At 35.0% G+C, this 70,873-nt stretch overlaps 7 protein-coding genes and 1 pseudogene across 9 annotated transcripts; 5 read left to right on the top strand and 3 right to left on the bottom strand.

Annotated features, from left to right (window-relative positions):
- Window positions 1–2,711: 2,711 nt before the first annotated feature.
- LOC133283743 (F-box/FBD/LRR-repeat protein At4g00160-like) lies at window positions 2,712–6,641 on the top strand (annotated as a pseudogene).
- Window positions 6,642–7,701: 1,060 nt separating this feature from the next.
- Window positions 7,702–9,442, top strand: LOC133283746 (putative F-box/FBD/LRR-repeat protein At4g13965). Of its 2 annotated transcripts, XM_061480658.1 has the most exons (4): window positions 7,716–7,832; window positions 8,538–8,707; window positions 8,794–8,925; window positions 9,017–9,442. In XM_061480658.1, the coding sequence occupies exons 1-4, from the start codon at window positions 7,814–7,816 to the stop codon at window positions 9,299–9,301; spliced, it is 606 nt and encodes a 201-aa protein (XP_061336642.1). In that variant the 5' UTR covers window positions 7,716–7,813; the 3' UTR covers window positions 9,302–9,442. The 2 variants fall into 2 exon arrangements, with proteins under 2 accessions (XP_061336641.1, XP_061336642.1); XM_061480657.1 differs by having other exon boundaries at window positions 7,702–8,707.
- A 6,871-nt stretch (window positions 9,443–16,313) lies between these two features.
- On the top strand, window positions 16,314–19,140 carry LOC133283752 (probable sugar phosphate/phosphate translocator At3g11320). The gene is made up of 4 exons (XM_061480665.1): window positions 16,314–16,757; window positions 17,933–18,036; window positions 18,149–18,377; window positions 18,913–19,140. The coding sequence occupies exons 1-4, from the start codon at window positions 16,314–16,316 to the stop codon at window positions 19,138–19,140; spliced, it is 1,005 nt and encodes a 334-aa protein (XP_061336649.1).
- A 2,463-nt stretch (window positions 19,141–21,603) lies between these two features.
- Window positions 21,604–41,459, top strand: LOC133283731 (mitochondrial uncoupling protein 1). Its single transcript, XM_061480636.1, has 9 exons — window positions 21,604–21,860; window positions 38,524–38,742; window positions 38,843–38,921; window positions 39,105–39,238; window positions 39,338–39,436; window positions 39,530–39,634; window positions 40,033–40,107; window positions 40,418–40,504; window positions 41,071–41,459. Exons 1-9 carry the CDS (start codon window positions 21,777–21,779, stop codon window positions 41,116–41,118), a joined length of 930 nt encoding a protein of 309 aa, XP_061336620.1. The 5' UTR covers window positions 21,604–21,776; the 3' UTR covers window positions 41,119–41,459.
- On the top strand, window positions 27,350–29,787 carry LOC133283732 (uncharacterized). Its single transcript, XM_061480638.1, has 3 exons — window positions 27,350–28,782; window positions 28,870–29,266; window positions 29,347–29,787. The coding sequence occupies exons 1-3, from the start codon at window positions 27,350–27,352 to the stop codon at window positions 29,674–29,676; spliced, it is 2,160 nt and encodes a 719-aa protein (XP_061336622.1). The 3' UTR covers window positions 29,677–29,787.
- Window positions 41,460–46,365: 4,906 nt separating the features above from the next.
- On the bottom strand, window positions 46,366–49,512 carry LOC133283751 (reticulon-like protein B12). Its single transcript, XM_061480664.1, has 4 exons — window positions 49,360–49,512; window positions 48,913–49,093; window positions 46,653–46,864; window positions 46,366–46,535 (listed from the first exon to the last, which is right to left on the bottom strand). Exons 1-4 carry the CDS (start codon window positions 49,424–49,426, stop codon window positions 46,366–46,368), a joined length of 630 nt encoding a protein of 209 aa, XP_061336648.1. The 5' UTR covers window positions 49,427–49,512.
- Window positions 49,513–51,849: 2,337 nt separating this feature from the next.
- LOC133283735 (ataxin-3 homolog) lies at window positions 51,850–55,430 on the bottom strand. 2 transcript variants are annotated; one of them, XM_061480641.1, is made up of 3 exons: window positions 55,091–55,430; window positions 52,307–52,879; window positions 51,850–52,261 (listed from the first exon to the last, which is right to left on the bottom strand). In XM_061480641.1, the coding sequence occupies exons 1-3, from the start codon at window positions 55,334–55,336 to the stop codon at window positions 52,094–52,096; spliced, it is 987 nt and encodes a 328-aa protein (XP_061336625.1). In that variant the 5' UTR covers window positions 55,337–55,430; the 3' UTR covers window positions 51,850–52,093. The 2 variants fall into 2 exon arrangements, with proteins under 2 accessions (XP_061336625.1, XP_061336624.1); XM_061480640.1 differs by having other exon boundaries at window positions 51,851–52,879.
- Window positions 55,431–60,659: 5,229 nt separating this feature from the next.
- Window positions 60,660–66,671, bottom strand: LOC133283749 (OVARIAN TUMOR DOMAIN-containing deubiquitinating enzyme 3). Its single transcript, XM_061480662.1, has 8 exons — window positions 66,532–66,671; window positions 66,222–66,375; window positions 65,396–65,483; window positions 64,241–64,304; window positions 63,883–63,988; window positions 63,739–63,793; window positions 62,918–62,971; window positions 60,660–60,817 (listed from the first exon to the last, which is right to left on the bottom strand). Exons 1-8 carry the CDS (start codon window positions 66,551–66,553, stop codon window positions 60,686–60,688), a joined length of 675 nt encoding a protein of 224 aa, XP_061336646.1. The 5' UTR covers window positions 66,554–66,671; the 3' UTR covers window positions 60,660–60,685.
- Between the last annotated feature and the right edge of the window lie 4,202 nt (window positions 66,672–70,873).

The following is a 70,873-nucleotide window of genomic DNA, read 5'->3' as shown; positions in this document are numbered from 1 at the left end:
CTTCCTTTATCTTCATCGCGCTTGAAGGAAGTTTTAACCAGTTAAGGTTTTACCTTCCTTCATCTTCATGGAAGTTTTAACCAGTTAAGGCTTTACCTTCCTTTATCTTCATCGCGCTTGATAGAAGTTTTAACCAGTTAAGGTTTTACCTTCCTTAATCTTCATAGAAGTTTTAACCAGTTAAGGCTTTACCTTCCTTCATCTTCATGGAAGTTTTAACCAGTTAAGGTTTTGCCTTCCTTCATCTTCATGGAAGTTTTAACCAGTTAAGGTTTTACCTTCCTTTATGCGTTGCTTGTCATGCGCAACAAATGGTATGATCATATATAAACCTGCAAGCTTTATTTGCACGAAATGATGAACAAAATACATATATTGAATCAAAAAGAACTTTGCTATAAAATACTTTGAGTTTATCTGCGTTCCATGTACGTGGAATTGTGAGTCCAGATAATGTCTCAATGACATATGCGCCTTTTTCGGTCTTGCCTAGGATGCGATATGGCCCTTCCTAATTCGCGGCCAATTTACCTTGTCGCGCGTTTTTATTGCCAATATATGCCTAATTCTCCCACATTGAAACTTCATTTGATGACCTTCGAATTATAACGCGCTGCTATTCTCTGTTTCAAAGCATCTTTTTTTATATGAGCAATCTCGCGCATTTCATTGATTGTGTCTAAGTTATGTAATAATGCCTGAGAATTGCTTTCTTCAGTTGCATACATCTTTCTCTAAGATAGCTCTCCAATTTCGACTGGAATCATTGCTTCACTCCCATATACCATGCGAAATGGAGTTTCACCAGTGGTTGAATATGGAGTAGTTCTGTAACCCCATAATACATAATCCAAATGCTCTGGCCAGTCTCCTTTTACTGCTTCTAATCTTTTTTTAATCTCTCATTTTAAAACTCTATTTGCGGCTTCAGCTAAGCTGTTAATTTGTGTATGTTCAACGGATGTATACCTGTGCTTGATTTGTAGATCTTGAAGCACTTGATTGAACTTTCTATCCACAAACTGTGTTCCATTATCAGTAACAATGGTATGAGGGACACCAAATCTGCATATGATCTTCGATAAAAGAATCAACGGATCTTGCTAGCTGATATCGTGGCTAAAGCCTCAGCCTCAATCCATTTGGTGAAGTAATCAATCGTGACTATTAACCATTTCACTCCTCCTACCGCAATTGGAAATGGTCCTAATAAATCCATACCCCATTGGTAAAACGGCCATGGGGATATGAGTGAAGATAATTCCTCTGGTGGAGCATGTGCAAGTCTGCATGCTCTTGACATTTGATGCAATGCCGCACATGCTTTTTGGAGTCTTCTTCCATAGTGGGCCAAAAATATCCTGCGCGAAGTAACTTTCTGGATAAGGATTTCCCCCCTTGTGGTGACCACCAACTCCTTCGTGAACCTAAGTGATGACATACTGGGCTTGTTGTGGGTCTAGACATTTCAACATTGGGGAAGAAAATTCTTTTTTTATACATTTGGCTATTGATGATGGTATAAAATGAAGCCTTGCACGCTAACTTTCTAGCTGAACGCGGATCAGATGGCGTTATTCCTTTAGTCAAATAGTTCCAAATTTGAGTCAACCAATTTTCTCTATTATTTGGTCGTATCTCATCATCATCTATCATGTGTTCTGCACCGTGAGAGGGACTAGCTTTGCGCTTGGTGACGGCCGTCACAATGCTTGGGTTGGGAACACTTTGTTGAATGACAGATCTATTATTCCTAGGGCCTTTGGTGCTAGCAAGCTTGGATAAAATATCTACCCTGACGTTCTTCTCTCTTGGGATATTTTCAATTTTACAACTCTCAAAATCAATTAACAACAAACGTACCTTGTCCAAATACTTTGCCATCAGAGCCTCCTTCGCTTGGTAGGTTCCTTGTATTTGTGCGACCACCAATTGTGAATCATTTTTCAAGATTATTCTTGTAGCTCCCAAGTCTTTTGCCATTGCTAGGCCAGCCAGAACTGCCTCATATTCAGCTTGATTATTCGAGGCTTTGAATCCAAAATGGATAGAATGTTCCACTGTAACGCCTTGAGGACTTTCAACGATGATTCCTACCTCACTTCTTTAAAGATTGGAAGACCCATCAACGAAGATTGTCCAATCATCTTTTGGCTGAATTTGTTGAGAGTGCGTCATTTCTACAAGAAAATCAGCTAATACATGGGCCTTAATAGAGCTGTTATCCTTCACGTCAATCAGGAAATTTGAAGTATCAGTGCTTCATAGGCTACTGTTTAGTAGGACATCGAGTTATATCAAATTACTGATTGCAAAAATTATATTAGGTTTTAATTTTTTATTAATATCATTGCATTTCTTTGTTATTTTTTTATTCACTCTTGTAATTTTGAATGTTTGTTAAAAATTCATATGATGTTTTCAAATCTTATAAATTCAGATTGTCCTTTCAAATCTCATAAATTCTACTAAAGTCTTATCTTATAAAATCTTGATTGTAAAATAAATCTTTTAAAAAAAAAATTAAAATCACTGCAATTCTATATAGTCTGTTAAAATCTATATATTATAAAGATTTATCTCAAAATAATATTTTAAAATCCCAATACACCCCTAACATTAAACTAAGTTATTTAAAATAATATTTTTTAATAAAAAATTTATATAATATTTAACATTAACCCATCAACTCCCGTGCAAACATAGCCCCAAATCCCTTATTTCTCACGTTGCTAATGCTCTTTTCTCCCTCGCTGGAGAATCTCGAAATCTGAGTACGAACTCGAACATTTACTCAGCAAACCGATGACATGAGTTTCGTGGATGGCAAGCTCAACAGCCGGTAAGGCATGAATTGCTTTGAGTTATTGTTTTAAGAAGCTGAAGTGGTCATTCGATAATTTGGTTGATTTGGTGGAAAACACGACTTGAGAAGATTTTGTAAGATTCACTGATTTGACTCACATCGTGACTAGGATTAGGATCGGAATTGTAAGATTCACTGATTTGTTAACACTCCCGTCGTGAATTAGGGTTAGGGTTACGATCAGTTTCTAGGTTCGTGACTCAAAAGAAGTGTTTGTAAGATTTCAGTTATGTCATAAAACATCAAATCATGGCTGATAGAATTAGCACTTTACCCGACCCAGTTTTATGCTATATTCTCATTTTTGCCAACCAAAGTAGCTGTTATCACTAGTCTTCTCTCCAAGAGGTGGAACCCACTCTGGCGCTCAGTCCCCACTCTCCACTTGGACTACGCGCCTGAACTAGGCAAAGAGAAATTTACTCAATCTGTGTACTCAGTTATCCTCTCTCGAGATTTGCACCAATCCATCCGAACATTCCGCCTTAGCCGCTGCAATGCTTGTCATCCTAACGATATCGAAATATGGATTAATGCTGCAACACAACGCGGAGTTGAGCACCTCGACTTCGATTTGAGTATGACCCGGATGGGAAACCCGGGTCATGCATGGAGAAACCACCAGTATTTTAATTGCGTTCTGAAACCTGCCAAAACCCTTGTGGTTCTTAAGTTGAAGGGATTAACTTTGAAACCTTTCTCACCTGTTGATTTTCCCTTACTTAAAGTACTGCATTTGAATTGCGTTCAATTTGTAAGACAGAGATGCTTTGCTGAGCTTCTTTCTAGGTGCCCAGTTCTTGAGGATTTGGAAGCGATTAAGGTTTCTTGTTTTGGTTTAAGTGAGGGAGAGTTTAAAAGGTTATCCAAGTTGGTCAGAGCAAATATTGATGAACATCTTATTCCGTTGGAAGCACTTAGTAATGTAGAGTTTCTGTGCATAAATTTTGTGTGCATAAAGAAGGTACTAAAACTGTGATTTATTTGTAATTACTTTTCATTTTTAAGGACAATGGGATTTCTGATATTTTGTTATTGTAACTCTTGCAGATGGATAATGTGCGTATTCCTGTGTTTCACAATTTAACCCATATTGAACTCGCCTATACAAAGGATTGGCTTGAGGTAGTAATAGAAGTGCTCAAGCAGTGCCCCAAGCTTCAAGTTCTTGTCATTGATGAGGTTTGCTAAGTTCAAGTCTTTAAGGATGTTTTGTTTTGTTTTTTCTTCACATATTTTTATTAATTTTATTTTATGTCTACTATTAACAGAATAAAGTCTTCCAACGACGCAAAGAAGAACAGGGAGATTGGCCATACCCACAATGTGTTCCTGAATCCATTTCATTACACCTCAAAGCTTGCCATCTTAAGAATTATAAAGGCTGGGAAGGTGAGTTTCAATTTGCAAGATATATCATGCAGAATGCAAGACACTTACGGTCCATGACATTTTGCCTTCACACTACCACAAATGAACAGGCAAAGAACAAAATGATTTTGAAATTATTCTTGTGCACAAGGCTCTCTGAAACTTGTAAACTTTCATTTAAATGATAACAGATGGGACATGAGTAACCGTAAATAGTTACTTGATGTCTTTCTTTTTATAAGTAGCTGCAAGGTATGTACTTTGTCTTATTTTTCTAATTAACAACCTGTTGCTTTATCGTAATTTGAGTTACAGTGCACCCACTTCCTGGCGATTGTTTGTTAAATTCTGATCTTATGCTTGTGTTGTCTTTGAACTTCCCTCTTGTCCAATGCTCTTTTTGAACCTTATAGTGCGACAACCATTGTAGGATGAGATAAGTGCTGCTGTTTTTGATTCCGAAAGTACTGGTTGACTCCAATTTTTGTGCTATCAAATTGGCTTCTCTCAATTGGCTTTGTATAAAACTAGAGTTCCAAATTAGTTTGTACAGTTTCTTGACTCCGTATTTTCCAATATTTTAACACATAGGAAATTCCTGATAAGACATAGTTATCCAAGTTGGTACAAACAAATTGGAGCAAGGTCATGGTGTGTTGTCTATGTCTCTCTCTTTCTCTCTCTTTAAGCTACATGGAACCTTCAATTATTTTTAGGGAAGGTGGAAAAGAAGTTGATAGTGCATTTGGTGTTTGGGTGGCATACCATCTGTTAACTCTCATTAGGCATGTAATCCCACCATAACCAACTCTTTGTTTTTTTTCCTTACTTGTATATTTAGGATTCTGAACGCTTCAACAAGCTTTTAGCCTAAATATTAGTCTGATTTGCTTACTTAGTGGTAGCTATCATATGGTTTCTTCTGCAATACTAGAGATAATTCCCTTCAGAATTGTAGTAGACAAAGTTTGAAAAATCAGGTGCTCTTCGCTGTAGGGAAGGACTTTGTTGACGTTCTTTTAAGCTTCTTGACATTGCCCTTGGGCCCTATTGTTAGGCTCGTGGGGAAGGAATCAAAGGTGCCCCTGTTAGAGTTGGCCAGCATAAGTACTTTGTTTGTAAATGTAACAAATCTGGACTGAAAGTTTTTCTCAACTGGTATGTGTAAGGATACGCTGATTCATCGACTAACCCAAGTTTATTATCGTGTGTTTCCATCACCCTTTATATTTGAGGCATTGAAATTTGAGTTCACTGTAGCATGTCTCAATCTCCTTTATAATAGTGTAGTAAACACCTGTAAAAGAAAAGACAATTTCTCTATTAAGTTTTTTTAGTGGTATAAAGATATTCAACGTTTCATTCATTTATTATTTTAATAAGATATCCATTGCGTTGAATAGCTGTTTTAGCAAATTTCTTCTAAATTTTGGGGAGAACATAGTATTAGCCGGGTCGAAATATTTCAGTTCTTTTGGAGCCTGCAGTCATTTTTGTATTGTCATGTATTGTATTAAACGGTAATACTAGCCTTACCCATAATAAAGTTAGAAAAATATTTTCTCTTTAAAGTAGGCATATTATTATCACTTATCTTGAGTTCAAGAGTGATTAAAGAATATTCATATTTCTTAAAGAAATTGATGTAACATTTTCAATTTCTTGATAACCATTTTTATATTGATAACCAAAGGCACTAATTGGTTTCCAAGTGGCTGTACCACTAACCACCTTGATCGCTATCCATCCTTTTTGTTCTTTCTTGAGCCTCATTGAATGGATGAATTACTGGGCAATGATAATATTATTTGTTCCATTCCTGGCTTTTATCAAACTGTACTGATTTCGCACGTGTGGTGTGTTTGGTACAAGAGAAATTTTTTGGTATCTGGGAATCACGATTAATGGGAATACAATAGAAATTGAGTTTACTTGGAATCTTACGAAAAATGTGTTTGGTTCGCCAAAATATTATCGGGAATATTGGATAGATTACTGATTCCATGTTTGGTTTAGAACGAAATATGACTTGGAATATGAGATTATTTTACAAAAATAACCCCAAACTATTTTTACTTTTGTAATTGAAAGATTGGGTCTAGGTTTTTTTATGTGTGTTGGAGTATTCTTGTCTCAATTATTGTTGTGCTTTTCCTTTACTTGGTATTCTGAATTACCATATTATCTTTGGTAATCTGAATAGTGATTTTTCTGTATAAATCAAATTACAGGTAATCCTTGGATATCCGGGAATTGATTTTTGTTCCTTCTACCAAACACGATAATTGGGTTTACCAAAGAAGGTTTACCTAATCCTTTTGAAATACTTGTACCAAACACACCCTTAATATGTGTTTGCAAGGACTTTGGTAACTACCTTATAAACTACGTTGCATAGACTGATCGGAGGAAAATGGGTTATAGACTCTGGATTGTCAGTCTTGAGAATGAGACATAATAAAGAATTGAAAATAAAATTATTGGATTGAGATTTTAATAGATTATTTTTGGAGAAAAATCCACTTATATTCAATTGAGATTTTAAAGGATTGAAAATAAAATCACGTAATATTCGATTAGGATTTTAAGCAAAGAAAAAAAAATAATCTTGTGGTATTTAAAAGGAGAAAAGTTATACTTACAACCTATTTTTGTTTACAACCTTTTACAACTATAATCTTAACAGTTAATTTCTGTCAATCACCGATTATTATTTTCGTAAATTAAATTTATTAATTAATTATTAATTCACAATAAACGATAACTGTTGATTAGCGGAAATCAACGGTTAAGATTATAGTTGTAAAATATTGTAAATAAAAATAGGTTGTAAGTATAATCTTTCTTATTTAAAAATATGACGATTTTAGTGAATTTTATATGAGGAAAGTTATACTTACAACCTATTTTTCTTTAACAACCTTTTACAACCAATATCTTAACCGTTGATTTCCGTCAATCAACGGTTAAGACTTTTTCCAATTCAATTTATTAATTAATTATTAATTCACAATAAATCTTAACCATTGATTGGCGGAAATCAACGATTAAGATATTGGTTGTAAGAGGTTGTAAAGAAAAATAGGTTGTAAGTATGACCTCTCCCATTTTTTATTGATGTAGATTTCGTGAGATTTTTTAGTGAAAAATATAAATAGCAGTGTTTTGAAACTCGGATCGGTCATCGACTCGGTCGAGATACTGGGTCAGTGGGTCAACCGAACCCTGATTCACGGGGTCAGTATTTAATACATTAAACAACCAGGTTTTAAAATAAGTCTTTTAAAAAAATATTTAAAGGCGCTATAATTATATATAATCTTTTAAATTTTATATAAAAATTTATCTCAAATTAATCTTTTAAAATCCCAATACACCCCTAACATTAAGTTATTTAAAATAATTTTTTAATAAAAATTTAATATAATATTTAACATTAACCCATCAACTCCCGTGCAAACAGAGCCCCAAATCCCTTATTCCTCACGTTGCTCCCTTCTCCCTCACTGGAGAATCTCGAAATCTGAGTACGAACTCGAACATTTCCTCAGCAAACCGATGACATGAGTTTCGTGGATGGCAAGCTCAACAGCCGGTAAGGCATGAATTGCTTTGAGTTATTGTTTTAAGAAGCTGAAGTGGTCATTTTTGTTAACACTCACGTCGTGAGTTAGGGTTAGGATCAGAACCGTTTCTAGGTTCGTGACGCAGAAAAAGTGTTTGTAAGATTTCAGTTATGTCATAGAACTTCAAACCATGGCTGATAGAATTAGCACTTTATCCGATCCAGTTTTATGCTACATTCTTTCGTTTTTGCCTATCAAAGTAGCTGTTATCACCAGTGTTCTCTCCAAGAGGTGGAACCCACTCTGGCTCTCAATCCCCACTCTCCACTTGGACTACGCTGCTGAACTAGGCAAAGAGAAATTTACTCAATCTGTGTACTCAGTTATCCTCTCTCGAGATTTGCACCAATCCATCCGAACATTCCGCCTTAGCAGCTGTAATGCTTGTCATCCTAACGATATCAAAATATGGATTAATGCTGCAACACAACGCGGAGTTGAGCACCTCGACATCGATTTGCGTAATACCCGGATGGGAAACCCGGGTCATGCATGGAGAAACCAGTATTTTAATTGCGTTCTGAAACCTGCCAAAACCCTTGTGGTTCTTAAGTTGAAGGGATTAACTTTGAAACCTTTCTCACATGTTGATTTTCCCTTGCTTAAAGTCCTGCATTTGAATTGCGTTAAATTAAGAAGTAGATGTTTTGCTGAGCTTCTTTATCGGTGCCCAGTTCTTGAGGATTTGGAAGCGATAAGGATTTCCTTTTTTGGTAACTCTTTACCTGACGGAGCGTTTAAAAGGTTATCCAAGTTGGTCAGAGCAAATATTTATGCACATCATGTTCCGTTGGAAGCAGTTAGTAATGTAGAGTTTCTGTGCATAAATTTTTCGTGCATAAAGGTACTAAAACTGTGATTTATTTGTAATTATTTTTCATTTTTAAGGACAATGGGATTTCTGATATTTTGTTATTGTAACTCTTGCAGGTGGATAATGTGTGTGTTCCTGTGTTTCACAATGTAACCCATATTGAACTTGCCTATACAAATGATTGGCTTGAGGTAGTAATAGAAGTGCTCAAGCAGTGCCCCAAGCTTCAAGTTCTTGTCATTGATGAGGTTTGCTAAGTTCAAGTCTTTAAGGATGTTTTTTGTTTTATTTCTTCTTCACATATTTTTATTAATTTTATTTTATGTCTACTGTTAACAGAATAAAGTCTTCCAACGACGCAAAGATGAACGAGGAGATTGGCCATACCCACAATCTGTTCCTGAATCCATTTCATTACACCTCAAAGCTTGCCATCTTAAGAATTATAAAGGCTGGGAAGGTGAGTTTCAATTTGCAAGATATATCATGCAGAATGCAAGACATTTACGGTCCATGACATTCTGCTTTCACACTACCACAAATGAACAGGCAAAGAACAAAATGATTGACAAATTATTCTTGTGCACAAGGCTCTCTGGAACTTGTAAACTTTCATTTAAATGATAACAGATGGGACATGAGTAACTGTAAATAGTTACTTGATGTCTTCCTTTTTATAAGTAGCTGCTAGGTATGTACTTTGTCTTATTTTTCTAATTAACAACCTGTTGCTTTATCGTAATTTGAGTTACAGTGCACCCACTTTCTGGCTATTGTTTGTTAAATTCTGATCTTATGCTTGTGTTGTCTTTGAGCTTCCCTCTTGTCCAATGCTCTTTTTGAACCTTATAGTGCGACAACCATTGTAGGATAAGATAAGTGCTGCTGCCTTTGAGCTTCCTTCGTTTTGCTTCTAGAGTTGGTTTGCTATAGTGTGTTTTCATAACAAAATAGATTTCTATTTTGTACAAATGTCAATCTGTAGTCGTCACCAACACCAACTATTAAGAAAAGGATTGAATCATGGGGAAAAAGACAGAATGTTTATCTTGCCAATACCTACACTCAATTGGCTTTGTATAAAACTAAAGTTCCAAATTAGTTTGTACAGTTTCTTGACCCGTATTTTCCAATACTTTAACACTTTGGAAATTCCTGATAAGACCTAGTTAGCCAAGTTGGTACAAACAAATTGAAGCAAGTTCATGGTGTGTTCTCTCTCTCTCTTTCTCTCTCTCTATCTTTAAGCTACATGGAACCTTCAATTATTTTTGGGGAAGATGGAAAAGAAGTTGATAGTGCATTTGGTGTTTGGGTGGCATACCATCTCTTAACTCTCATTAGGCATGTAATCCTTATCCCACCATAACCAACTCTTTGTTTTTTCCTTACATGTATATTTTGAATTCTGAACGCTTCAACAAGCTTTTAGCCTAAATATTAGACTGATTTGGTTACTTAGTGGTAGCTATCATCTGGTTTCTTCTGCAATACTAGAGATAATTCCCTTCAGAATTGTAGTAGACAAATGTTTGAAAAATCAGTTGCTCTTCGCTGTAGGGAAGGACTTTGTTGACGTTCTTTTAAGCTTCTTGACATTGCCCTTGGGCCCTATTGTTAGGCTTGTAGGAAGGAATCAAAGGTGCCCCTGTTAGAGTTGGCCAGCATAAGCACTTTGTTTGTAAATGTAACAAATCTGGACTGAAAGTTTTTCTCAACTGGTATGTGTAAGGATACGCTGATGCATCTACTAACCCAATTTTGTTATTGTGTGTTTCCATCACCCTTTATATTTGAGGCATTAAAATTTGAGTTCACTGGAGCATGTCTCAACCTCCCTTACAATAGTGTAGTAAACACCTATAAAAGAAAAGATAATTTCCTTATTAAGTTTTTCATAGTGGTATAAATATCCATTGCGCTAAATATCTGTTTTAGCAAATTTCTTCTAAATTATGGGGAGAACATAGTATTAGCCGGGTCAAAATATTTCAGTTCTGTTGGAGCCTGCAGTCATTTTTGTATTGTCATGTATTGTATTAAACGGTAATACCAGCCTTACCCATAATAAAGTTAGAAAAATATTTTCTCTTTAAAGTAGGCATATTTTTATCACTTATCTTGAGTTCAAGAGTGATTAAAGAATATTCATATTTCTTAAAGAAATTGATGTATCATAAAATAAATATATCAAAACTAATGGATATACAATTATTTATGAGATTAGTGTTTATCATGTTGTAAAAGATAATTTTATCTCTTACACACAAAAAATTGTGTGGGATTTATATTTTCTTTTTCTTTCTCTTCCCTTTACATGCCCCAGACATTTTTGAAAGTATAGAAGATAAAATTATTTCTATAATAGGAGAAACATTAATCTGGTTAAGCTCATAAGTTTGATGCATCCAAATGTGTTAAGTCAATAGCATCATTGTCATCTTATTGGGTGAATTTGTTTCTTTACCATATTCCTTTTCCGTGATGAATATCTCATTTTTGAAAATAGGTTATAGACTCTGGTTTGTCAGTCTTGGGAATGAGACATAAGAAAGTTTGGTTAATCATTTTCACTCTCCCTGGTTCCAAAAAAATTTCTTTGACCAAATCACAAACTGATTTGCCAACTTCTTTCCACTGTGTTTGAAAGAAGATTGCGTGAAGTCCATCAAAACCTGGGGCTTTGTACGCAACCATGGAAAAGATTGCACCTTCGATCTCCTTTTCATTCGGTATTCTACCTAGTTTTAAACTTTCCACTTCAGTTAGCTTGGGAAACACCTCCGTGATCGGATATATAGGCCGGTGAGGTTTTTCTTCCGTATAGAGATTTTCGAAGTACTCTACGAAAGCTTTGTGTAGCATCACTCCAGTTTGCATTATTCCTCCAGCAATCTTTTACGACATCATGCATGAAGCTCCATGGATGTTAAATGTCTCTTTTGGCCTTCTTTTCTTTTCTTTTTTTAGTACAATCTCTTTTGGCCTTTTTATTCATTGTTATTATGCTTTTGATGGTGAAATCCATTCTAGGTGCCACTATTATTATTCTACCTATGCATTTTTATCTATAGATTACTATTTCGTTCAGCCACCAAAAGATGTGAAATTAACCCCGAATACTTTCTGAAATCCTTTTTCAGGAACAGATTCGAGACAAAAAAAAAAAAAACGCCTTTTTTTCATATATATATTTATTTCTTCCGAAGTATTTCATACATCAATTAAATTTTTTCTGGGTTTTAATATTGGTCTAAGGGGGCCGAGAAACTCACTCACTGATGAGTATTCTTTGCAGGTGGAAAAAGTAAGACTCTTGTGATGACCCTCTTGTGTAATTTATTTTTTATTTTATTTTTGAATAATGCCTCTTCACCAGGGTTGAGGATCCAAAAGTTGTTGACTCTTTATTGCTGATATATGACTTCATAAGAGAAATGCATTTTAGTTAATAAGATAAAAATCATTACCGTCCTTGATAGTTGTTAATCATCCTGACTAGATTTGTCATTCACTTTGAAGGGCCGGCTTGGCTCAGCGGTAAGCTTGCTTGCCGTGGTGTCCAAGGTCCTGGATTCGACTCGGCCTCCTTGCAAAGCAAGGGTAAGGCTTGACTCGTATTTGCCCTTCTCCAAACACTCACGCAGTGGGTTTGAACTGGGCGGCCCTTTGAGGTAAGTGAAAGGGGGTTGGGGATCTTACGAATTAAACTTTTTGCCACAATATTAAGCTTAACATTGATGACACAGCCTAACAAGTACTTCAGATGTGACTCCATCAGTTGCAATCGCAGTCCAAGTGGTGTCTTGTTGAGGACATTCAGCAATAAAATGTGTCACTTTAGCAGAAAGATGTCTAGATTATTGGTGATACCTAATTAGTCCCATATCAGAGGACAGACCAATGAAGGTTTTGTTCATGAAATAGCCACTTTAATTATTGCTGATGATTTATTTGTGATGCCTGGTGATTTGGATTCAATCTTTGGAATTGGAAGTGAAGTCATAGAGTTGGTATAGGTTTAACTTTTAGTTTCTTTTAACTTCTCCTCTAGGAGCAGTACATATTTTGTTATGATATTTCAAACGGATGAACTGTAGAAGATGCTTATAAAACCACGGACTGCACCATAAATTAAATTCTTGATAACCAGATGGTGCCAATCGATGAAGTGTGCTCTTCAGTCTTCACAATGCTCGTTACAATACCCTGTTTGGTGAATGTAGTTTAACTGTTCCTCGAGAGCTTAGTTGTAATTTTTTGGTGAAGTTTATTCATCACCCGACCTTGTTAGATTCCAAGTCTGCATTCTTGACAATGTTCATGGTGACAGATGTCTTTATTGTGATTGTGAGAGGTAATGCACTTCAACATGTGTGAAAGAGGTGCAGTAAATCTTATTCAATATGAAATTTGCATCTATAGTACATTAAAATTAAACTTTTGCTTATGAATTCTTATCTAAAAAAAGGTGTAAATAATAATAATAATAATAATAATAATAATCTCTAACTTTTGTACTATCAAATTATTTTAATCATTACATTTTAACATGTATAAGTATAAACTATAGAACTAGGTCAGGTATATTCACTTAGAGAAGCATAATCTTCTGCTCTAATCCCAAGATGAAAGAAACCATGAGTTAGTAGATCACTTAACCATGGTTATTTATAGTAGAACTAAACTAGCTATGACTCTGGATAAACTTTTATTATATTGTTTAGGTTTTTTTTTGGGTAAACAATTGTTAGGGTTTTAATTTTAAAATCATTGTTTTAAAAATGACATTACATAATTGATCTAAAATTGTATAAATAATTATATTAAAAAAAAAAACTAGTTGACAACTCCGGCAGAGAAGGAGTGTTGAATACGTGTTGGATATTCGCCAAACCAAATGTTCTTGTTATTAGCTTAAAGGCCGGCACATGTCAGTTTCTAATTGGAATTATGGTGCTAGCCAAAGTTTTCTGTGCTTTTTGAAGAGGCTATTTATAGTGTACGCTACTCTTTAAGTATATTAACTTACATTACAATAAATAGATTAAACCATGAAATTCCTAGATCTGCCGCCATTGCATGTTACCCAAGTAAAATAATATGGGGTTTTGTTTTTGGGAAATATTTTTTTTATGTTGTAGAAATAAAACTCATAGATAAGAAGAGAGAAAAAAAAAAGTGGTAGGATTCAATCCTTTTTTGAGTGTGTAGGAAAGTTGTTTATATCATGTAAAATGCGATAAACATAACCTTTTGTTTTTATCATGTTATATGACAATAAACTATTTTTTTCTACATACTCATACTATACGTGGGATCCATTAAAAAGTGGAATAAGAAAAAAATCAAAGATAGAGCCCAATTTGAATTGTGTGTAGAAAAATTGATTTTTTGTCATGTAACATGGCAAACCATTTCTCCAATAATATTATAATCATGAAAAAAATAAAAGATTTCGAATTTATTTTATTTCTGGCAAAGATATATATACGTACTTTCTTCAACACTAATCGAAATATGTACAAAATTAAAATAAAATTGAGTAAGTTAACATATAATTATAATTACAAAAATATTAATTTTAATAAAATATAGTTTACTCTTTTAATATTTTAATATATGCAACAAAAACCCTATATTTAAGTAGGGATGTGCATAGGTCGAACCGAACCGGTTTTTTTGAAAATCGAACCGAATTGGTTTAAATTGTTCGGTTCGGAAGTGGTTCGCTTCGGTTGGAAACGGTTCGAAACCGGTTCGGGTCGACCCTCTTTTGAAAAGAAAAAAAAATAAAAATTTAAAAAATAAAGTTATACAAATCAATTTGGTTCGGTTTGAAAACGGTTCAGTTCAATTCGGTTCAAAATGGTTCGGTTCTTAATCTGTTTCTAAAAATCGGTTCGGTTCTTAAACTGGTTCGGTTCATGAGCAGGTTCTTTAAAAACCGATTCGGTTCATGAACTGGTTTTTAAAAATCGATTATTTTAAGGAGCGGTTCGGTTCGGTTCAGTTTTTTGATTATTTTGTACACCCCTATATTTAAGGTTCTATCTATAAAGCATAGGCAAAATTGTGTGTTATTTTAAATGATGTAAAGTTATGTCATTTTAAGTGAGAGAAAGAAATAGATCATGTGTGAGAGAGTGTGGATAAAAAAAATAAATAAAAGTGTGAGTCTTACTTCTTTCTGAGAATGAAATGACACAACTTATATCATTTAAAAAATAATTCTTTTTCCCTAAAACATAACAATTGCATTGCCATTTTGAAACACACCCTTAACAGCAAGGCAACTCTCAAAAGTTGTTTAAAATTATTTAAGATAAACTACTTACAGAAAAATATTTCTGCAATTAATGCAGATAAGTTATCTGCATTTATTTTCAAAACGACGTCGTTTTGGAATTGAAAGATTAGAAAATTATATTATAAAGACTATAATAACCCTGAAATAAATTAAAATTACAAAAAAAACCATGATTTCTGTCCAAAAATGACGTCGTATTAGGCTTACTGCAGATAACTTATATGCAGTAATTGCAGAAAAAACGAACTCAACTACTTATATAAATTCAATTTGTTTTGTGAGAAGTTTTAACTTAACTTAGTTTAGTTAAAATTTATTTTAAACAATCAAATAATGATAGTTTAGTTAGCGTATGAGTGCTGAGCAAATAGGGGGAGAAAATATGTTCGATAATCTCCAGTGCCATTTTTGAAAGAGATTTAGAGCCTTAATTCTAAATTCGCCTCAAATAGGATTGACTCTCACGGAGAATAACTGTGGTTTATAAAAGCAAATTAAACAATCTTTTATCTTACATAATTTTTAATTATTTAAATTAAAAAATTAAATGCTTACTGATTATGAGATTTATAATTGTATTTTACTTAATAATCACTCATAGATTTATTCAAAGAAAAAAACTTTAAATTAATATTTACCAGAACCAGTTTTTAAATTGAGTTCCGTTGCCGGTTTGGAACCGAGGACTTATAAGATGTGTTTCACACTCCACTCCAACGAGCCACTTGGGAAACTGGCACCAGAACCAGTTTTTACAAACTTAAATAGTTACCAAACAAATATTTTATGTTATAAGAAATAAATTTATTTTATATACACATATAAAATTACATGGGATAGCTCAAAAAAAAAAAAAAATTATATGGATCTATATTTTTTCTTTATCTTTTCTTCTCTCACACGAGTCTATATAGTCCGTATGGCTCATTTACTTTTATGTGTTTTATGTGTGTACGAGATAAATAAATATTAAACCCATAAATGTCTAAATTTTTGAAGTTATCAATGAATGAATATTGAATGCACCCCTAAACATTTGCAAAACGTGTACCTTAACCAAATGGTGAGTTCAGTTTCAGTGTCCAAGCTCTGAAAATGAGTGTGGGACCCACAAATCACCGTTGCTATGAGTCACTTCTCTGCATGCATTTGGGATGAAAGGTGCACCTTCCCACAATCACTATTCTCTCTCTTCTAACCAAAAACGTTGCAATATTACCTCCTTAGTTACAAAGCTTTGTTTTTCACTGAAGAATTCCCAGCAGAAAAAACCAAAAAAAAAAAAAAAAAAAAAAAATCATTTTGCATAAACCCTTTGAGACATAGATGGTGATGAACCCGATCCCATGGTCAACCATTGGGGTGGTGATTTCTTGGTATAGTTCTAACATTGGTGTGCTCCTTATGAACAAGTACTTGCTCAGCAATTATGGGTTCAAGTACCCTGTTTTTCTCACCATGTGTCACATGATGATGTGTTCTATTTTCAGCTATGTTGCCATTTCTTTGATGGACATAGTCCCTTTGCAGAGTGTGCAGTCCAAGAAACAGTTTGGGAAAATCTGTGGTTTGAGCTTTGTTTTCTGTTTCTCTGTCGTTTGTGGAAACATGTCACTCAAGTACATTCCTGTGTCGTTTAACCAGGCAATTGGAGCCACCACCCCTTTCTTCACTGCAGTTTTTGCTTATGCTATGATCAGAACAAGAGAGGCTTGGGTTACTTATGCCACCCTTTTGCCTGTTGTTGCTGGTGTCATCGTAGCTAGTGGGGTAAATATTTTCCATCTTCAATCTTCAATCTTTTTCCTTTTTTTTTTGTTGATTTTGAATTGCTTTAGATGATGAAAACTTCAAACCCAGAAGGGGAGAAAAAGGACCCATTTTCTTTTTTCTCTTTGATCCTATCATTTTAAATTGGAACAAGAAAAGTGGAGTTTTCTCTCTTGGGTATTTATGCATATTTGCCAATATTATCATTTTTTTTTCATATGGGTTCCTTCAGTCTTGATCTTGGAAGTCAACGAACATTGCATAAATTGGCAACAAAGTATGTTGCCTAATTGTGAATTACTGAAATAAATTGAAATGTTGAAGATAAATTTAAGTTTATATGTTTAGGTAGCTAAGCTAATTGCATACAGCAGCTATGAAAACAAAAACATGGCTTAGTCAGAACTGAGCTTTTTTAGATTACTTTTGAAAAAAAGTTTAGATATATATAGTTATTTCAATACATGGCTTAGTCAGAACTGAGCTTATTTAGATTATTTTGTCTTTGAATTTACGTGCATAACCAGAGTAACCAAATGAGATAGCCCGAGACATGGCCATACAAAGGGAAAGATGAAAAACCAAAACACATGAACTGGCTAGCTGACTGACTGACTTCAACTTTCTTCAGGTTAAAATACTAGGTAAGATAGATAGCTAAGACTAAGAGCTTAAGATTGTGTGTTTGGCTGGAAAAGATCTAGTCCAGAATTCAGTGCACAAGGCTCCCCATCTCGCGAGGGTAGGGGTGAGGGTCAACCAACCATATGCAGTCTTACCCTTGTATTTTTACAAAGAGATTGTTTTCCATACTCGAACTGGTAACCTTCCGGTCATAAAGAGCAACCTTACTACTGCTCCAAGGCCCATCCTCAGTCCAGAATTCAGTTGAATGAGGGTTAAATTTTGAGTTACCACTTCGTGAAGATTCAGGAAAATGCAAACTTAATATCTTGGATTCATTACTAGCACAAGAACAACATGGCTTTATAACATTTGTTCCTTTCCCACTTCAATTTCTTTAAGCCACCTGTTTTCTTCTTCTGATTTTTAGATCTTAACTATTTTAATGTTCTTTAAAACCATCAAAACAATTGCTAGCATTACTTGTTCTGTTTTCTCTCCAAGAATCAATTTGTTCTTCGCCTATCTCACATGTAACATTTATGCTGCAGGGTGAACCAAGTTTTCATATGTTTGGATTTATAATCTGTGTTTCATCGACTGCAGCCAGAGCATTTAAATCAGTGCTTCAAGATATTTTGTTGTCCTCAGAAGGGTAATGATCCTATCTGTTTTGTCCTTATCATAACAAAAGATTGTTGAAATGCTACTTTCATTTACTTCTTTTGTTTTGTAAACCAACATAAAATAACTTCGATGGTTTCCAGAGAAAAGTTGAATTCTATGAACCTGCTGCTTTATATGGCACCTATAGCAATGTTGGTCTTACTTCCTGCAACATTGTTGATGGAGGAAAACGTGATTTGGATTACAATAGATCTTGCCAATAAGGATATCAGTATTATCTGGTATCTGCTTTTCAGTTCTTCTCTTGCATATTTCGTGAACTTGACCAATTTTTTGGTGACTAAACATACAAGTGCTCTTACCCTTCAGGTATGTCTTAATACCATTGATCCAATTCATGTTTTACTAATATCCTTTCTCCATTTTTTATCTTATATACATTCTCCATGGGAACAACTTGACAGATTAAAAAACTCAATTTAACACATTTCATATGGTAAATTCTAAGGGGAGCAAAATTAAATGAAGTAAGCACTTGTTGAGCATTCTTTTCAAGGTGCTCCATTGATTGATGTTTTTACCATCCAGGGAATAGTAGATGTTTTCTTGGTATTTGAACGAGCAGCTAGAATTTAAACTTCCAGTTTTCTTGTTACTTAGATGAACCACTGAATATAAATCACTCCCATTAAATCTCAACTAGCGAGAGTAGGGGTGAGAGGGCAAGTCTTGTATGTAGTCTTACCTTGTATATTTACAAAAAGACTGTTTATCAAATTCGAACATGTGATCTTTCGGTCATAAAGAAGCATTTTTACCATTACTCTAGATTTGCCGTATTAGATGAACTGCGAGATATCTGTGGTCTAAGTTGAATCTGAATGAAGTTTGTCCAAAATTACAGGTTTTAGGAAATGCAAAGGGGGCAGTTGCTGTGGTGATCTCAATTTTGATATTCAAAAATCCTATTTCAGTGATAGGAATGCTTGGCTATGCACTCACTGTCATTGGAGTTATCCTGTACAGTGAAACCAAGAAGAGGTATAGTTGGAGTAGAAAAATTAACAATATTACCAATCAAAACAAAGCCTGTGATTTGCCACAAGAGAGAGGATCAACAAGTTCTACATAAGACTAGCTTGCAGCAACCACGTTATTTCAATTGGAAAAAGTTTTTTTTTTCTTTTCTTTTTTCTCACCTATTTCATTCATTCCCAGCATTGTGGGAGTAGACACATTCCTCACAAACCCTTTGATGTGGACTTGAGCTTCATGCCTATTGCGTAGTTAGTTATTTTCAATTTGTTTTGTTTTCTTCAATCATTGCAACACCACCTTTATACGTGTTAAAAAGAACCTCTAATAACTATTGAAACAAGTCCTACTATTGTTTGTGAAAATCCATGTACTTACAAAAGAAAGAACATTATTTTCCAAAAGCAGAAAAAGATGATCTTTATGCAAAAAAAATCATATACCGTGTAGTTAGCAAATATATGTGAATTCCGGTTGGTCTAGTGGTCAATAGACCCCAGGATGAATCCCTGTCAATGAAGTGGGAAAGGTTCGAATCCTGAAGTCTTCTATTTGGGAAGAGCTTTAATAACTGTTCGGCTCGGAGTGGTTGCACACTTTGCCACTATTTTAACCTTAAAAGAAAGAAGTAAATATACGTGAATTCCGATAGAAAATGATATTGAAGAATTTTAAAATAGATTCAAGAATGCTCGAATTAAATTGGTCAAATAATTATACAAATATATACTAAAAACAAATAGGATCATTACATGTATATATAAAAAAAAAAAGTTGGCTATTCACATATTTATTATTGTTTTGTCACTCATTACCTCCATTAATTTTATAAGAATATATTACCAAATAAAGAAAATGAAAATCACCAATGATATCATCATACAATGATAATTAACTTGACTAAATAATATGTGAAGTGGTAAATTAATTTATACATGATAGTTTACATGACATAAACCACATCTTTCTTTTCTTCTACACAATATCAAATTTGATCTAATAAATCGTTTATATTATATTATATTTTAAGTCAAAATGTACTAATAATGTTATAAAAAAAATTATATTGAATTGCTTTTTCTCCCTCGAATATAATCCAATTTAATTCATGAACGCCCATAGTTATTATGCATTTAAAATGCGACTCCTCTAAAATGAAGCGTACACTTTAAAAAGAAAAGTACGAAGTTATTACCATTAATTAAAAAACTAGCTACTGAAATTGTCATAAGATATATGTGCATATATAACAATTTTTTATGCATTCTCTGAAATTTCTGAGTGGCACAATGGGTAAGTGGGTTGCGCCTTAACAATGGACTATTGAGATATTGAAAAGGCTCTAAAGTAACTTGGGTTAAAGCCCAATTTTTTTTATATGTAAAAAGTATTTGTGGAGATCAAAATTATCAAATAGCAATTCAAATCGTGAATTCTCAAATTAAGTTATGAATTATGAAGTATATGAAATCTTAAGATTTAAAGATACAATGAAAAATAATTTAAAATATCATATAAATTATATAATAATATTCAATGGAATGATTATGAATATATATGGCTTTTGACCATTTAGATGTGTTTTTCCATAAAATATACTGGATTAATGCGTCTGTCATAAATATTATCATACTAATCAGCCATGCAAGTCTCGCACTTTTCATGTGTGGGAGTAGTTCCGCATGGTTAAAATAAAATACGGTATTGATTGTATTAATATATTAATACTTATTCCAGATGTATTAATCCAGTATACTTTATGAAAAAACGCATATAAATGGTCAAAAATCCAATATATATATATATATAAAAGCAAAATTTGCGTAAGTGTAATTTTCAAATTAAAATATTTACTCTTCATAGACATGCCTAATAGATCATTCTAGATACAAACTCTACTCCTGTCAAACTAATTGTTATGATATGATAGGTGAAGATGTTCAACCAGAGATTAGTATGTTAATATATATTATATTTGTCCTCTTTCTGGTATCTATGAAGGAGGTATCTTAGAGATCAGATGACTGTACACAATAATACAAACGACATAGTCAAGATGTAGGGTATGTGCACAGAGACAAACTAAGAGAGAGAATTCAGAGTATGTATACCTTATTAGTTTAACCCCTTATTTATATGTGAGTTACTTGGTAGGAGTGGATTTTAGAGCCTCTTAGGAGTATTGGGAGTCCAATTATTGATCTATTGCTGTCATAATAGGATTAGAATAATTAAAGAACATTTCATTAATTCCCTATTAACAATTAATCCTTTTTGAATCTTCTAAAATATGGGTTTTTGTCATATACATAACACTAATCATTTAATTGAAAAAGTAATCTCACACGTATTTACACTAATCATCACTTATATTTACACAATTCTCATTGTTATAGCTAATTTAAGCAAAAAATTTAATACAGCTCTGCTTCTATTAAGTCGTATAGTGTGTGACAGACACACGAGAGATATAAGAAAAATAAAAAATAAAAAATAAAATAAAACACAGACACGTATATATATATCGTGTATTTTCCTAAGTTGGAGAGTGCCAGCTTAGGAAACTTTCCTCAAAAACGGTAAATGAGTATTCAGAAAAAAGTTTCCGGAAAACGCACCTGAGTTTGAGGCTTTCAAAAAGGGGTCGAAGGAAAAGGGTCACACCCTAAATTTGCGAACGCAACCTTCGGTCCCTTTTTCTTTTTGTTGTTGTTGTTCCTCTGAATTTGTACCATGGTGGCTGATTCCAAGTCCAAATCCGACATCTCCTTCGCTGGAATTTTTGCCAGCAGTGCTTTCTCTGCATGTTTTGCTGAGGTATTCCACTTCTTTTTTCATGTCTCTGCCAATTCATTCACATATTGCTATCTGGGTTTTTTTTTTTCTTGGGGATTCTCTTTTATGGGTAATCTGATGATCATGTTTAAGACCCATCATTTATATTGCTTTTGGGTAGTTGTAGTAGTGATGGATCTGATTTTCACTGTCACTTTGTGGTAGATTTTATTAGTTCTGAGTGCTTGTGTAACAAACCATGCATGATGGTAGAACAGAAAATTGGAGGATCAAGTGAGTGTTTTTGTGGACTGAGAGTTCAGTTGAATGTGAGGGGTGTTGATAACTGTGTTTAGTGATATATATATAGGGCTTGCAATTTCTCATGTTGCATGAGAAATGCAAGTTTTCTTTAAGAGAGAGAGAAAGGGGTGGGGGCCTACCTTAAAGAAAAAAATAAAAAATAGAAAAGTGATTGGCACGGACATCGAAGTGAGAGTGGTAGGAGAGGAGATTTCTCATACAACATGAGAAATCTTTTTCCCATATATATATATATATAATTTTCAAGTGGGTTGAGTTGATTTGTGCCTGCCAGTCCTAGTCGTTGTCAGATATTAAGGGATGTTTCAATTTGCTGTATTGTTTTGTTTTATCTGTGTCTTTTTAGATTTTTTTTTTTTTGATAAAAGTGGAGGGCCAAGCCCAGAAAACTAAACAGACAGACTACTCAGGTACAAACTCAACTGCTCCAACAACAAGTTGGAACTCAAACTCAACCAAAAAGGCAAACTACTAACAGGGGGAGAGGTATAAAACATCAGCTCTTCACCCTTGAGACTAAAACCATTCTTAGCTAAAAAATCTGCACAAATATTGGACTCTCTAGGGATAAACTCTAGATGCAAATCTTCAAAATCTTGAGCAGCTAGACAGATCTTGTGAATCAGAGATGAAAACCCGCAAGAAATAGCCTCATTTTCCACGCAAAGAATAGCCTCTTTGCTATCACAACCTATCCAAATCTTAGTGTATTTCAAATCCCCAGCCATCTTAATGCCATAGTATAGGCCCCATAATTCAGCTTCCAATGCAGAGCACTTACCTATATTATATGAGAATCCACCTTTCCACTCTCCACTAGGGGAACAAATCAAACCCCCAGTAGCTCCTTTACTCGAAGCTAAGTTGCATGCACCATCAACAAAAATTCTAGCCTGACATTGAGAATTAGGCTGTCCTATATTTCCAGAAAAAATACTAACATCAGAAACAGACCAAGGGGCTTCAGAACCAGTCCCACTAATATTAACATCTATAGGGCTACTGGTTCTCTTCATATCAGATAAGTAGGCTATGATTGTATGGACAGGGTCTTGGGGAAATAAGAAAACCTCTTCATGGAAACTAGAATTTCTCTACTGCCAAAGAAACCAACATGTAACAAAAAAGATCTCCTTCCAGGATTGCCAAAGCTGACTGGAAAAATGCTGAAATAGGTTTAGTTTAAACCAGTCTATTCCTGTAGAAGATACAAAGTTAATTGGAACATTACCAGAGAACCATCTTTCCCAAATTTGTCTAGCCACCCTACAATCTCTCAACACATGCAATACTGTTTCTTGGCCTTCATAGCAAATGGGACATCCAACTTCCCCTCCATTCCACTGACCTGTCAAAGACCTCACAGGAATTTTCTCTAAGCATGCAAGCCAAATGAAGATTGCTATCCTATAAGGGCCTCTCCATCTCCAAATAGCAGTCCAAATTTTATCCTTTCCAACAGAAGGTTCGGATAAACGACAGTAGGCATTCCTCACAAAGGACTTGCTTGGGCTACTCCACTTCCAATTCAAATAGTCATCTGGGTCATCATTGACAGGAGGTCTAATACCTTTAAGTTTATTTATGGTATCAAAATCTAACCACTGCTGAAGACAGCTCCATTTCCAATCCCCTGTATCTGGATCAACATAATCAAAAAATTTCAAATGAATCTGTGAGTCAAGAGGCTTACACACAGCAAGGTCATAAACACTCATGTTCCAACCTCCCCACACATCAGTCCAAAAACATATCTCCCTTCCATTTCCAACCACCCACTCGAGATGTTGGATCAGACTCTCTCTAGCTATGCAAATATTCTTCCACAGAGGAGAATCAGTAGCTTTCGAGATTACACTTCGGTTAGGCTTTAATTTCCTACCATACTTGCCTAGCATAACCTGAACCCATAGACTGCTATGATCATTCATGACCTTCCAGGCTAATTTCTGCATAAAAGCTGAATTCTGCCATCTCAGATTTATAATGCCTAACCCACCACACTCCTTAGAAAGGCACATCTGCTCCCAAGAAACATAGTGAGCTCTTCTTTTACCTTCAGAGTCCCCCTAGATGAAATTCCTCTGTAGTCTCTCAATTTCCTGACACACATGCACTGGCAGCATACTGTTTTGCATATGGAAAGAGGGAATGGCAGAAATAATACTCTTGGCTAAAGTAATCCTACCTGCCAAGGAAAGGCACTTTGATTTCCACCCTTGCAATCTGCCTTGAACTCTTGCTATAGCATCAGCATAATGGTCCCTTTTGACTCTTCCATGTCTCATCAAGGATCCCAAATAGCATCCAAGCTTGCTGACTTTTTTAAAACCACTAACAGCAGTAACAGAACTCATAATCTCATGAGGTACATTCTTAGAGAAGTATATGCAGGACTTCTCTACACTAACACTCTGTCCTGACATTACTGAGAATTTTTCCAAGCAATTGGTGATTGATTCCAGTTGAGACATAGAAGCTTCAGCAAATAAAATGACATCATCTGCAAACATCAAGTGAGATATTGCTGGTCCAGACCTACCAGCCCTCATTGGCCTCCATCTTCCAACTTCCACCTCATCCATAATTAGATGAGTTAATTTCTCCATACATAGGACAAAAAGATAAGGGGATATAGGATCCCCTTGCCTAATCCCACGTTGAATACTAAATCCAGAAGTCCTAGCACCATTCCACAACACCTCCAAGGAAGGACTAGTCACACATCCCAAGATAGCTTCAATCAAATCCCCTGGTAGCTTCACTTCCTCCAAGACTGATCTGATGAACCTCCAACTAAGCTTATCATAGGCTTTCTCCAAGTCAATTTTAATTGATAAGAAACTCTTCCTACCCTTCATTCTATGCATAGCATGAACCATCTCCTGAGCAATGATTATGTTATCTTGGATCTGCCTTCTAGGTAAAAAACGAACCTGATTGGGAGAAATGAGATTTCCCAAAAGAGGTTTAATTTTATTAGCAAGAATCTTGCTAAGGCCCTTGTGGATAGAGTTACAAAGGGCAATAGGTCTAAATTGCTTCATTAAACAGGGCCTCTCAATTTTGGGAATGAGAGCTAAAAGGGTATGATTTATCTCCTCAATCAGATTCGGTTGACCAAGATACTTCTGAATACTCCTTAAAATTTGAGTTTTCAGCAATTCCCAATTCCTTTGGGGAAACAAGGCAGGGTATCCATCTGGGCCTGGAGCCTTCAAAGGAGCCATTTGGAAGAAAGTTTTTTTCACCTCCTCCATATCAACATTTAAGGATAGCAGAGCCAACTGATCATCCTTTATTTCTGGCCAATTATTACCAGTTTGCAACCAGACAGGTTCAACATTTTCTTCCTTGAAGAGTCTCTGAAAGAAATTCCTTGCTAAAGAAATCAGTTCCTCTTCCCCACGAACCCAATGACCAGCTTCATCTTGCAGCTTAATAATTTTATTCTTCTTCCTTCAGATCAAGGTACTAGTATGATAGAACCTAGTATTTCTATCCCCATCCTTTATCCATTCTCCCCTAGATTTTTGATACCACAGTTGTTCCTCCTGGTCAAGAATAACCGAGAGCTCATCCTTCAGCTTAGCCTCCAGCTGCTCAAGCTGCCTACTATTGTTGCTACTGCTATGTTTTTGAATGCCATCCAATCTAGCAATAATTCTATTTTTCTTGTGTTGAACAAATCCAAAAACATTCTTATTCCAGTCTTTCAGAGTTGGAGTGAAGGCTCTCAAGCTATCTGAAATATTGGCAGTTTGATTCCAATTAGCTTTCATGAAGTTACCAAATCTAGAATCTTGCTGCCAAGTTGCAAGAAAACGGAAAGGCCTCTCTCTCCACTCAGTGGTCAGAGAACAGCCTTGGAAGAGTTAGGATATCAGCACCCTCAAAACTAGCTCTCCAAGTTTCATTGGCAACAGCTCTATCAAGTCTCGTAAAGACCCTGTTCAAATGCATGAATTTTGGCCCCCTCCAAGTAAACCTATTACCACCTCCTCCCAAATCAAATACACCACAAGCATTTAAAATATCTAAAAACTGATTACATCTCCTATAGTCAACTGGGCCCCCTCCTCTCTTCTCCTCAGCACAAGTGATCTCATTAAAGTCACCTGATATTAACCAAGGCTCATCCATAGTCCTCCAAGATGCTGCAGCCAGTGTTGTTAAAACGTAGTGTCGAAACGTACGATTCTACGTTTTTTGCCTAAAAAACGTGTTAAAACGGTTGCTGAAACGTAAAATGGGTTGAAACGGCGAGTCAACTCGGTTAACTCGGCGAGTTTACCGAGTTGACTCAGTTTTTTAAAAAAAAAGAAAAAAATTTCGGGCCGGACTAAGTGCATTTTGGGTCTATAAAATAAAATAATAATTTTTTTTGTTTTAAAAAAGCAAACAGCGGTGGTCTTTTTTTTGTTTAATACCCGAATACCCAAATTCTATTTACACCAGTTTTGTATCTTCGTTGGTCTTTGGATCTCGGCTGTCTACTTCTAGTCTTCTACTCTCTCCTAGTCGCAAGCGGTGGACGGCGGACGGCGGACGGTGGACGGTGGTGGTCTTCTATCTCGTTTTTTTGGGCTTCGCACTTGGGACGGTAATTTTTTTTTTTTTTTTTTCCTATTCTTCTCTTTCGTACTCTGATCTATTTCTCTCCTATTTTTTTTTTTGGACCATTTCTTCTTGATATAACGTGTTGGATGTTGAATGATGTTGAACAAAGCCAAGCCACCACTCACCTTTTCTGATCTGTTTCATTCTCTCCTATTTTTTTTTTGGACCATTTCTTCTTGATATTAACGTGTTGGATGTTGAATGATGTTGAACAAAGCCAAGCCGTGACTCACCTTTTCTGATCTGTTTCTCTCCTATTTTTTTTTGGACCATTTCTTGATATTAACGTGTTGGATGTTGAATGATGTTGAACAACCACTCATCTTTTTTGATCTGTTTATTTCCTATTCTGATGTTGAATGATATTAACGTGTTGGCCATTTTTATTTTATAGGAAAAAATATAAAAAAATAATTATATATTTCTCTGAATTTTATATGTAGTTCTGCGTTTATTATGCACATAATAAGGCTCTATCTATGGATTCTTTTTTTTCATTTTATTATCTTTTATTTTTTGATTGAAATTTGAAAGCTTAGAACTGAGATATTTTCTCTGAATTGTGATTAAATATAGTTTGAAATCATATGGCTTCATCAAGTGCTGGTGGTAGTAGTAGCAATTCGGCTTCTATTAGTGTAAGTAACACTACTATTGGAGGGAGGAAATTGTCTAGAAATGCTCCTGGAAATAAGTTAGATCCTGGATGGAAGCATTCAATTGAAGTTCCAGGAACAAAAAAGCTTAAATGCAAGTATTGTCCCAAAATAATGTCTGCTGGAGTTTTTCGTGTGAAGCACCATTTGGCAGGAACATCTAAAGATGTTGAACCATGTATAGCGGTGCCAGATGAAGTAAAAACTGAGATGTTGAATCTTCTTATTGGAGGAGCACAACAAGGAAAATCATTGAACAAAAATTTGGGGTGCAATGTGCAAGAAGTACAAGAGGAAGATGTTAGTGGTGGTTCCGATATTTTCAAGAAAAGCAGAACATCTCCTCCTATTACCCTCAATACCATATTCAAGAAGAACTTGAGGGAGGAGGCATGTCTTGACATTTGTACTGCTATGTATAATAATGGAATTTCTTTCAATTTTGTGAATAGCGATGATTTCAAAAAGATGTGTGAATCAATTGCTAAGCATGGACCGGGTTTCAAGCCACAATCTTATCATGAGTGTAGAGTGAAATACTTGAAGCAAAAATATGATATGACAATGGTTGTTGTTGATTCACATAGGGCTCTATGGAAGAAAACTGGATGCACAATAATGACTGATGGATGGACTGATAAAAGAAGAAGAACAATAATCAACTTTTGTGTGCATAGCTCTATGGGAATTGTGTTCCTTAAGTCCATTGAAGCTTCTCACATCACCAAAACAGCTGACAAGATTTTTAAGATGATTGATGATGTGGTACAAGAGATTGGTGAAGAAAATGTTGTCCAAGTTGTGACGGATAACGCTGCAAATTATAAAGTTGTTGGGGCTTTGTTGATGGAGAAAAGAAAGAAAATATATTGGACACCTTGTGCTGCTCACTGCATTGATTTAATGCTAGAAGATTTAGAGAAGAAAATACCCCTTCATAAAGACACAATTTATAAGGGGAAAAAAATTACAACTTATATCTATTCAAGAACATCTCTCATTTCAATATTGCACAGCTTCACCAGTGGCAAAGATTTGATTAGACCCGCCATGACTCGCTTTGCCACATCCTATTTGACTTTGAAATGCCTCCATGACCATAAACTTCCTGTAAAAAGAATGTTCATGTCAGATGAATGGAAGAATAGCAAATATGCAAAGTCAACAGATGGAAAACTTATTGAAAATACAGTGATGGATAAACACTTTTGGAAAAGGGTTGAGATTTGTTTGATAGGGGCACTTCCTTTGATTGAAGTGCTTCGGTTAGTTGATTCAGATGATGCAGCCATGGGCTCCATTTATGAGGCAATGGATCGTTCCAAGGAGAAAATTGAAGAGGATTTCAAAAAAAAACCTTCATTGTAAGTTATCAATTAATTTGTTTAATTCATAGTTATAGACATTTTTAACTCAAAATTAATTAATTTGTTATCTTTTCATTTTTTTAGTTATCAACCTATTTGGGATGTCATTGATGCAAGATGGGAGAGGCAGTTACATAGGCCTTTGCATGCTGCAGGCTATTACCTTAACCCAAAACAACATTATTATCCTACATTTAAAGTTGATTATGAAGTAAAGGTTGGACTATATGATTGTATAAAAAGGATGGTGGGAGATATAGTTGTAGAAAGAAAGATTGATGAACAACTTGAGGAATTCAAGTATCGTAGAGGTCTTTTTGGGTCTACCTTTGCTAGGGATGGAGTTGAAACCAAGAGTCCAGCAGCATGGTGGGAATCTTATGGTGATGGTGTTCCAGAGCTCCAAAAATTGGCTATCCGTGTACTTAGCTTGACATGTAGTTCCTCTGGGTGTGAGCGGAATTGGAGTGCTTTTGAGATGGTATAATTTTAATATGAATTGCATTTAATTTCAAAATATGATATTAGTCTAGTATTAATTATTTTCTTGTATTTGTTTAGGTCCACACAAAGAAAAGAAATCGTTTGAAGCAGGAGACAATGAATAATGTTGTTTTTGTGATGGCTAACTCAACATTAGGCAAGAAAAAACATAGAGAATCTCCTCGAATTGATTATAACTTTGATGAAATTGAGTCGGATGATGAATGGATTGTGGAACCAACATATGAAGAAACTTTGGAAGATGTTGAAGAAGATCAAGATCCCCTTGGCTTGGATGATCCAAATGAAGAAGAAGGGAACTTGAATGATTTGGAAATTCCGGAATTTATTAGTGGAGGAGAAGACGAAGAAGATGATATTGACTTAGACTCTGCTGACTTAGATTAGAGATGTTGATCTCTTTAATAATTTTATTGCCTTAGTATTTTGATTTTAGTATGTATTATGATGACTAAGTTCAAAATTAATTTTTATTTCCTTAGTGTTTGGACTTATGTATTGGTGTGTTTTGATTATATGTTGGATATTTTATTTTTTTGGGTATGTAGTAAACTCTTACGTTTTGTTTACGTTTCATGTTTTTACGTTTTTGCTCACCCTTACCGTTTCGGCGTAGACTCTACGTTTCAACAACATTGGCTGCAGCTCTTCCCACAAAATCCTACGATTCCCCTCATGCGGGCTAGCATAGACAGCCGTAAAAAAGAAGCCCTTCATACCATCAAACTCCACCCAACAATGAATCATCTGATCATTCTTTGAAATAAAAGAGATTTTAACATCATTAGCATTCCACATAAGCCAAATGCCTCCAGAAAAGCCTTGAGCCTCAACAATAATATGATTGGAAAACCCCAAACTTCTAATAATACTAGCAGCCTTTTTCCCACTCACCCTAGGCTCCAGAATAGCAGCCACACCAACTTTATATTTTCTCCTAAACCTACTAAAGGTGCTCCTGAACTGTTTCTTTACAGCACCTCTACAGTTCCACGTGAGAACATTCATGATGAGTTATGATTTTTTTGCAAGATCACAAAGCTCTTGCTGCTTTCATCATGACATACAACCCCTCGATTCTGACTTCCAGGAAGTCCATCCACACAAACATGTTCATTTTTAATATTCATACCAATGACTAAATCATTTTTAAGAGCTAGATCTACTTCCATACCTGGATTAGCAACTCCCACCTTTGTAGACTCTCCCATGATTTGATCAGACTGCATAGCTTCTATTCTCGAGCCAGCAGCAGTCACATCATCAACAGAGGAGGTGTTTACAATGTGAGTATAGCTATCCTGTTCCATAATAGATTCCCCAGTCTTGCTAATTTCTACCTCCAAGCCATCCTTCTTCTGAAAGGGTGAAAAAAGTACTTCAGAATTCCTAGGAGCTACTGGAGCAGCTCCTTTGCCTTTACCCGAAGAAGTCTTAATCACATACTTCTTGGAACTCATTCCCACTGCTTTATTTCCACCACTTCTTCTACCAGCATTAGGAGCCACAGCTGTGAACATCATTCCAAGCACTGGAGAATCCTGTTTGCTGCTCAGAGAGAAATTCCCCTTATTAACCAAAGGACTAGCTGAGTCAATCACGGTTTGCTTTGTATTAATCCCTCTTGGGATATTCCTTTCCTTGACACCACCATTCTTTGAATCCACCAAATTTTTCCTGTTGGAAATATCCTCACCAAATGCTCTACTATTTCCAGAACCTTGCTTCTGTAGGGGCTACTGATTTTTCTTCCTGCGATTTACCACCATCCATGGCCCTAATCCTGGAATGCCAGGATCCTCCGCTGGCTGTACAGGAGCCTCATCCGGTTGATGCACATGGGTTGGTTTGGCATAATCTGGGCAAGAGTATGCCCATACCTTCCACACCTAAGACAAATTAAGAAGAGACCTTCATACTCCACCCTTTTCCTACAACCATCCAGCACATATTCACCCCTCAATGGCTTAGACAGGTCAATTTCTATACAAACTCTGGCAAATCTGGCCCTGTCTCCAGTGGAAGTAGTTCAATCAACTTTAATAACTTTCCCAATCACCGATCCTAAATGATTTAAAAAGGGAATTCACAATACTCCTGTGGGATACCTGGGAGACGAATCCATGCTGCAACCTTATGAATATTAGCTTTATCAGGGTCGAAATATGGTTACCACTTCCTTGTGGCCAGATAATGTCCTAAGATAACCCACGGGCCACCTGTTATGGCAAGATTCATATCCTCCAGACTGCTAAAACGTACCGAGAAAAACTCGTTGCCCAGATCAGCAACGGTGATGCTGCCAGCCTTCGCCCACATCGCCTCCAGCTTCTTCTTCATAAACCCAACACCTATTTTCCTACCCAATAGCTTCACAATCAAAGCATTCTTCCGCCTCTGGCGCATTCTAGCTCTCGCTTCCATGTTACTCCTTATTTCAACATAACCATCTTCGCGAACAATGGTCTGAAAACCCCATTCTGAAATCTCCCCCAAATTAGGATCTAGGGGTTCCAGATCGGGTTCTTCCTCCTCAATCTCAAAGAAATCAGAGAGAGAGACGAGAAGAAGGGAAAGTAAACAGGGAGAGAGAATGAATCGTATTTCTTAAAAATGAATAGGTGTTACACGATAGACTATATAGACACAGCAACTATTGCCACGTCATCAAGTTCAGTTACAACTATAATCAGTTACAACTATTGCCACGTCATCAAGTTGCTAATTACAATAATGACCTTTGTGTACAGCTATACAGCTGTACACCCTTATCTACTCTAATAGGCCCCCTCAAACTCAGGGTGGATGAAGATAGGAAGAAGAATCAACCACCATGAGTTTGTCCCTCAAAACAGCAAACCGTGTGGCAGAAAGACTCTTGGTGAGAGTATCAGCAACTTGATCCAAAGCTGGAATGTGATAGACCTTGATATCTTTGGAAAGAACACGTTCTCTAACAAAAAAGATGTCCAATTCCATATGCTTTGTCCGTGCATGCAGAACAGGATTATGGGAGAGAGAGACAGTACTCAGGTTATCACAAAGGATGAGAGGAGTAGTAAATGGAACGTGAAGTTCAGTGAGAAGAGACTTGAGCCATAAAACCTCTGCTGTAGCTAGAGCAAGGCTGCGATATTCAGCTTCGGTGCTTGAGCGAGCAACCAGATTTTGCTTCTTGGACCACCAGGATACCAAGTTAGAACCAAAGAAAACACATGCACCTGAAGTAGACCTCCTGTCATCAGGGTCACTGGCCCAATCTGCATCACAAAAAGCAGTGATGGAGAACAAGTGACTGGGATTGCATGGCTGCAACAGCATACCATGATGTAAAGTGCCATTTAAGTAACGTAGAATTCTTTTGACAGCAGCCCAATGGTCTTCAAGAGGTTGAGCCATAAACTGACATGCTTTGTTGGCTGAGTAGCTGATTTCAGGCCTAGTGAGTGTAGCATACTGGAGAGCCCCAACAATGGAACGATAGAAGGAAGGATCAGAGTAGTAGTTAGACCCATATTTAGAAAGCTTACATCCAGATTGAAGAGGAGTGAAAATTCCCTTAGCCTCCGCCATTTGAGCTCGATGAAGAAGATCTTTAATATACTTAGTCTGAGTGAGAAGTAATTTACCAGAGGAAGTTCTCTGTACCTCAATACTAAGAAAGAAATCAAGATTCCCAAGATCCTTAAGGGCGAACTCAGAATGCAGCTTGTGTATGAGGGATTGAATAAATGCTGAATCACTACCAGTGATGATGATATCATCAACATAAGCTAGGAGAAAAACACAATGAGCTGACTTCCTGTAAATAAACAAGGAGGGATCACATTTGCGGGCAACAAAACCAAGATGCAGCAGAGAGGTTTTGAGCTTATCAAACCAAGCTCTTGGTGCCTGTTTGAGCCCATAAAGGGCCTTGTGAAGTGTGCACACGAGTGATTTATTGGAAGACTGAAACCCAGGTGGCTGTTGCATGTAGACTACCTCTTCAAGAGTGCCATTGAGAAAGGCATTGTTGACATCAAGTTGTCTCAGTGTCCAGCCAAAGGAGATGGCAACAGTGAGAATGGTCTGAATTGTAATGGGCTTTATAACAGGGGAGAAGGTCTCTGTGTAATCAAAACCAGCTTGCTGATGAAAACCCTTTGCTACCAACCGAGCCTTATATCTGTTTAGAGAGCCATCAGGGTTTTCTTTGACTCTGAAAACCCATTTGCAACCAATAGCTGTGCGGTTGGGAGGAAGAGGAACCAAGGACCAAGTGGAATTAGCATGCAGGGCATTCATCTCAGATTGCATAGCAGACAGCCAGTTAGGATTAGCCAAGGCCTGTTTGATTGTAACAGGTTCAAGGGAAGTGGAAAAAACTTGTGGGTTGTGAGCAGTCTTAGACCGGGTAGTAATAGAGTGAGTAGGTGAATTGGTGAGAGGTCCAGAAGGGACGTATTCAGACCCAGAAGTAGAAGAAGAAGAAGGACTAAGAGAGATGGAGATAGGAGAAAAACCTGGACTTGAGGGCAAAGGCAAGGATGACTGAGAAGCTGCATTTCTGGAGAAGAGACAGGTGGGTCTGAAGTACATGTAGGTGGGGAGGTGTTGCAGCTGGACTCTGGAGACCGTGGAATAGGTGAACACTGCTGCACAGGTGAGGAGGTGTTGCTGCTGGATGCTTGAGAGCTTGGGATAGAACACTGCTGCACAGAATTATCAACCTGACTTGGTTGTACTAGAGGTATCACGTTGAGGACAGGGGAGGGAGAAGGTGTGGAGGCAGCAATGGGAGAAGGATCAAACCAAAGTGGGTAGGGAAATTTGGACTCATTGAAGAGCACATCCTTAGAAACAAATAACCGGCTAGAAGAGTTCATGCACTTATATCCTTTGTGTGTGGGAGAGTAACCAAGGAAGACACATTCACTGCTCCTAAAGTCTAGCTTGTGGTTGTTGTATGGTCTTAGGAAGGGAAAACAAGCACACCCGAAGACTCTAAGGGATTTATAGTCAAGTACTATTTTGTGTAATTTTATGAATGGAACCTCAAAATTCAGGGCAGCAGTAGGTAAAGAATTAATGAGATAAACAGCCGAAATGAAGGCACGATCCCAAAATTTTATGGGTAAGGATGCATGAGCAAGTAAGGTAAGGCCAGTCTCAACTATATGACGATGTTTTCTTTCCACAACACCATTCTGATGATGAGTGTGGGGACATGCAACTTTGTGAACATACCCAAATTTTTAAGATGTTGATGAAACGGTCTAAACTCACCACCCCAATCAGTTTGAAGAGCTTTAATGGTTGATTGGAAGTTATTGGATACAAGAGCATGGAATTGATTAAAAACAGTCAATGCTTCTGATTTTTGTTTAAGAGGATAAACCCAAGTATATCTAGAGTGAGCATCAACAAAAGATATGTAATAGGTAAAACCCATTGTAGATTTGACAGGTGTTGGACCCCATAAATCACTAAAGACAAGATCAAAAGGTTTTTCATATATTTTGGTGGATGGATCAGAATGTAATCTATGGATTTTTCCCAAACAACAAGCAGAACAATAGGTAATGTCTGATTTAATAGGAATTGGAATATTACACGATTTGACGACATAATTTAATGCCTCAGTACGAGGATGTCCCAACCTACAATGCCAAAGAGAGTACAGAGAGTTTGATCCTACTGAATTTGTAGAGCTAATATCTTTATTTGTTGTGTTTTGTGTGAGTACATCAGTGGATACTGGACTATTACAAACAGAATTATTACAAGTAGTAGACAAGATTTTTGAACTACTAGAGACAGAGTTGAGATGGGCAACAGGAGCACACAGTTGACTTGATGGAAGACTAGGGACGGAGGTAAGATTAACTCCTTGAAACCGGTACAGACCATCAGTTCCCAAAGCACCTTCCAGCAACACCTCATGAGATACCTGAGATTTTACACAGCAAGTGAAAGGGTGAAATTCAAAAAACACATTGTTATCCCTAGCAAACTGACTCACACTGATGAGATTTTTAGTTATAGAGGGAACAAGAAGCAAGTTGTTTAAGTGAAGGAAGGTGTGTGGTTGGAGTGGAGAAGAGAAAGAGGAATGACCCATAGCATTCACTTGCAAACCTTGGCCGTTTCCTATGTACACCTGATCTGCACCTGATAGTTGTGTGCTTTGTATCAAGTTTTGAGAATTGGCAGTGACATGATGAGAGGCACCAGAATCTGGATACCATTCTATGGTCTGTACATTTGTGGGAGTAGGTAAGAGACCTTGTCCTTGAGACTGTAGAGTGACATTGCAATGTTGTGGAGTGACATGTGAAGTTGTATGAGGAGGTTGATTTGTAGTCAGTAGTGCTTGAGGCTGACTAGTGTTAGGTGGTCTATTATACTGGAAAGACCTTTGATATGAGTGCTGAGATGATGGAAGGAATTGAGGAGAATCATGTGAGGTGAATTCAGGCACAAAGTTTTCATCAAACCTATACCAGCAACTTTGAACTCCATGTCCGAATTTGTAGCATAGCTGACATTGAATATTATTGCGGCCTCTACCTCTGCCTCCTCTATTGCCTCCTCTATTGCTTCTACCATAGAATCTTCCTCTACCTCTTTCATAACTGGAATTATAGGATCGTTGATTCTGAACAGTGTGCATAGGCTCAAGTGGAGGTCTCATAGCTGGTGATTCAGATCTTGAAGATTCCTTTGGATCAGTAGGTAGCTTTTGAACTACATTCACAGTCATGGAATCTGAAAGTAAAGTCTCATTTTGCCTTGCAAGCATCATCTCATACGACATCAACTCAACTCGTAGGTCAGTGAGAGAATAAGGATTCTCACGAGCTCTTACAGAAGTAACAAAAGAGTTAAACTCAGGAGGAAGACCAGCTAAGATCAGTTCAGTTTGTTCCTCAACTGAGATAGGGCTTTTGATAGCTTTCAATTCATCACAAAGAGATTTCACTCTTTTGAGATATTCAGCAACAGATCTGCCACCTTTCTTGATGGTGCGAAGTTCAGATCTGAGTTGATGAGCTTTGGATCTCATCATACCTTGAAAAAACTTGTGTATCTGCTCCCAGGCCTCATACGCATGACTAACACCGAGTATCTCATTCAGAATTTCTTCAGAAACAGTGGAGAGAATCCATGACAGGAGCATCTGATCTTGTCGTAACCAGTCAGTGTACAATGGATTAACAGATCCATCAACACGAGCTTGCTCAGACTCGAACTGGAGCGGTATCTTCGGATTAACAAGATAGTGATGAAGTTGATGAGAAGTTATTACAGGTTCTACAACCTGATTCCAGATGAGGAAGTTACTTTCGGTCAACTTGACGGAGATCTGATGAGTAAACAGTGACGTAGAAGACGAACGAGTCTCTGTCGCTCCACTTCCGGTGGTTGCTCCGGTAGCTAAAGACGACGGAGACGGTGGTTGCGAAGCGGAAGACATCTCAGTGGATCGATCTGTATCAGGCCCTCAGAGAGAGGGCTCTGATACCATCAAAGAAATCAGAGAGAGAGAGAAGAGAAGAAGGGAAAGTAAACAGGGAGAGAGAATGAATCGTATTTCTTAAAAATGAATAGGTGTTACACGATAGACTATATAGACACAGCAACTATTGCCACGTCATCAAGTTCAGTTACAACTATAATCAGTTACAACTATTGCCACGTCATCAAGTTCAGTTACAACTATAATCAGTTACAACTATTGCCACGTCATCAAGTTGCTAATTACAATAATGACCTTTGTGTACAGCTATACAGCTGTACACCCTTATCTACTCTAATACAATCAGCCATGGAACGCTGTCGCCTGACACACCGTTCTCAACACCAGTCACCTCTACAAAGGACCTCGGCTTTTCATGCACGGAAGACCCAGCCTGAAATTCCTTGATCGCTTCACGCATCACCACCTCCGTTGGAATAACTTCACCACTCTTCAATCTCTTCGTGCTCTTTCTCATCATCATCAGAGATTCATTCACACCATCCCTCATCTCTCCCATTGGAACAATTCAGCAAAACAGAAGGAAAAAACCCTAGCAGACAAGAAAATTTCGCGCGCGTAAAGTCACGCGTCTAACCCATCTCAAAATGTCTTTTTAGATTTATGTGCTATTATTTTTGGTAAAAGTTTATTGTAAAATAAGCTATCTTTACTTGATAAAACTAAGAGCACAGTGTCTGAACAAGACATGAATTCCATTCTTCACCTTTGGGTTTATCTCTTTCTGTTAATAGTCTTCATTAGTCAATGGTGGTCACAGTGGATTTTGACTGCTCTGATTTGATAATTTTTCCAAGTATCAAAATGGATGAGTGTTCCCTCCTTGATGGTTTGTACATCTTGGAATTAGATTGCTGGGACAAAATACTTGAGAATGGAATGGAACATCAATACCCTTGCTTGAGATTCCTCCATTCCTCCCCTTGAATTCATTTCCCTTCCAATCAATTTTTAAACTCCAAAACAAGGAACTTGTTCCTCTTCCCCCGGTTCCCTTTCTATTCCCCTCATTTACTATCATCCAAATACAGTTTGCAGGCCCAACTGTTCTGTGTTTGAACTTTGTTTCTAGTAAACAATTACATATTTTAAAAATTGAATATCTTCCAAATTATCTCCTGTGTGAACCTGCTTCTGCTTCACCGACACCGACACGGGATACGACACGACATGACACTTCGATACATTAATTCTAAAAAATGTTAAATTTCGACACGTTAGGACACGTTTTGATATTATATAATATTTTTAATTTATGTAGTGTATATTATATTTAATATTCAATAATTTAACAAAAAGATAAAACTAAACTTATAATACCCATCAATTTTACAAAGAAACATAAGATATCGCAAATGTTTATATTAAACTCAATAAAATAGTAATCGTAATTCAACAAATCTAATAGTTAGAACTCAAAATGCAACGCAACGTAACATTTGAACCTTTTTTGAGTCTTTACAACGAGTATTGGAGTGTCGGGAAGTGTCGGAGTGTCGGGAAGTGTCGGACACGACATGTCAGGGATTTTGAAGTGTCGGTGCTTCATAGATGGAGAGTGAATTTGGCTTGTTATATATTTGTTACTGATTGCTAATTGTGTTTCTCACTGTTCATCTGTTAGTTCTCATAATGCTTTTGTAAGTACTCAATTGTAGCTATACTTGAAGTTCTTGCGCAAATTTGTCATTAAGTTCTTGTAATTGAAATAGGTGTGCACTATACCTTTGGACACTGCCAAAGTTAGGCTTCAGCTTCAAAAACAAGCTGTAGCTGGTGATTTAGCCTCCTTACCTAAGTATAAGGGTATGCTGGGAACAGTTGCAACCATTGCCAGGGAAGAAGGTCTTTCCTCACTTTGGAAGGGTATTGTGCCAGGGCTACATCGTCAATGTTTGTATGGAGGCTTAAGAATTGGGTTATATGATCCTGTGAGTTTTGAATCCTGCTGCTGGAACCTGTTCATTTTAGTTCATATATACTGTTTGCTTATGTTATCTGATGCTGTAAATAAAATGGGTTTTTTAACAGGTTAAGACTTTTTATACGGGAAAGGACCATGTTGGAGATGTTCCATTGTCAAAGAAAATTCTTGCTGCATTTACAACTGGTAAAGCCCAATACTGGAAGTTATGGGAACTGGGAATGATTTGTCTATGTGCTATTATATGAATTTCTTTCCTTATGTGTGGATTATTTACTTTTTCCTAGTAGGAACTTGTGTTATTCCTATCAAGATACTCATTGCAAATAACTCCAATCATGAGCCCCTTCAATTTTGTCTTTTCAACAGGTGCTGTGGCAATTACAGTGGCAAATCCAACCGATCTTGTCAAAGTTAGACTTCAAGCAGAAGGAAAATTACCTCCTGGTGTTCCCAGGCGCTACTCTGGATCTGTAAATGCTTATTCAACAATTGTGAGACAGGTCTGTGCATTTAACCCAATATGATTTGTGGAAGAGAAAGATGTATTTGGTATAGTTTAGTTTGTACTTATTTTTGTTTAAACCTGATCTAACACATAGGAAGGAGTTGGGGCTCTTTGGACTGGGCTTGGCCCCAACATAGCAAGAAATGGCATCATCAATGCTGCTGAACTAGCCAGCTATGATCAAGTGAAAGAGGTAATTTAAAACTTACTGGAGGCTTGCGGGGCACTCTTTTCATGTTCTTCCACTTCATAGTTTTAAATAACTAACTATTTTCTTTTTATGCAGACTATTTTGAAAATTCCAGGCTTCACTGACAATGTTGTAACTCATCTCCTTGCTGGTCTTGGGGCAGGGTTTTTTGCTGTCTGTATTGGCTCCCCAGTTGATGTGGTAATTTTTCAGTATTTACTAATGAATATCCATATTCCATAGTTGATATGGCTATTCGAATTTTATTCCCACGGCATTTCATATGTAATGGTTTAATAATTGTTTTACAATTTGATATGAATTTTGCATCTATTTTCCCTGTTCAACCATGATAAACTAAGAATCCTAGGATGAGTAGGACATTGTAGAATGAGTAAAATTTTAAAGCCTATTAAGAATTTGAAGTTGATAGATGATCATTTTAAGGTCCATTGGGGTGTTTCCGTGGATATGAATAAGAACTTAGTTTTGACTTCATTTTTTATTTGGTTGTGAAGTGATCAAGTGAGCTTCTTGCTTGTGCAGTCTTACCATTCCACTAATTCTGTTGTTCTATCTTCCTTCTGGTGTATATGCAGGTTAAGTCAAGAATGATGGGAGATCCTAGTTACAAAAGCACCCTTGATTGTTTTGTCAAAACATTAAAGAACGATGTATGTTGCTTTCCACTGTAACTATTCTGCTTTCTCGAAAACATCTACCCCCATTTTGCTTTTGTTCCAACCATTAACTTTATGCGCATCCTTAGTTGTTGAGATGGGTGAATAAAATTCTTCACAGCATTTGATCATATATGGTACTTAAACCAAATTGATTTGCTTCATTTTAGTGTAACATAATTTTCCCTTTTCCCTTTATTTTTTTATTTATTTTGTGGGGGAGGATTTAGTCAAACATGGAGGTACATTGATGATGGTTATCCTTTATTAAAACTGATTGGTTATGTACTCTGATGTTTTTTAGGGACCCTCCGCCTTTTACAAGGGGTTCCTTCCAAATTTTGGACGGCTTGGATCTTGGAACGTTATCATGTTTCTAACTCTAGAACAGGTACAAGTTGAATACTCTGTCTCTGTGGTACATTTCTTTAATTCTTTCTTTTCTGTGGCAGACCTCTGTTATGGATTCTTAATTTATTTTTATAGCCTACATGTTTGTTTTGGTAGAGATGAGAAAACCTCATATTTGCAAAAGCAGTATATCTGTATTCAATATCAACATGCTCAGTGGCGGATCTAGGAATTTTTGTAAAAGGGGCGAAATTATATATATTTTAAACTTCTAAATTAAAAGAAAAGGAATTTTTGTGAGGGGGTAAATTATATATATTTTAAAAGACTGACCTGCTACATTAAACATTATACCAGATTAGTTACATTCGCCCCTGAACATGCTAAGATATTAATAATCGTATTGGAGAAAGCTGGTTGAGTAGCATTTACTAACCTCTTAACACCATCAATTGAGATAAAAACCTTACCAGAACATGCATTTAGATAATATCAAGCAGTGGTATTGATTGTTTCTGTTCTTGCATGCACTCCCAATAACCCATTTAACTTTTAACTGTTAAACTTATGTTTGCTTGCTCACTTGTATCTTTTTCCTCATGACAGACTAAAAAGATCGTCAAACGTTTAGAGCATCCTGAGCTCAATCAATAACCTGGATGATTTTCTATAGGGACTGGTTGCAACTGCAAATGCAGTGGAAATTGGAGAAAATAAAGGTCTCTATCTCTTCATTTTTCTCAATGGAATGTAGTCAAAGCATTTTTTTTAAGGGAGAAAAAAAATTGAAATAGCTGTTGCAATCTATGTTGTTGGATTTCTCTTCCAATTTTATTATGAATCGAGCTTGGACGTGAGACTTCTTTTCAAATTTGGTGGGGTTCAACCCTCAAAACCAATGTATCCATTAAAGTTTATAAACAGCCTAGACCTTGTTCAAGTTCAATTTTGTCTTATAACAATATGATATAGTATTACCCCTTGTGGCTATTATAGTGATATCAAAATTGAAATTAGATTCATGAAATTGAGGCACTAAGCTCGTTCCAGGAAGTATTATAGTGAGAAGGCTGAACAAATAATAACCTCCGTATATCATTTGAAAAGTGATTGTCCTTTGGGCGACTGGTTGCAAGGCAAAATATTTGTCTAATGGAAAAGATCTCTGAAAATGCAAATTTTCTAATGTATACAAGGCCTTGCGGTCAATAATGTTTGGGTTTTATAAAACCCATCATGTTTATATGGTGCATTTGCCCCAAGCATGGCTCTATTAGAGGTGTTCGCGGTCTGAATTGGATCAGTTTTTGAAGCAAAAATCATCCGATCCAATCTCTTGGGTCTGATCATATAATTATCCATTCGGTTTGGATTTTTTTTTCAAATCTGGTTTGATCCAATCTAATTTTTTTCGATTTGGATTGGATCGGTTTTCTGTGTTTTGAAAATCCTAAAATTTATTTCATGATTATTGTGCAAATAACATCTTTTGTATATATTGGCTTTGTAAATTTTTTTTTTTAAATACAAAAGTATTAGTAAACTATAATATAATTTTTTTTTTTGGGCAATGAGATATGAAGCTCTACAAAGATAAAAATTTGTTGATGAGATGTGACTAGATTTTTTCTTGGGTTTAATTGATGGGTTAATGGGTCTTGGGTTTAAAATTTTTAAGCTATGATTAGGGAAAGATCCAAGTAGGTAGAGTGGAATTAATATATTGGATCGGTTTTCATTAACCCATCCAAAAACCGATCCAATCCAATTAAAATTTGGAGTTTTTTTTTTTTGTTTTCGGTTTTTCAGTTTTCGATTTATTCGGTTTTCGATTTTTCGATTCGGTCACCGCGGTATGAATCGGTTTGGATCGGTTGATGAACACTCCTAATGGCTATATAGGTTGAATCAAGAATTCTACTACTTGTATTTGTTAGTCGTAAGTGTCATAAATGGTGATAGCAATGATTCATTTGAAGTTAACCCTTAGTGGGGTGATCATCTTCTTATGCCTCTTGTAAACGCATCTAATGAAACTGGAACATGCAAAACTAATAAATAAAAAGAAAATTTCTCAAAACGAGGAATATATACTGGTAAGATATTTTTCGCTTTGATTATTATAAACTAAAAAATAAAGTCATTTCATCACTTTATAGTGAATATTGTAAATAGCATAATTTGTCATCTAGGTAGGAACTAAGGTAAAATAATCCTTTTGTCCAAATACATAGCTTTGAACGGTAATAAATTTTGGTTTCGTGCTTATTAAAAAAAAACCCAACATTGGAGGGGCTTACAAAAAAAAAAAAATTCGTGGAATTATCACTTTGAAATACGATGAACACATATAGTAGCAAGAAGTTTGTCCATGCATAAAATACACAAGAATTGTTAAAAGTAACATTAGAGAACAATGCTAGGCATGCAAGGACCAAGTTAATTGAAGAAAAATACACAATGAACATAATTTACATGTCTAGATCGTAATATTTCTTTCTTGCTTCAATCATCTCTTGAAAAGTAAATGTCATGAACCTGACATAAAGATCCACATTCTAAGACCAAAGAAGGAAAAACGGGTAGGAGGGATACTAAAGAAAGATTTTTTAATTATACTAATTCTAGTGTGACAATAATAAATCAAAGCATTAGATTCCCAAAAATTCATTTGAGGTTCAAAATTTCACTACTTACAAGTAAACTCATAAGAGGTAAAATTTGCATATACAAACATTTTTTTTCTCTCTCTCTTTTTCATTAGTTGTTATTGTGCACACACCATAAGTCTTGGTTATGCCATCTATTATAATGTGCAATAATATGTTTATACTCAACCGTATGGAGATATTGAAAAAGTCATAGATCCAATATTATCTCACTAGTCTAGTCTTTGACTAGACATCTCTATAAAAGTAAATAGTGTTTCAAGAAGTTAAAATAATGGTTATTACAAAAAAAAAATAATAATAATAAAATCAGCCAGTGAACGATGAATATTATTAGAGAATCAATGTCAGAAGAAATGTTTAATTTAATATTTGATACACTATCGACATGAATAAATATTTACGCTATCATTATTTTGATATAACAATTTTTTAAAAATAATTTTGCATATTTATATCATTAATACGTTTACTAATTGGCTACCTTCGATAATTCTGATTTCGGCATAGATATTTGCAGACCAGAATTTGCATTTCATTTCACATCTATTATCGATATATGTACAAAACAATTTATAGATTTGGAAGATTCCATGGTAATCTTGATTCAACAATTTATAGATCAACCTCAGGGAAACATATATGAGAGTCTCGCCACTTTTAGGCAAGGAAGGATAATGGATGAATATATATATATACATATATGAGAGTCTCGCCATTTGTGATAAAGGCTTCCAACACCCTAAAGAAGAAATGATTTGGATACTTAGGCAACATAATATCCAAAGTGAGAATGTCCATGGATCCTAGGAAGATTAAGAGTATACTACAATGGCCTTGGTTTGTCAAAGACAATGAAAAATTCGTTAAATCGTTTGTTAATCTTACTAAAAAAAAATTATTACTCAGTTTGCTTTTTTTTTATTACTCAGTTCGCTGATCTGGAGAGATCTTCTGCTCAGATCTAGACTGTTGCACCTGATTAGTTTATTTCTTCTTGCTGTTTTGTTTTTGCTTTGTTGTTTTTGGGGCATTGTTCCTTTTGTTTACCAAAAAAAAGACTAGAGAAAGACAGAGAGGGAATGAAAACCTAGAGAGAGGGAGAGGGGATGTGAGAGAAAAAATTAAGATTATAAGGGACAATTAATCACCAATTCAAATCTAACGGTAATTAGATTGATTGTAAGGGTGATAAATTTAACTGGTGATAAGTATAATCCTTCCAAATTTTATACCGGTGTAAAATTAGTACAAGAAGAATAGTATGTATAAGCACCATTTTCGTTTTGAATTCAAGGTTCTAAAGAATATCAAAATGTGGTAAAAAAAATAAAAAAATGGATAAAGATTATTACCTTTTTGTTGTATTTCAATTATTTTAATCTTCTATTTTTTTAAATTAGTTTTAAAATTATTAAAAAAATTGCACCATTAGAATAATAATTTTTTTTTCTTTAGCAACCACATGCATGAATAATAATGATGTATTCAAATATAATGATCCACAAACATAAAAGGCACATATCAATGACAAACTTAAAAGACACATATGGATGATAGTTGAACAAAACATCTTTTATTTGTGAAGGTCATGTACATCATTATCTTGTGTGGTTCCATATTACTGCTCATGTTAAGTTTTTTTCTTTTCTTAAATTATTATTGGAAAAGTTCAAAAAATCCGTATAGTTTAATATTTTATCTGTTGTAATCCCCTTGTACTTCTCTTTTACAATCATTTGTCTCCCTAGTGTTTTTTTTTTTGAGCTAGGATATTCTAACTACCAAAAATTCTTACTACTAACATACTACCCATCACATTACCATTGGATCAAAGAGAGAGAATGTTAAAATATTTTTGAAAAGAGAGAAAATGTTAATCTAATTGTGATTAAATAAGTAGTAAGTTGGTAGTGAAAAATATTGGTAATGAGAATATCGCTCTTTTTTTTTTTTACTTTTCACATGGGCAAAATGAGCAGATTAGCACAATATTTAATGAAATTAAAGGTACATTTGATGGAAAAAATCAAATAAAAGATAAATGATATTAAAAAAATACATAAAATTAAATGATTTTGGAACAAATCACAGGAAATCTTTGAACTTTTCTCATAAATAAACTGTGTCCTTCACATGTGACCATTTATGGCACAAAGCAAGTTATTTTACATGCGGCATTCCAGGGTGCCAGTGTGTGCGTGTGTAGAGTAACAATTTTCACAAGCTTTTTCCTATGCACGATTACAAAATACTAAGTGGCAGTATTCAAGTAACTTGCACTCCTGTAAAATGATCATAATTCTTTTTGAAACAGGATATTCTTACACTAATATAAAAGTTAGAAGTCTTACATTCAATTTTGATCATTGATTCACTTGTATCTAATGGCTCACATTACTAAAAAATTAGAACCATTAGATACAAGTAGGATCAGCAGTCAAAGATTGAGAATGTAAACACTGGTGTAAAATGATCATGACCCAAAGTTTTTAATCAACTCCGCCCAAATTCAATTTTAATCGGACTGGACATTTTCTGACCTGTTATTTAGCATTGTTTGAGGAATAAATTTACCTAAGTATATGTATTATTGTTCCATGGAGAATGTTACATAGACAAATATTAGAGAGAGAAAAAAAAGAGTTACTGAGCTAGTTTCTTGAATTGAATGTGAATGAACCGTGAAGTCTGCACAAATCTACATATAACTGTAATAATAGCTGCCCCCTATATTACATGTTCAAATACTTAGGTTGTGGATAGGTAGCTGCATCTACATCTTTTCATTGTTATTTTTTATTTTTTTGGATTTTTCTATTAGTTCATCGATTAATTGATTAAACTAGTGAAGCCACGTAGAACCACAAGGGTAACAAAACTCTTCCTATCGTGTTTTTTACACAGCTGCATATCCAAGACTCAAATTCGAGACCACTAGTTAAGCTATAACAACCCCTAATCAGTTAATCCACGTGCTTGGTGGTCTTTCTTATGGTTATCCTAATAAAAAATCTTAAAACCTCTTAAGATGTCCATCATTCTGTATCAAAAAAGAAGTCCATCATTGAAGATGGAAAACGCAAAAGGAAGAAACTAATTTTAAGGAGGAGATCACTACCGTCTTCCAAACTCACAATCACAATCTCACCAATGATCCTGTAAGAAATATTTTAGAAGAGTAATAAAAGATATTATAAAATGAATGTGAAAAGAAAAAGAAAAAAAAAACTCAGTCCAGCTTTTTCTTCTCCAGAATCCAATTTTGGACTCTGCTAACATATTTCTCATTTATTTTCACATACAATTGGCATAATTTGCGGTAACCCTTCAAGATATATCTATCTATGCAATCTTCATATCTTTCATAGAGTGCTGGTACAGTAAGAACAACAAAAAGACCTGCCACATAACAAAACCACACCAAACAAATTCATTTTTATTAATTTTATACTTCATTTTCAAAAACTGGTGACTAATTCTGAGTCTAATTTGATCAAATGAAGCTAAGAAACTTACTGGTGTATGCCAGGGTAAGGAAATCAGTTAAGCCACCAACAACTGAAATCAACAAGAGGGATGCAGCTACTTTCAGAAACATCCTTGAGTCCTTACCAAGGGCAATGTCTTGAGAAACTGAAAACAGATCATTAACTCGAGTGCGGATAAAATCTGCTACTTCATTCGCCATTTCGTCTGACAAATGCAACTGTGGTAGAGGTGGAGCAGGTCTGTCAAAAGAAAAATAACAGTTCAACTTTTGTTGATAAACAACAAGCCATTAACAACTATATGAGTTGGACCCCGAAAATTACAGATGCAATTGGCTGAACATGACATGTTAAGAATGATGAAAGCTGGTATTGTAAAGTGACTAAACTACAACATCATTTTCAAGTGAAGGTGTTAAGAAGCAACACTTTCCACAAAATTTTGAAGCATAACAAACCAACCAATGATACATATTAACATCATGATAACTCTTCCATAGGTAGCCAATGTATTGTGACCGGACTTTATTAGTTTAAGGGCTATATTTTTACAGGTATTGAGATACAAATAAGGTATCTGTCCTACTTCAGCATCAAAATGAACTGTAAATAAATGGATTTAAGATCAGGACACTTAACAAATGAGAGAATCACATTTTCTACATTACCGATTGATTGTCAACACTTAGGAAACTGCTCAATTTCACCAGCGCACCCATCAAAGGCTAAAGATGCACATTTTGTCGGGTGATGTTCCTCCTTTAATACCTTGGTGGCTGAACATTAATTGCAGAAGACTCCATGTCTTAAAAACAACCGTGGTCAATGTTAAGGCATGAAATGAAGAGTCTACCCCATCTATATAAAAAAAATCACTCGCCATTTAACCCCAACTTGAGAGGGTGAGGTGACGACAATCCTTGTACACAATCTTACCCTTGCATATATTCAGAAAGAGGCTGTTTTCCGGATTCAAACCACTACCCCATCTATATAATAGGAAAAAATAAGAGAAAGATAAGGTTGATTGTCTTTGAATTCCTCTTCAAAGAAGAGAGGGTGTATTCCTCCATAGGGAGAGAAAACTTTGTGTATTCCATCCTTTGAGAGGGTGAAGAATTGTGTAATCCTCTAGAGAAATACTAGGGAAGAACTCATTGTAATCCTACTTGTTATAATGGAAGATTTTTTGAACTAGGTTCCGTGATTTTTACTCATCATTTGAAGAGGTGTTCTACATTAAAATCGCTATGTGCATCTTCTTTTATATTCTTCTCCATTTAATTTTGTTTTTACAACCAACCTGAAAATACATCGAATTCCAAGCTCCGAGTTCAACAACTCGACGATTTCTTAGCTTCCGCGCCCGCTAGACGGATCTCATCCCAATTATTTTGATCCACTACCCTCCTCGCCAAGCTGTTTCATATTGGCTTCGTGCTCAATTACCAAGCCACCTTCTAGAACATCACAACCCAGGTACAGGGACTCTCTCAAGAGGATTTACCTAGCTTGTTAGACGAAGAGATGTAGGCATGACACGAAAGTGGACATTAGATTGGTATCAATTAGCTGGCTATACCTTTTATGTATTTTAAATCCTTGTTATAAAGGTCACAATGGCTGCATGGAAAAGGAAACAATCAAACAATTATTTTCTTCTAATCATTCTCTAATTCTATCTTCTCTCTCCCTTCTCCTTTGTCATTTCTCTGCAAATTCTGCCCACTCAAGAATTACTCTTAACAAGCAGCACCAAAACTCAGGGTTCTCAAGTATGATATTTAAAAAATAGGTTTCAATGGGCACAAAAGCAACTGCTGACAACTGTTGCCCCTCCAATGTTCAAAAAAATTAAGTTCTAAACATCAAGATACCAAGGTGTTTTGCACATTTTATTCAAATCTGTCATACAATTTTGCATAGAGCATTAAGTTTTTAAACAATTCTTCATATTTTTTAAAACTACAACAGCTAAGATTGTAAAATCTACAGACTCCATTCCAGCATACATGTTACACAAACTTTAACCACTAAACCATACCAATATTCATCTTTAAAAAAATAGCCTTGGACCCTATAAATTAAAAGAAAAGAAAAATCTACAAAGTAAGAAGACATAACAATTCTAATCAACAATTCTAGATTAGAACAAATATCTTGAATTTGAAGTCTCAATGATCTATAAATGCTTAGACATTCTAGCACATTTCAGGGTTCAAAACAGCACACAGTAAGAAGATCCAAGTCAAGTATATCCAAAGAAACATAATTTCTGTGGGTATTACCTATTGAGAATTGCTGCTGATTTGGCCCAAAGAAAAAGAATGACAATGAGGAGGAGGAGAACATTAGAAACAAGAGACAAAAGAGTATAACCAGATCTTTCAAACACCACCCAAGCAGCTAGTGTGACCAACAATATCCCCACAGTTAGATTCTTCCGCCTCCACAGTATTAAATCTGCAACTGTATTGAAGCATGGGATTAATTCAAAACAGATTTAAGGTCAATGATCAGTTCATTCTTTTCTTCTCATTGGGTTTTGTTCTCCCTTTTCCAATTATTGCAAGGAAAAAAAAAAAAAAAAGACCTCATATGGCCATTCCACAGTTAAAGTAAACAGCAATAAATGAACACAAATAAACACCAAGAAAAAGATTGTGACATACCAATTAAAACAATTACTAATACAGTTAGGAAATTTAATCAAAACTATGAGAAAATGGGCATACCCAGACCACCTCCAAGGATCTCATGAAGAGTTCTTTGCCTGTTGAACAATCGATCAGATGAACCCATTTTGGGGAGAAGCTAAAGACAGGAACTTGAACCCAGAAAAGGATCTATCTCAACAAAAAGCAAAGAGCTTTGAGATGATCCACAGAAAAGGAAAAGCAGTGAACTAAATGTTGAACTTTTATAGTTTTATTCAACTTACCTATATTTTTATTTTTATTTTGTTATTTTATTCTTTTGAATTTTATAATAGCAGTGGACCCTGAATTATGTATTATAAGGATTGCTGTTGAAAGCTGGGGCTGGCTGTCTAAGTTTCCAGCCTAAAAGTTCTTTGCTTTTCAGTTCTGTGTTGCCAACCCACACAACACAACAGTCTTCTACTCCTTACCTCGTTACAAAGACAAAGGGGCACACACAAAAACAAAGTTTATGCTTAATTTCACGTTCCTTTGTTGTGTGCTGTTTACTATGATGCAGGACACTTCAAAAGATTTGATATGTCATCTTTGACATTTTTTGACACACTCCAACACTCTAACATATATTGTAGAGATTAAAAAAAAAATTAAAGGTTGTATTGCATTGTATTTTTAATTTTAAGGGATAGGTTATTCTACTTATTTTATTTTTTTTGTCTATCACTCTCCAGCACCGTTAGATCATAATCTAAAAAGAAGAGAGAAAGATAAATGTTAATTAAAATTCTGATCTAATGATCTTTTAGAGTGGTAGACAAAGATAGGCGAAAAAAAAAATAGGTACAACAATAACCTATCCATAATTCTAATTATTAGATTTGTTAAATTACAATTATTATTTTATTGAGTTTAACATAAATATTTGTGATATTTATGTTTCTTTGCAAAATACATATTATAAGTTTCACTTTATTTTTTGTTAAATTATTAAATATTAAATATAATATACACTACATAAATTAAAAATATCAAAAATAACTGTGTCAAAATCTAATATTTTTTAGAATTAACATATTAAAATATCATATGGTATCCCATATCTCTTATCAGATGCAACATACCTATTGACAAGTTTTTACCATCTTCCTTGTTGACGGGCAACCAATGTCATTTCAAGAGTAACTGTTATCCTACTGTTATCTTCCTTCTCAGAGTTTTTTGTTGTCTTTTCTTGATACACGTTTTAATTAGCTAAAAGATGGTGGTGACATTAATTTGCTGCTCTAAAGTAGATATTAATTAAATTCTTCAATTATAAAAAATAATATTGATATTATTTTTAAATAAGAAACTCTGTTAACCAAATTGTAAACAAAAAGACGATTTGAACATTATTTTTTAATGATCAAATAACTGATATCTTTATAATCCCCGACCCCTTTTTTAGGTCAAGGCAGGGGATATTTGAAACGATCGAATACCATCCAGTGGTTAAATGAGACGACGATTTAACAACCAAAAAAAAAAGTTGTTGACATTTTTGCACAGACACGTAATCAATAATCACCACCCTTGGACAACCGAAAGTTGATATCAGTGAAAAATACATGATATCAATTAAGTAAATGACTTTTATCTTCTAAATCAACTAGAACCACAGAATTTCAGTTGTGGTTGCTTAGTCTTTTTTATATGGAACAGTGATCAAAATAAATACCATTGTTTTCCAATTTTTTTTCCTAAATGTCACGTCAACAGACATAGACAAATTCGCTACTCTAAGTAGCAAACTTGGTTGCAATTAATGCACCTGCACGTTTTCACCTGCCACGGCAGCGAACTTCGTTACATGTTTGTCATGTGTCATCGTGGCAAATGGAAACGTGCAGGTGCATTGATTGCAACCAAGTTCGCTACTTAAGGTTATGAACTTGGTATCCACTAAGAACGTGTCACATTAGTAAACTGAGTTCGCTACCGTGCCCAACAAACTTGTCCACGTGGCATATTGAAAATAACACTATTAACGTGACATTTAAGAAAAAAAAGTTAAGGAACAGTAACATTTTAGTCACTGTTCTTTTTTATATGGTATATATGACTGCTTTAGTCCTTCTGGTTAATTGTGTAAATATGTCATCATCCTTTGCCCTCACTTGTGAGAGTTTCTTCACTGCTACCACTGATGCATGAGCTTTTTTGTTATATGTTCCACTCATAATATGATACGTATCTTATTTTTTATTAAATTACTCTCTTAACTGATATTAAAATAAATGATTCATATTACAAATAAAAAATGCACCGAAAAGTCAATACATCAGTAGCACCGAAAAAAATTTCCTCACTTGTTATTTTCCTCACTTGTTCATGTTATTCCCCAGATCTTCGTAAAACGAAATTTTCGATAATGACAGTAAAGCCTGCATTTATTTATTTCAGTATTATTTCTAAGTGATCTATAAATCAAGAGTCTAATCATGGCATACAACATTGTCAAGACTTGGTTGCTATAATCACATGGAAATACTAGGGGTTCTGTATAAAAACATCGTCAAACTTGGTAACTATCACAAATCATATGGAAAGGTCGAAGGGTTTTATAAAAGATTGTCAAAACTTGGTAACTATCATGATTAGATGGAAATGCTGAAGGGTTTTCCTTACAGTTTATACATCACGCAATCGAATTGAGAATGTGTATACTGCACAGCATCATGACTTTAAGCCAATGATGTATGTTTCGGACCACTAAAATTGGAATGGATTATTGTCCTCAATAGCAAAAACAAAATAGGAGCCACTCCTCTTAGTCGGTTTTTTCTTTATTCAGATCTTCATCTTGAGGGTTGCCACATACAGTAGATGGCACTCCTTGGCTGTTTTGATCATTCAGAAGGGAAATGGGTTCAACAGCTGCCACATTTTTGTTGCTTTGATCATTGAGAGGTAGACTAGCTTCAATGTGTTCCACTTGCTTGGTGTGTTGTTCATTTGGAGGGGTAGCTTCAGTGGTTGCCACTTGTTCACTACTTTGATTATCATTTTGAGGAGTACTGGCTTCAGCAATGGCCACAGCTGGGGACGAATCCATCAGACTAGCTGCTATTGCAGCCCTTAGATCCTCATCTTCCATGTCTGAAAACATTTCAGCTTCCCCATGTGAAAGAAACTGATCGTTATGTTGTTGGCTCTCATTAATTCTCTGGGGCGGAGCCTGCACTGAGTTGCAAGATTTAGTTATCCTCTCGGCATCTTCAGGCGAAAGCCACTGCCCAAAACCATTAGAAGCTTCAGATGAGGATATGGGGAACTCCCTTGGAAAATTCCCTCTCACCAGGAATATGCTCCACCCAAATCCTTTCAAAGAGTCAAGATAAGCTGAAAGGTAAAACTTGGAAAGGTGCTGTGGAGCTGCATAGAGACTGTCAAAATTATACCACTCCCCATTCACTTTACGGATACAAAACCAATGGTCTTGCAAATGACAAATAAAGGCATTTTCCAGTTCAGGATCAATCTGGGCAGGCTCGGCAACTGGAGAGTCAAGGGGAATAACTTGTAGATCCCACACTTCCAGAGCTTTTTGTAAAACCTACAGGAAAGGCTTTGCACAATTAACTAAATCATAAATAAAATTGTAAAGGATGCAAGTCCTAATTTGCCTCCCCAAAAAAGTATTTGAGGTACGTACCAAACATTTCACTAAACAATAACCAACTACTTCTAACGATAATGTTTTTCCCAAAATCAGAAATCATACAAGACACCAAAGGCATGACAATATGCAAAAATATAGTTGTACGTAACTACAAATGGTAGACGAATATATATATATAAAACAGTAGCAGAACTTGGATTTTGAGTTCAATGGCGAAAAATGAAATCCAGAGACTGAATAATGCATATAAAATATATCAAGTGGAACAATAGACTTTTAAAAATACTTAGGAATCAATCTAAGTACATTATTTATCAGGAAAACTGATAATTAAAAAAAAAAATTATTTAGATGTCCCCTTCAGAAAGCTCATTGGTAGAGTTGTGGGACATTCAAGGAGAGCAAAGGGGTTTAAATTCCCGCAATGCACTTCACACCCCTTTTCCATCCCCTCCCCCTCCCTTACCCCCTGTGTGCATCCCCTATGGCTCACCCCATTGATGGGCCCTCCCCTGGACCCAAACAAATGGACAGAACTTAGATAAAGTTCTTTAGGAGCTTGTCGTGCTGTTTCTAATAAAACATAACATGTGTATTATTTTTCAGCCAACTCATCCTCCTTTTTAATATTCTCATAGCTGAGATCTAAAAAATGATACAAGTTGTGTATTTTATTGGAGAACAACACTACAAGCACCCAAGGAACTTTACCTAAGTTATATTCCAAACAAAAAGTATAGTTTTTGGACTCTTTTGTAAATTGGCAAGCATGCTTAGATCAGTAATCAAATGACTGAATACTCATTTGGACAAACTTTTAAAACAAAAAAAATTAATCTATTTGGTAAACTGATAAAAACAAGAGTTTCACGTTTTTATTAACAAATACAAATATAAGACATCTAAAACAAGCACATTACATCAAATATTTGGACTGTATTTCTATTTAAGAAAAGGATGGAATCTAGAGGGGTGAAAAATCCAATTTTGACTTCTCTAGAGAAACGAAAGAATAACACCAAAATAGTTCTATGTTTTGCCTTCTCTAAGGATGGGGTGGCAATATTAAGGGGGACAGTTCAAACGAGGGTGAATAGAGGGAGTTGGCTTTAAAAGCAAAACCTTACTAGTGTAAAGCACAAAAGCATGGTACAAGTAAAAAAAGATCAAATATTATTTCCAACATATATCAGTAATCCCCTTCCCTCAATCTCAGAATTGACAAGGATTTGACTCAGTTCAATTGGCCTGACACGTTATCATCATCTAAAACAACAGAATTCACCAATTATGCTAATAAAAATGGACTCTGTTACAAGCAGATAACCCTAAATCCAATATCCAACTGCACTACAACTACCAAAATTCCAAATCAATTAAAAATGGGCATGAACATTTTTGGCGCAAGGAGATTAAGCAACTCAAGGATGCAACCTAAGCATAAGCAGTAGATAGGGGATATTTTAATCAGATTAGCTTAAACCCCTTCTCTACTAAAACTTTTGACTGCAGTTAATGCCAAAGACATCTAATTGTATTTCTCAATACAAAGTGCACGCGCACGAAAGCATCAAGACATTTGTATAAAACTTGTCAAAATCACACCAAAGTGTTGTACTACAGCCAAAGATATACAACTGAAACAAAAAATCTGGTTCTAGATTCCTAATTCAAACATGCAGAAAACTTCAGTGCATCCTATATCTCATTCAATTGTCTACTTGGTACAAGATTAATCGCCATAATGACTATTGAATCATGCACTGCAAGCTGTGATTATATAAAGGTAAACCTAGGGCTATAAAGCTCCTCGCTCAGGTAAGGGCGAGACCCATTATTTGGGTCAATAGTAAGCAGTTTTACCTTGCATTTGAAGAAGAAGAAGAAGAAGAAAAAGAAAAAGAAAACCCGATTACATGAAGCGAAACTATGATCTCTGAGTCACATGGCAACAACACTAACCTCTTGCAAGCAGTAATTATATATGCAGGAAAATTTATTTAATCAAACAATTGAAACCGTTTCAACACTCACCCTCAATTTCATTGATACAAAAGAAGGAAAGGGATTAAAAGGAGAAAAGAGGAATTAGGGGGGGGGGGGGGGGGGGGGGGGGGGATCCCTAATTGGAGAAGGGGAAGGGACCTGGATGCTGAAATCGCCGTCGAGGGAGACATTGTGTGACTCGCCGGAGAGGAAGTCGCCGGAGGAGAGAGCGGGGAGCATCATCTGTCGCTCCTTGATGTCGAGATCGGAGGCGAGTGCAGCCAAGTCGAATTCGGAGAAGAAGGGACCTTGAAGAACGGTGTTGACGCAATGCACAGCGCAGAGCTTCGACTCTTGTACCTCGTGGTACAACATCCCTCCGTTGCTCGCTCCTTCCATCATCATCGTTCCCAACGAACAACAACAACAACGAAAGAACCAAACAAACCCTAATATAATATACGAGATTGGGTTTTATTTTTGTGAGAGACAAAGACAAGACAAGACAGAGAGAGAGAGAGAGAGAGAGAGGAAACTGGGAAAAGAATCAGAACACAAACTGAACCCGTAAATAAAAATAAATCAGAATTAATTATATAACACGTGTTATTTTAGTTTTTCGTTTTTCGCTCAGTAGTTTCATCGTTGTCGCTGTTGGAGCGTTTGGTTGGATGTTATAGTGATAATGATATAATACGTGTCACTGAACTATCTGCCACGTGTTGCTTTTGACAACGTTCCTCGGAATGAGGCGATTTTACATTTTGCGGCACGCTTTGCTATTCTCTGTTAAATATATTCATGGAAAATATTTTTTTTTATTTTATTCCATACATAATATAATGGATGAGATTCATTAATAAAAAAAAATTATATTGCATGAGGTAATTTATTATCTCCTTTTATTATATATCATATTAAGAAATATATTTCCCATTTATTGTACCCCATATCTCCTTTTTTAAAATTACAATTTTATGTAGTTATTATAAATTAAATAATAAAAAATTATAATGTTTAATATTTCTCATATTATACGAGATAAAATTATCTTCCACACATATATGAAACTGTATGAGGAAAAGAGAGAAAAAGAAAAAAATATGAATTTCGCAATGTCGAACATAATTTTATCTCCTAATTAATTCCAAAATTATATATTGTAAATTGGGAAGTAAAAAGTATAAACTCATAAAATTTGTATATTTTTATTGAAGATAGTTCACTACTTTTTTTTATAAAGAAACTACATAAATAATCGCTAAATTTTAGATTTGGATTGGAATCTAATTTCTTATATACAGAAAGAAGGTTTCCTCCTTTTCCCTTGTTTTTTCATATATTTTTTTAGTACATTGCTTTTTCATATTTAGTTTTTGTTATTTAATTATATAATATACTATAATATAATTTATTTATACTTTTTACTCTAAAATGAAATTCTCTTATTAGTTTATAAATACATTTTTTAATTTTTCATATTATATTATTAAAAATTAAATTATAAATAATCTTCAAAGTTTAATTTAATTATTACGATTAAATGCAATGCAATAAAATTATCTCGTAAATTAATTTATAATAATACTTTTACAAATAACAAGTGTAATTAAAATTATCAGTATTAAGTTACAGCACATTTAAACTTGCAACAATAAGCCCATCAAATAAATACATTTACCCCAAGTCAAATTGTAACTAATATGGACATATTTAGGCTTGAAGCGAATGAAACATTCAATTTTAGGATTATATTTTAATAAGACTTTTTTAAAAATTATGTCAGATGCAAATTTATTATTACGGAATACATTTTAATAGCAAAAAAAAAAAAATAACGAAACAATATTCTTATAAATCATTAAGCTAATCGAATTTTGTAATCCTAATAATTTTTTATCTTTTATAAATAATAATTATTATATTATTACATGCATCACACTTGATAAGAATTCCCCCGACTAAAAGTGAGTCTGGTGGACATACTGATTCCTATCTTCTGTTCAAGTACTTGTTATTGAAGAGATGAGTGATGTTATATCACTGATAGATTTGAATTCATGTATTAAGCAGAGGAGGTAGATAGACGTTCTATTTGCTAAAGTAAAACGAGGTTTTTTATTAATAACTCAATCAATTCTTAGAAAATATCTTATATTACCCTCATTAATAATAACTAAAAATATCATTCGTATACTTTTATTTCAATTTCCTGAATGGTCACGAGATTTTCGGGGTTGGAATAGAGAAATGTATGTTAAATGCACCTATAATGGCATTCAATTATCCAAAACAGAATTTTCAAAGATGCCAAAGTTTGATGGACACTTTTTGGAGGGAAGCAACGGATACAAGACAAAATATTAAAAAATTGTTTAATAAAAAATTATTTTTACTACACACATATGAATCGAATCGAACCGATTGGCGACGACGCGCGTGTGGTGAATCAAAGCCCACCTAGCTTCTCCCCATACATAAAATATGTAGTGACCCAAGGGTCAATCTAGGAGAGTGAGGTGAGAGCTTATATACTCTCTCACTTTCTACTAATTGTCCAATGTGAGACTTGTTAAAACCCACATACTTATTCATCTTCCCTTTTTCTCTTTTCTTTATTAACACACTTCTTATTCATAACTAATGGATCATTGTACATTAATTCTTTCATTAATTCCAACAGTACTCACTCCTCTAACGATCTTAAAAAAAATAAAAATCTACCAATCTACTGCATATTTAAAAATATAATACTACACACTCTCTAAAGAATCGAAATAAAAGTTGAAAAATTAAGAACTATTTTGTACAAAATAAATTTTAAAAAACAAAAGTGAATCTCTGCATGTTTGGAATCATATCATCAATAAATCCTTGGGGATTTAAGTGACTTCTTCTTGTTCTTTTTTGGGGTTTCATCAATAAATTGTTTCGAGGATTTTTTTATTATTTTTTTTGGAATTAAGTGATTTGCTTTATGTACCCCAAAAAAAAGTAGTTTGAAAATTTAAAATTAAGAATTTTTTTTTTTTTTAAATCTGTATGGATTTAAGTTATATATATATAGGAGGGATATTCTCACTATCAAAACTTTCCACTACCAACTTACTACCTATTTAATCACCATTAGATTAACATTTTTTTTCTCTTCAAATTTTTTTTATTCTCTCTCTTTGATCCAATGGTAATGTGATGGGTAGTAAGCTAGTAGTAAGAATTTTTGGTAGTTAGAATATCCTCACTTATATATATATATATATATATATATATTTATATATATATATATATATATATATAGGTTTGGTGTTTATCATTTTAAATGATATAAGTTATGTCATTTTAGGAGAGAGATAGACACATAAAAATGAAAATCATGACAAAGAGAAAGTGAGTGGTTTTTTTAATTTAAAATTTAAAAAAAAAAATTGTGTTTGTCTCTCTCTTAAAAGGACAGAGTGTTATGTCATTTAAAATGACAAATATTTCTCTCTCTCTCTCTCTATATATATATATATATATGGGTAAAGGAATTCTCCAGTCACCGGAGATAGAGTTATCTCCAGTGAGCTCAAAACTACGTCATTTTGAGCCGGAAATCAAGGTATTTTTGTAATTATAATATATTACAGGGTTATATTAATCTCTGTCATTATAATTTTTTAATCTTATAACCCAAAACGACGTCGTTTTGAGTTCACCGGAGATAACTTTATTTCCGGAGACTGGAGAATTACTTTTCCCTATATATATATATATATATAGGCAAAATAATTTGTAATGCGATTGCATATAAGCATTGGTTCAGTCACTTAAAAACTACGTCATTTTGGTTAAGATAAAGGAAGTTCGCGTTCGAAATTAATTATAGAAAATGGAAATATTATATTTATTTTCACCTTTGTATGGTTATGATTCCTCATGTTTAATGCTTTATATTTATTTTTCGTCTTTATATGGTTATGATTCCCCATATTTAATGCTTTCACACTATAAAACGACGTAGTTTTATACGACTGCATCAATCCTTAGGTGTAGTCACTGTACAACCGCTAAACCTATTTTAAATGACATAAGTTATACAGAAAAATATTTCTGCAGTTAATGCAGATAAGTTATCTGCATTTACTCTCAAAACGACGTCGTTTTAGAATTAAAACATTAAAAAACTATAATTATAAAGAATATAATAACCCTGAAATAAATTAAAATTACAAAAATATCATGATTTCTATCCCAAAACGACGTTGTATTGGGCTTACTGCAGATAACTTATCTGTCGTCACTGCAGAAAAAGCGAACCCTAAGTTATATATATATATATATATATATATATATATATATATATATATATATGGGGAGGGTTCTTTTGACTCCAGAGTAAGACTTTTAAGTCTTACTCCAAATCCCAGCCGTTGACGGACGGAAATCAACGGTTGTCATTAATAGTATAATTAATAATTAATTAATTAATATAACTTCCTAAATTATAACCGTTGGATGGACGAAAATCAACGGTTAGGATGGAGAGTTGAGTCAAATGATCTCTCTCCTATATATATATATATATATATATATATATGGGTTTGATGTTTATCATTTTAAATGACATAAGTTATATCATTTTCTTCCCATGCCAATAGTGTCATCAATGCAATTTTTAAAATCACCTTACATTCCCAATAATATTTGAACAATCAACTAAATATAGAATCAGTAAACTTGAGCCAACATTCCTGATAACATTTTGACCTACCAAACAACTTTTTGGTCACGTTACTGAGAAATTCATTTTCCCAACATATTCTTGGTAATCGTGATTTCCAGTCATAAAAAAAAAATTCTCTACCAAACGCCCCTTAGGTTATGTTTGGTACACAGTATAGTATAAAGTCTGATAGTATAAAACCTAATAGTATAAGGCCTGATTGTACAAAATCTGATTAAATTTTAATACTATCCAGCGTTTGGCGCATGATATTGTATAAGATAATATATTGTATAAAATAATATTATCCAATGTTTGGTAATGCACTGTATAATACTAGATAGGATAGAAATAAATATTTTTGATAAAAATTCCTTCTAATAATGAATTTATATAATTCTTCCAAATACATCAGATGATATTAATTTTTATAGAAATCTGTTGATCAGAGTGTCCACAAAATATATTAATTTTTATAAAAATAAAAATCTCTAATATTTTAAAATTTTATATATTGAAAATTATTTTTTATTTTTAATATATTAATATTAAAATAATATATTAATTACTGATAATTGCATTGTTTAATACATCAATCCTTATCAGGTCTAACCCTACCCTTGTAGAGCTAATTAAGTTAATATCATTTTGATGTATAAAAGGATCTGCTGTATAAGCTTATACTATATAATGGTCACATCAAACAATTAAAAATGTCATAATGTATAGTATAAGTTATACTTATATTATCAGGTCTTATACATCACACCGAACATCCGTTAAAAGTAAAATTGGAAAAAATAAAGGAGGTCCCATATCTGGATATTGACTATAAGTAAAAGGGATTTAAATCAAAAGTTACCTTAGACACTCAAGTGCGAGTGTAGCAGTTGTCAACCGGGGGAAAGAATAACAAAATTAAAACAATTCACAAATTCTCTATTATATGCTCCACATTTTTTGTGATAGTACATTAAAACAACACTATTACAAAATGGGGTCTAAATCTCCCACCTATTTTCATTTTTCTCCTTCGTCCATGCAGTTCCTCATACCAGAAGATCATAATGGTTCTTACCGCTGAACAATAGCCTCACAGCTTTTCTTCTAGAGCCCTTTCTAAAGTCACTTCCATACTCTGCAATGGGAATGAAACCAGATCCCAAACCACTGCCGCTATGCTGCATTTAGTTTACAATGAGACAATAGGATATGTTAGTACATAAACTAAACAACCTTAGAACATATAGATAGATCAAAGGGTACACTCCTTTATGAGCTTACACAAAGAGCTTTAAAAAATTAGGTGCAGGAATGCAAACATAACTTGGCTTAATTCAGCTTTATTAATTATCAAGCCAATTCTATGAGTTCACTGACATAATTAAATACAATTAAAACATTTCAAAGATTAGAATCTCTATTTCAAAAATCAATATGGACATAGAGATGGTAAATTTTTTACTAAACTTGAGAAAGGAGGATCAATCCTGTAAAATCCTGGTATGTGGAAGCCAAGTCAGGTTAGAAAATACATGTATCTTCACAGAAGTTAATGCTGCAGATTATCAGCCATGGACTAATTATATAAATTTTGGCCTCTTTTGGAAGCACAAGGCCAGGTTATGAATGTCCAATGATATAAATTAGTCAAATAGTGCTTTATCTATGGTCCTACATATGTTGTTAAGATTTTCATAATGCTCCTTACTTTGCTCTGAGTACCAACCGAAAATGTTGTGAATTCAGGGATCTAAGTCTGATAATATTAGCAAGTCTTTCTTTTGCCTACAATTTTGCATTTAGTTTTAAAATTTACTCTAGTTGTCGACACAAAAGTCAATGACAATTTGAAGCCCAAAGGCTTACAAGTTTCCTTATTTCTCACCTTCTCCCTCTGCATTTCCCATTCTAGGGTACTCAACATGGCTGTGCCAAGGTGACTGTTCAAAGCCATAAACCAGCCCTTAAACTCTTTCCTTTTGATATCTAAAAACAATAATCAATATCTCTCTTGCTTTAGCTTCGCAAAACATAGATAGTTATCAAACACTTTCATTTTGCTGCTGCCTCAAATGCTCAGCGGTCATGTCTGCTTAAAATTCAGCCATCATTTTATCTTCTTAAATCTCAGACCTTCTGTTACGATCCCATTTGCAAGGTATGAGACTTGAAGTCCCACATTAATTGTATGGGCAACTAATATGGGGTTTATAAGACTTTGGGCACTACCACCCTTTGAGTTAGCTTTTGGGGTGGTGCATCCCAAGGTTCTTATCAAATGGTATCAGAGCCTTCCACTATGTCTCCCAGTTGCAATCGAGCGGCGCTGGTGGTGACGCCGGCATTGCAGTGTTCGCCCAGGGCTAGTAAAAAACTAGCGCAAAGCCAGCCCGCGAAGGCGCCAGGGCTACAGAGTGTGGTAGAATGTTACGATCCCATTTGCAAGGTATGGGACTTGAAGTCCCACATTAATTGTATGGGCAACTAATGTGGGGTTTATAAGACTTTGGACACTCCCACCTTTTGAACTAGCTTTTGGAGTGGTGCATCCCAAGGTTCTGCCTTCCAATCACTAAACCCTGAAGTCTTTCTATTCAAAGCCAAATCCTGCCTTAGGAAACCTAAATCCTGCCTTAATTCCATAGGTAAAATGTCGTTAGTGTCCATCAGATGTTAGCTAAATCATACTTTCACTTCTCCGTCTCTTATATATATCCTATAAGTTGCATCTTATTCACCCATTATGCTATCATCTGCAAATAACTGAGCACTCAGAGATAATATCTATTACATGTGCCGAACTGGACTTCATACAACTCGACATGTAGCATTAAGTAGCTAATTACTTGCCATAAGGATAAAATCGTTTACAACCTGATATTATCAACTCTACATCAAATCCTTTATAAGTTACAACAGATCATAATAAATTAGCATAAACCATATAAGAATAGTTCTGTAAACTGGACACAGAACAGCTTATCATTACAAATGCACTAAATATCCTATGCCACCTCTCTGTCCACATTTTATTTCGGAAAAAACCAGATTTATGACCAATTGATCCCGAATTTTCTCATAAATGGAATAGCACATTTTTATCTATCTGGCGAGATATATTTTTCATACACGTAATATTTGATAAAGAAAGTAACCTGCCTTGTAGCAAGTACAGCATGAATAAAAGCAGTGGAAGGATGGGCACACACTAATTACAAGTTCTTCCTTCCCAAGTAAATACATAAATATCGACCTAGTAAGAATAGTTGAAGCCATACCTCATGTTCTGGTATGTACACAATAATTGGTTGCTTGCATAACTTTGATAGTACCTGCCAGAATATGGTCAATGGTCAGTATCTGAATTTTAATCCGAGGGGTTTGTGCATCGATCTGGAAAAACATGACCTAAACCAATGAAAAAGTACGACCAACTCAGCCAAAGAAGTGATGATGAAATTGTGTTTAAAGGTCCCATTGAGAGTTTTTCTCAGAAGCTCCATCTAAATATGTAAAACATAATATCACTTTCCTCTATGGTTAAATATGAAATATAATATTAAATCATTTAGTTGCTAGATTATGAGTCAAATTTCCGTGTCCCTTGATGATATAAATTTTTATAGGTTCTGGTCCCTGATGAAACTGCAAGCTCCAGCTGCAATCACATTTGAGGTGAAACTATTTGATTAATCTTGTGTGCATCAGTCTTTGACTCATTGATGCCAAAACAATACAATGCACTTCATCATCTGAAATATTTCTTCACTGGGTCTTTTAACTTTCACATCAATTGAATCCATTCAACTGTCATTCTTTGAATAGTTTTTGCTATTGTGGAAAGCATAAATTTATCCACACTGTGAGATCTGACAGAACTGAACCCAACAAAGTCTTCCCTCTTAACATACTTCTAATCGGAAAGCATGTAAATGATATTGAAATTATTACAAAAAGTTAGAAGACCAATTAAGAAAATTTTAATTAAACCTGGTATAAACTCCAAATTATGAAATGTATTTAATCCTTAAAAGATAAAAGTAGTAAAAGAAAGCAAAGCATGCCAAATTAAAGAAGTAAGCATAAAGAAAGTATTAACCAGTAGCTCCGATTCTCCTCCCCAGAAATCAGGTCGCACAATCCGTTGGCAGTAACTGCAAAATAACACATACTCATAGCATTAAATATAATTAAACAACATACTTCAAGATCTTAATTTTCTGTTAATGTTTCCTAAACATACCGTTGTAGAGTCTCATCGACTGTGATGGCAATGAGGGCTTCTTCATATAGTTTACGTTCTCCACCATTTTCACATATAGTTTCTTTCACAGCCATTCTTAATTCATCTGTGCTATCATGGGCAAGGCAAAACATTGACAAGAAAATAAAACCAAAGAAAAAGAAGGGGGGGGGGGGGGGAACTATAAGGCATGAAAAAGAAAAAAAGAACAAGATAAGAAGCTGTAGCTCAGCTTAACAGCAGAACCAACCAAATGTATCATATGCAAAATTTGTGTTGCATAATGAACATTCTGTAATTGAAAGAAAACAAACAAAAGTATCTTTATCCATGTCCTATTGCCAGTATATCAGCATACCTGCATTTTCTCTCTCTTCCCGTTGGTTAAGAGCAATTCCCTTATTGTAAGCCATTCCTTTGACCTAATTTCATGGAACCAATTGTTACCACTTACAACTAAATTTAATATGAACAACTTGCTAAGGTGGAAGCTGAAAATAATGAAGGACTTCACAACGTAAATTTAACATATTTATATGGAACCAAAAGATTGTGCCATTTCAACTTATTCAAATAAAGAAAAATAAAGGCCTTCTTCCATTAAAGGCACTAATCATGATTTATTATCTTGCAAACACTACTAGGCTTATTGATTAATCACTATATAACTTTTCTAGACCAATTAATCGAAGAGTAGTGGCATCCAAAGAACCTTCGTAATCTCAAGGCTAACTATATCATTCTGCACAACACACAGTACAATGATAACTTCGACAAAAATTATTCCTTCACTAGAGTTAATTATCAGAGCTTAAAAATAGCAGTATAGTGGTTACAAAGTTAAAACTAAATAACTTAAAAGATAGAAGCTAGAAAGGTCATGAACAAAGGGATTAGATTTCAGTTTGGCAGCTTCAAACCTCAATAAAAAGAGTCCATCACCAGCAACCCCAAGCTTAATATAAACAGACCAGTTAATACTATCTAAATTACTTTGCTTTAGGACTCCCTTCCTTCTATCAATTTTTCCAATCTTTTTCTTCCTGATTAACAGAGCAGACAAGCACCAGAGTTTAACACTTTTGTAAGACTAGATTTCAAATGATTGAGGTCATCTACTCAACTCTGCATTTGAAATCCAATGTCGATGATGTCAAAAAGATTTTTTGTTTCTTAGTAAGACCTACAAGCATTAGAAGCAATCTCAATTCTCAAAATGCTACTTGACAATGTTTTACGTAGCTAGTTATCTGGGTTCTTACTTTTAGCTCTTTCAGTTTTCAGGGATTGAATTGAACATTTTTAACTCTAGACTGTTCAATAAGAATATTTTAAGGTAAGAAACAATGAAACAAGTAACAACACATTATACATGATTTAAAAATATTCAAAGTTCAAGAATTAATTAAAAAATAAAAACAAACAAAAGGTGCAATAAATCCAATCAGCATGTGTGTTTCACTACCAAGAAACCAGAAAAGTGAATAAAACAAAAGGCAATGAAAGATGATACCAGTGCACGAAACAGACACCGCCCATCCCCTGTAACCTTCTGAACTGAAAAACGCTCAAGTTTCTTCATTGCTGGAGACTGTCCACCACTGTCAAGACATGGTGAGGGTCAAGCAAACTCATCAAACTTCTAAACCATTAATAAAGAGTTCAAATTCAATCCAATTTCGATAAAGATACATTTTTTATTTATTTTATAAGCACATTGAATTTAGTAGCATCTTGTTTTTATCTTTCCCTTCCTTAAAAGACACATTCAACCCAAAAGGATAAATTCAAGAAACTTTTAACGTATAAATTTCCAGTGACCAAGGCTTTGAGGCAAATAGATATACCCTTTTTTGTTCCCCTGCAGAATAATAATAGCAATAATAAATAAAAATATGTTAAAATATATTTATATGAAAAATGTTTTCAGCTTAGTTCTTATATGTACAATCATTTTCAATGTCATCCCTGCTGTCTCTTGTTGTTATAACATCGTGGGATTGGCATGAAATTACCGTGAAATATAGGAACCAGATTGAAAATGACTGTCATGCAACTAAAAAAATAGTATTCCTAGTCCATATTCATGGCACTTATTTTATATTTGGTTCCTATATTCTACTGCATTGTAACTCCAATAAATAATACCATAACAATAATAAACAGCGAGGATCAAATTTAAAACAATTGCGCATATAAGGATTAAGCTAAAAACTTATTTAAAAATAGAGTGACATGCATTGAAATTAAAAGATATACTTTAACCTATAAAACATAAGCACATACAGGCACAAGAAAGAGAAAAACCAAAAGAAGAAAAGCGAAAACGGAAAACTCACAATGATGACCCAATTCTAGCGAAAAAGAGAGTGCTACAATTCCCAATTCCAAATAAGCTTGTGTTCCGGTTAGGAAGAGCAACAACTGAAGGAACCGGGGAAGAAACAAGCTCAAATTTTGCAGTCCCATTTCTCAGCTGCTGAAGAATATCCTCTGAGGGTCACAAACCAAATCGAATAACAGTTAAGAGGGTGTTCATAATTTTGCGTGAGGTCTCTGTTTGTTTGCTGAGAAAGTGACGGAAACGAAGAGAAAATTTAAAAAAATAGAATGAAAGAATATAGAGGCAATCGAGAGTTGTGAGGTTACCATTGGAAAGCTTGTTGGCCATGAAATCTGAGGAAATGCAACGGAGTGAAAAGTGAAAACGCAACTACGAGTCTACGACTCTAAGGTGAAGGAGATAACTGTGTGAGAGTTGGACACTGTTTTGTTAGTCCAAACTGGAAAAGAAGTGAACATGTTTTTATTTTGATAAAAATGTTTGTGGAGTTAACACACATAATTTATAATTTATCTGTATTTATTCTTAGAACGACGTTGTTTTAGTATTGAAATTTTAAAAAATTATTATAACTCTAAAATAAATTAAAATTACAAAAGTACCATGATTTTCGTCCTAAAATGACGTCGTATTGACTTACTGCAGATAAGTTATCTGCAGTAACGGCAGAAAAAGCGAACCCTTTTATTTTTTTTGTTATTTTATTTTACTATCGTACTGACACGCATTAAGCTACTGGTTAAGTCACATAATTGTTTTTGTTGTTGTGTTATAACATTTGTTTGATATCTAATTAAACTTTGGGTTTTATTAATTTCATTTTACATAAGATAGGTAGGTATTTTATGTTGCAGAGAGAAACTAGATGGATCCTACCATTACAAGAAAAAAAAAAAAAAAAAAAAAAGTGATGTGCGGAAATCAAAGTAAGAGAAAATGAGATAAGCTACCTCATGTAAAAAGAGACTAATATTTCCCTTAAACTTTTAAACTTCTTTAATAGTAAGTATAGATAAAACATATGGAACGTTATACTTATTATTATATTAGTTTTATTATTTTTATTATTTATTTAATTATTATTGGATTAATTTAAAATCAATAATAGTTAACTTTTTCTCGTTTTTAATTTAACCATTGATTTTAAATTGATTCAATGATAACCAATCAGGTCATACGAGTAATAAAACTAAAATAGTAATGAGTATAATCATCACCAAAACATAACGTATTTATTATTATCATTAGGGAATAGACGAATAGTTATATTACCTACCTATTTAATCTTTTTATTTTTACTACATTTTTATTACCATTACATTAAAATGAAATCAATGATATCAAATAACATAATTTTTTTATTATGTTTATCTCTCCCTTATTTTTTTCAACTAACATTTGGTTTCTAATTTAATCATCCCCTTATTATTATAATTAAATGAGTTGTAATCATGTCGAAAGTTTTAACTCAGTTTCAAATTTGTGTCGAGTCAGATTGTAATATTAAAAACAAAAAAATTAAACAAATGGAATTGGCACGTAAGAATTGGCACCAAGGCACCAAATGCCCTTGAGAATGACGAAAAAGGCGCCACATTGATGCAGTTGTGGCACGAGATGAGGGTGCAAGGGTGCAAACAAGGATCAGCTGAGGCCTCCATCATGGATGAAGGACTTTGCATGAGGGAGAGTCAACTTTGTATGAGTGAGGGTCAGTTCCACAATAATAGGAAGGTTGTTATGTTAGTTAAGAGAGAATGAGTGAGAGGTTGAGTGCATGTAATAAAGGAGTGTGTAGTATATAAGCAGGTGAGTATGCTGAGTTGTAATTTTTCATAGAAGAATATACAGAACCTTTCTTTTTCATTTCCTTTTCCTTATCACCCGCATCATTGGTGCTTTCGTTGATCTTGCACTCAAGAATCATAAGGGATCAAGAAGTAGCGGATGAACTACAGAATACATGTGTTGAACTTCTTCAGCACATTAATCAATCAATAGAAGCTATGGAACTGCGTCTCACCAATTTTTGTGAGATGCGATTCAATGCCATTGATGAGAGAATGAGAGACCTGCAACCTTCGCATGCTAGTACACACTCACCGGTGGCGAATGTCAACTCCCAACCTCATCATACGGTTCCACAGCTCAATGAGCAACGTATTGCTTTGCGATCGATTAAAATGGAGATTCCATCATTTGATGGCAAGAATCCACACCTATGGATCTTTAAACGCGAAATGTTCTTTAGAATTCAACAAATTCCTGAAGATCTGAAAATTGAACTTGTTGGTTTGCGAATGGAAGGCGCAGCAGCTTCGTGGTTTCAATGGATTCATAATAGTGGAATGCTTTTACAGTGGGAGAATTTTACTAAACCAATATGCCAACGATTTGGTGGCTCCACTTACACAGATCCAAGAGGTACATTATCGAAGTTGTCTCAAATTGGTACGTTGGAGGAATTTGTACGTGAATTTGAGATTCTAATGAACCAAGTGCCTAGTTTAACTGATGATTTACTCCTGAGTTTTTTTGTTTCTGGTTTGAATACGGAACTCCGTCGAGTAATCCAGTTACATGAACCTACAACCTTGCATCAAGCTATTCAATTAGCTTTCACATATGATGCACATCACCGTGATCTGGAAGCTTCGTTTTATACGAATTCAAATCGCAAAATAACTCCGTGTTATGCATTGACTTCTTCACATAATAATCCTACTTCTTCAGAAAACCCTGTTTTGGCCTTACCAGCACCACAATCCTTACCTATAAAAAGATTACCACCAGAGGAGTTAAAAAAGTAACGCAAACTGGGGATTTGTTTCACTTGCGATGAGAAATGGTCTTTGGGCCATAAATGCAAGTCCAAAATGTTGCTGTTAATGGGAGAGGCAGAGAATACAATTGTTGAACATGAGGAAGATATTGTATGGCAGCCACATGATCCTTCCCAATCCTGCCATGACGCTGTTTTGAATGCCTTAACTATGAACTCAATGTCTAAGTTGTTGCAGTTTGCTGCAAAAGTGGGGGATAAGGAGATACAAGTGATGGTGGACTCTGGCAGTTCTTATAACTTTGTACAAAAGGAATTTTCCATACAGTTGGGCCTTTCTCTTTCACATTCTCGTAGTATGAAGGTAATCTTGGGTAATGGTGATTTCATGTTATGTGATACTAAGTGTCTTGCAGTTTCTTTGTCTATTCAAGGCTTTACATTCTGTGTGGATCTCTGGGTCCTTGAACTGAAAGAACTCCAAATTATTCTAGGCATGCCTTGGCTATAATCATTAGGTAAGGTGACACATGAGTATGCTAACCTATCCATGGAGTTCATGGCCAATAATGAGAAGGTGCAATTATCAACTGGCCCAGTGCTGCAACACTCTTCTTCTCTGAGTTGTTTTGCTTTGTTTCCATCTGTTGTAGCATAGAATCAAGTTCTAGATGATATTTTAGCATTGGAACATCTGATACCTAATGTAATTTGGCAAGTCTTGTGCAAGTTTTATACGGTTTTTGCAGTTCCTCAGATGTTACCTCCCTTTCGTGGCATTGATCATTCAATCCACTTATTTGAAGGTTCAAAACCTGTTACTGTGAAGCCTTATTGATATCTTCACTTCCAAAAAGTTGAGATCGAACGTCAGGTTAAGGAATTATTGGCTTCTAGCTATATTCAACCAAGTAAGAGCCCATATTCTTCACCAGTGCTCTTGGTAAAGAAGAACGGTGGCTCTTGGCATATGTGTATCGATTACAGGGCATTAAATGCCATCACAGTTCGCGATTGCTTCCCAATCCCCACCATTGATGAATTGCTTGATGAGCTTTGTCATGTTGTTGTCTTTTCCAAGTTGGATCTTCGGGCCGGCTATCATCAAATATGTGTTCATGAGGCAGATATTTTCAAGACTGCATTTCGAACCCACGACGATCACTATGAGTTTATAGTGATGTCGTTCGGAATGACTAATGCTCAATCAACGTTCCAGTCTGCCATGAACAGTATCTTCCGCCCTTTTCTTCGAAAGTTTATAATTGTTTTTTTTTTATGATATTTTGGATTTTAGCAGATCCATTGATGAGCATGTTAAGCACTTGGAGTTGACCTTATCTTGCCTTTAGCAACATCAGTTTTACGTTAAACTGAGTAAGTGCTCCTTTGCTGCATCCGAAATTGACTATTCGGGTCATGTTGTTAATGAATCTAGTGTTAAAGCTGACTCGAAGAAAGTGGCAGCGATGCTGCAATGGCCTCCACCAACTTATGTCAAAGGGCTGCGTGCTTTCCTGGGCCTAACAGGCTATTATCGTCGTTTTGTGTGTGGGTACGCAACGATTGCAGCACCCTTAACAGACTTATTAGCTTCGGATAAGTTTACTTGGTCTGAAGAAGCTCAAATGGCTTTTTCGTCTCTTAAAGAAGCCATGTCCTCCACACTCATCCTGGCCTTGCCTGATTTTTCATTGCCGTTTGTGGTGGAGTCAGACGCATCTTCCTCTGGTATTAGTGCAGTTTTGCTTCAGCATGGCAAACCCATTTCGTATTTCAGCAGGAAATTGGGTCCTCGGTTGGCAGCAGCAAGCACGTATGTCCGGGAGCTGTATGTTGTGGTCGAAGCAGTCAAAAAATGGAGA

This window comes from Gastrolobium bilobum, unplaced genomic scaffold (assembly GCF_033153095.1).
Source record: "Gastrolobium bilobum isolate Gb01-03AN ecotype WA unplaced genomic scaffold, APGP_CSIRO_Gbil_v1 utg1608, whole genome shotgun sequence".
Lineage (NCBI taxonomy): Eukaryota > Viridiplantae > Streptophyta > Magnoliopsida > Fabales > Fabaceae > Gastrolobium > Gastrolobium bilobum.
This window is presented reverse-complemented; position numbering and strand designations above follow the sequence as displayed.

Excerpts from the sequence above, each read along its gene's own strand:
- LOC133283731 (XM_061480636.1), top strand. The coding sequence starts at position 21,777 with ATGGTGGCTGATTCCAAGTCCAAATCCGACATCTCCTTCGCTGGAATT. Across the intron at positions 38,743-38,842 it reads GAATTGGGTTATATGATCCT|GTTAAGACTTTTTATACGGG; the intron begins GTGAGTTTTGAA and ends GTTTTTTAACAG. Across the intron at positions 39,437-39,529 it reads GCTATGATCAAGTGAAAGAG|ACTATTTTGAAAATTCCAGG; the intron begins GTAATTTAAAAC and ends CTTTTTATGCAG.
- LOC133283751 (XM_061480664.1), bottom strand. The coding sequence starts at position 49,426 with ATGGGTTCATCTGATCGATTGTTCAACAGGCAAAGAACTCTTCATGAG. Across the intron at positions 49,094-49,359 it reads GATCCTTGGAGGTGGTCTGG|TTGCAGATTTAATACTGTGG; the intron begins GTATGCCCATTT and ends GCTTCAATACAG. Across the intron at positions 46,536-46,652 it reads CCTTACCCTGGCATACACCA|GTCTTTTTGTTGTTCTTACT; the intron begins GTAAGTTTCTTA and ends GTTATGTGGCAG.
- LOC133283749 (XM_061480662.1), bottom strand. The coding sequence starts at position 66,553 with ATGGCCAACAAGCTTTCCAATG. Across the intron at positions 62,972-63,738 it reads GAGGAGAATCGGAGCTACTG|GTACTATCAAAGTTATGCAA; the intron begins GTTAATACTTTC and ends ATATTCTGGCAG. Across the intron at positions 60,818-62,917 it reads TGTACATACCAGAACATGAG|CATAGCGGCAGTGGTTTGGG; the intron begins GTATGGCTTCAA and ends AACTAAATGCAG.
- LOC133283746 (XM_061480657.1), top strand. The coding sequence starts at position 7,994 with ATGGCTGATAGAATTAGCACTTTATCCGATCCAGTTTTATGCTACATT. Across the intron at positions 8,708-8,793 it reads TAAATTTTTCGTGCATAAAG|GTGGATAATGTGTGTGTTCC; the intron begins GTACTAAAACTG and ends TAACTCTTGCAG. Across the intron at positions 8,926-9,016 it reads AAGTTCTTGTCATTGATGAG|AATAAAGTCTTCCAACGACG; the intron begins GTTTGCTAAGTT and ends TACTGTTAACAG.
- LOC133283752 (XM_061480665.1), top strand. The coding sequence starts at position 16,314 with ATGGTGATGAACCCGATCCCATGGTCAACCATTGGGGTGGTGATTTCT. Across the intron at positions 18,037-18,148 it reads ATTTTGTTGTCCTCAGAAGG|AGAAAAGTTGAATTCTATGA; the intron begins GTAATGATCCTA and ends GATGGTTTCCAG. Across the intron at positions 18,378-18,912 it reads CAAGTGCTCTTACCCTTCAG|GTTTTAGGAAATGCAAAGGG; the intron begins GTATGTCTTAAT and ends CCAAAATTACAG.
- LOC133283735 (XM_061480640.1), bottom strand. The coding sequence starts at position 55,336 with ATGATGATGGAAGGAGCGAGCAACGGAGGGATGTTGTACCACGAGGTA. Across the intron at positions 52,880-55,090 it reads ACGGCGATTTCAGCATCCAG|GTTTTACAAAAAGCTCTGGA; the intron begins GTCCCTTCCCCT and ends CCTTTCCTGTAG.
- LOC133283732 (XM_061480638.1), top strand. The coding sequence starts at position 27,350 with ATGGCTTCATCAAGTGCTGGTGGTAGTAGTAGCAATTCGGCTTCTATT. Across the intron at positions 28,783-28,869 it reads TTCAAAAAAAAACCTTCATT|TTATCAACCTATTTGGGATG; the intron begins GTAAGTTATCAA and ends TCATTTTTTTAG. Across the intron at positions 29,267-29,346 it reads ATTGGAGTGCTTTTGAGATG|GTCCACACAAAGAAAAGAAA; the intron begins GTATAATTTTAA and ends GTATTTGTTTAG.